Source organism: Coffea eugenioides, chromosome 11 (assembly GCF_003713205.1).
Source record: "Coffea eugenioides isolate CCC68of chromosome 11, Ceug_1.0, whole genome shotgun sequence".
NCBI lineage: Eukaryota > Viridiplantae > Streptophyta > Magnoliopsida > Gentianales > Rubiaceae > Coffea > Coffea eugenioides.
This window is the reverse complement of record NC_040045.1, coordinates 35,876,570-35,935,410: the sequence shown is the minus strand read 5'-3', so window position 1 is coordinate 35,935,410 and position 58,841 is coordinate 35,876,570. Positions and strand designations below refer to the sequence as shown.

Below are 58,841 nucleotides of genomic sequence, written 5' to 3'. Positions count from 1 at the left end.
TAAAAACTTCTACAAAATTTTTTCAAAAACTTCTACAGTGCACTACAGTAAAGTTTTAGACAAACTCCTAAAAAACTCAGGTTCTAAATAGGCCCAACTTTTCGGAACAGTTGGTAGCTGTTCTTGGCTATATTTCGTTGAGACACTAGGAGTCTGTTTGAGATTGCGGTATTGCTTGTTCTAAAAAAGTACATTTGGAGAATAAAAGCACTTTTAATGTATTTAATAAGTATCATTTTTTTGAAGTTAGGAGTAAAATTTTTTGCCACGTAGGCATTTTTAATACAAGCTCGAAATTGGCACTTTTAGAGTTATTTCTATATTTTAAAAAATAAAAAATTGATTTTAACCATTTTATCATAAACTTTAACTAAATGAAGAGAGAAATATATTTCAAAAAATTCAGACAAATTTTTATAGGTTATTCCGGAGATTTCAAAAGTTGAGGGGGGTGCAATTGGCCCTCTTTCACTTAGTCGAGAATTTTAACAAGAAGATTTCGGAGCAGTAGAGAGGGCATAAATCAAGACCCTACATCCGTTTGTCATCTTCTCTAGTCCGAACCAAGTCAAAAGCTAGAGCCTATCCTTGAGGGTTGTGGGTAAAGTACCTAGCAATTTATATAAAAATACCTATCACGCTAGCTGCCTATCCTTGAGGGTAAAGTATCTATCAATTTATATAAAATACCTATCAAGCTAGCTGCCTATCCTTGAGGGTTGAGGGTAAAGTACCTATCAAGCTAGCAGCCTATCCTCGAGGAGGGTTACATATATTTGAACAAATTGTAATTCTGTTTGTTTAATAATAATATAAATTACTTTGAACACAATTGTAATTTTAATACACCCTTCTGTGAGATTCACACGTAGAGCTTAAATCAATCGAGTAGTTCGAAAGTTCGTTAGAGCTCGACTCATTAAAACTCGAGCTCGACTCGTTAATTTTGGTTAACAAGTCGAGCTCGAGCTCGAAACAGGCTCGTTTAGTTAACAAGCTCGGCTCGTTTGATACTCGAGTAGCTCGTTAGAACTCATTAATGAAGGGCATATTTGTTATTTTAAAAATCAAAATTATAAAAATTAAAAATTATAGATTTTTATTAAAGTTAATTTGCACGAACTCGAGCTCGAGCTCAAGCCACATGTATATTTAACGAGCCGAGTTCGAACACATTTTAAAACTCGTTTTCCTAACGAGCTCGAGTCGAGTTCGGCAGCCAAATACTCGGCTCGATTAACAGCTCTATTCACACGTGATATTGAATCATACAATAACTTTTTGAAACCGTTGGCAGCTATTCTTGCTTCTTTTTTTTTTTTTTTTTTTTGAGATACTGGGAGTCTGTTTGATATTACGGTACTGCTTGTATTGAAAAAGTATATTTGGAGAATAAAAGAACTTTTAAGGTATCATTTTTTGAATTTAGGAGTAAAATTTTTTGGCACTCAGGCATTTTTAATACAAGCTCGAAATTGGCACTCTTAGAATTTTTTTCTATATTTTAAAAAAATAAAAATTTGATTTTAACCATTTTATCATAAACTTTAACTAAATGAAGAGAGAAATATGTTTCAAAAAATTTCAGAATTATACATTATTAAGTAGAAAATACTTTAACAAAAAAAAAAAGAATATCTACTAGCTAAAAAACCTTTTCCTCCGCAATCCTAAATAGGCACTGGGATACATTTGTTTATCAGCAAGACTTGACTGGGAATTCCCAGCTATTTAGGGTTCAGATTACAGGATATTAATATTACCCTAGCTTTTATTGTAGTAGGCTGCTAGTGACTGTAAGGCAGTTTATACTATACGAGAGGAGGGGAAACTTGAGAGCAGAATTAAGTAACTTATACTGACATGCCTTTTTTTTTTATTGTGAGTAAAAAGGCATGTAACGAAGATGATATTATTATCACCAGCTGATGCCAGAATGTTTGAAAATCCTTAATTAACATTTATTGTCTTTGTGTTATTTTTTCTTCAAGGAAAAAATGTCTATCACAAAAAAAGGGAAAAAAAATAAAAAATTAGAATTGTAGCAAGCATTTCATTCATTTTAATCTTTAATTCTTTCTCCTTATTCCTTATCCTCCAAATTTTTTTTTAATTAGAGACAATTATAATTGATTGGTTTTGTTTCCGCATTTAGTGTGCAAAAAGTACTAAAAAAACACAACATGGTTATACCAATATACACAGACGTGTAAATAGCTAAAAACTAAAAGAAATGGACTATGTATCTTTTGCTTTATTTCTGTCGTATAGTGTCGTGCATAGCATACAGCAATATTTTCCTACCATTTATGATTTGCATTGTGTTGATGCATGTTTATATAATGTTTCAAAACAAACTAAGATTTCTATTTATCTTTTTTTTGGATATTCAACTTATTTACTATTTAAAAGGAAAAGAAACTATTATTTCTTAAGTTAGTCATAATTGGTGTATGATTGACAAAACTTGCAATAAATAGTTTATAATAATTTTCTATATTTGTTTTTGGTTTTATTAACAAAATTTGCAACTTCAATAGTATATGTGGGGTTTTCTCTTTTTTTTTTTCTTTTTTTTTCAAGGAGAGACTTCAAACCTTAAAAAGGAATAAAAGAGAAGCGATTGAGAGTCGACTCATATAGCTTACAATCACATGAGTAATGTTCTTGCCAACCAAATTGAATCTTGGGGCGTATATGTGTAGTATTAAAACTCAAACGGATTTTCATTTTTGTAAATTAAATTCTTTGGGCTGTTGGGAGTACGACCCAAAATTGATAATGGACATTCGCTAATAGACACCGCTCTACACTCAAAAGCACTAGGAGCCCAATCAGAAACCCCCAAATTTGTTAGCTCAATCCATTTCAGTAGAGTTAATAAAGATAATTAAGCTAGTACCAACTGAATCCAAAAGAATGAATTTGAAAAACACATCACAAACAACTGTCATTAGGATTCCATTTATCATAATCAACAAAATTCCAAAGAAATAACATGAGAAAATTGTTCTTAATTAAAATAGTAGCCTATGATTAAAAAAAAAACCCATTCTTAATGACAATTGGACGACTAATTTCTAAAACAAAAATGGTAATTAATCACAATAGTGTTTGGAAAATAAGGCACATAATAACTATGAAAATGCATATTTTGTACCAAGGATTAAGCTTCTCTGCAAGTCACAATAAGCTTCGAAAGGCCGTGATTTTTGTTTTGATGCATCTCTTTCTTTGACATGAAATGTAAATATTTTGCTGATTCTTATTTTTTCCAGTATTATTTTGAACTAAGAAATGTTATATATTTTCTTTGTCCTGTAGGAAGGGAAAAAATGGAAGGTAGTTTGGTCAATTTACGCCTCCACAAACAAGCATAACGGATAAGTCATGCCATCTGAAATAGGCGAGGAGGCGTTGCACATTAAATTTAGATTTCAAAAATATTACCATCACAATTGTTAGAGGAACGTGTTTCCTTTACAACGTTAACAAAATCTAATGTAATTTAAGCAGACAAGTTCATAAAAGTACAGCTCATTTTTGCATTCAAAGATAATTTAAATGAAAACTTTGTTGTGGTGGGGAATATATATATATATATATATATATCACAACCTCAAGGAAAAGTTAAAACATGGTTTTGGTTGTTAGTTTTTCCAGCCTCAATAATCGCTATGCTTCTATTGAGAAGGCAACAATGGCTATTCTACTCTTTTTGGTTTTACAGCTTTTTATTTCTAATTTATTTATATATATATATATATATATATAATCAAGAAATTATACATGATTATATATGTATAGTTTAATTTATTATTTTTTTGATTTCATGATGTGATCCTTCTATCAATAAGTTAATGGCATTGTAGTGGTAAAGGGTTTTTTTTCCACCCCCCTTCCCCCCAAAGTTCTCATTGGCCCATTATCCCTTCTCCTTCTAAAGCTGTCCAAACAAATGAGGTAGTTTTTTGATACTAATTATGCACAAGAATGGGCATGCATCTTTGATCTTTTTACTATGTCCAAAGAGAGAGAGGCTTACCCTACTAAGAACCATTTTGTACCCATGAAGTTTTCATTTGATACTGTATGATCCTTAAATTCTTTGATGTTAGGAAAAAGATATTTGGGTGGATTAAATAAAGGTGAAGAAACAGTGGTGGAACCACATGTAGCTTGCATTCCCCCCCCCCTCCCCCCACCATTTTCCCCCTTCATTTCACATTTTTAAGGAAATTAGTTTTTAAGTTTAGAAAGTCTAAAAATTTTTAAAGTTGCTCTTATTTTCCCATTTAGAATTTATAAAATTCAATTTTCCATCTATATTGCCTGCCCTAAATAATTAAATATTCATAATTATTACCCTTCCCAAGAACGTTAGACCTATTTAAAGCTAAAAATGAATATTACCCTTCATAAAAATTCTTTCGACGTTTCTAAACTCAAATAGATAGAATGGTTTTCACTTTTGAATTTATGCACAACTTCACTTTGAAAGTATAATTAATTCAGAAAGAAAAAAAGGTATATTTAATATAGGCATTGTTGCACTTAACTATTCTATTACTACATTTCATGTGCTATCTGAGATTGGCCCCCCTTGATGCTAGGATCTTGGCTCTCTAAGAGGAGCATAAGGGGCAAAAGTTTATGCTAAAAAAAAAAGAAAGAAAAGGAATTATAATAAACAATGGTTAAAATTGTCTATATTTGGATATAATCCCTGTCGTTAATTGGCAATGGTAGCTGCTGATCCCCTCTGTTTTCATGTCTATAAAAGTATTAAGTTTCCAGGGTTATATATATATATATATATATATATATATATATGGCAGCCAAGTACTTCATTTTACTCATAAAGTCACAATTACATTTTACATGCTTGATTAACAAATGCAATTTAATAGCAAGAAAATTGGAACTGAAGCTTTCAAATTCAATAAGGTACAGCAAGGCAAGGAATGATGGTGCCTTTCTTTTACTTGATGAAAGGTTTACATTGTATACATGGGATCGCTTCCTGAAGGAGAATATTCACTGTTGTTGTAAATAGCATGTAATGTGTACAGATTCAGTGCCTTCTAATTTATATGTACCAATTGATCCATTAAAAAAACTTAATGATGATTTTTCCTTCCCCCCCCCCCCATGTCATGGAAGGTACCAAGGGAAAACCTAGGTAAGAAGTTATACTAGGAGTTTCAATGGATTTGCAGCCAACCTTACAAAGCAAGAGCAGCGAAAGCTAGCTGGTGAGTTCAATTTGGCTAGTTTGCCATACTCTCTATTAACCATTTTTGATAATTCTACCTGAATAGATTCAAATTTCATTAACTGTTATATTTCTATTTTTTTCAGTCAAATGATACAATTTTATAAATATTAACACTTGATATTACAAGAGTTAATTACAAAAAGGGGTAACTACCCCCATATCCTTTCTAGCTAGTTCTGATAACCAAAATGGGAATGCTCCCTCCCATTCAATCATCCTAACTGACTTAACTGCAAATTAAGCCATAGCATGGCTACAACTATTAGCAGTTCTGGGAACAAACAAAAACAAACATCTTTCAAAATTCTTCTTCAAGTCTTCAATGTCTTCCAAGATCGTTTGTACCTTACAATCCTGCACATTGCTTGAGTTGATTAGGCTCACCACAAATTTGCAATCAGATTGGACCTTTATTGTAGTCCACCCTGCAGTTGTGGCCATTTCCAACGCACTCCTTATTGCCAATGCTTCCTCTATTGTTGGTTCTCCTCTCATCCTCGCCATGATGCCTTTGGCTTTCACTATCTCTTCACGCCAATTCCGCGCAATTATCCCCAACCCTGTCCTTACCATCTTAGCTGAGAGAGCCACATCTGTGTTTATCCTTATCACGCCTTCCTTAGGTGGTTCCCATTTCTGGTGTGATTGTCCATTCTCTCCTGCTGCTGTTATATTTCTATTTACTTTTTAGTAATTTATGAAGTTCTAACGAAATATGCAGCCCGTGATGATGTGGTTTCTATATTTCCATGCAAAAGGCTTCAACTTCATACAACATCATCGTGGGACTTTATTGGTTTTCCTCAAAAGTGCCCCTCGAAATCTTGCAGTTGAGAGTGATATAATTATACGAGTTCTTGATTCTGGAATTTGGCCAGAATAAGAGAGTTTTGACGATCATGGTTTTGGTCCTATTCCAAACAAATGGAAAAGAGCATGTAACGGCGGAGATGATTTCATGTGTAACAAGTAAGTTTTCTTCTTTTTGTTAGTTAATTTACTACGTTTGAGTTTGGACGTATTGAAAGAGGACATTTACGACTATGGTACAAAGATTCGGCCGAGTCGGAGCCATCACCGTCTCGGACCCTCTCGATACGATATCGGAACAATACGATTTTGAGATATTTGACTCGTCGAGATATTACCATGAAAAGTTGAATCTTTGTACTAATTTTATTATTCCTGAATCACACTGAATTACTCCGAATCATCCTGAATCAATTCGAATTTTTATTATTTTTACTAATTTTTTAATTATTTTTGTTTATCATATTTTTTTTTATAATTTTTAGAATATTAAATAGTTCAAAAATTCTCGTCTTACCGAAACTGCAACCGATATGCTAAGACCGATGTGGAATAGTCCGAGCCGTGACCGCAATTGTGACCGCTCTTTTGAACCATGTTTACGACTGGCAGTCATTGCAACGTATACATGTCTATAGCAAAATCATTGGAGCTCGTTACTATGTATCAGATTCGCCAAGAGATTTAGAAGGTCAGAAGGTCACGGAACGCATATTTCCTCAATAGCTGCAGGAAACAATGTCATGGATGTGAGTTACTGTGGAATTGTAGAAGGTACTGTACGAGGAGAGGCGCCTGCAGCAAGGACTGCTGTATACAAAGCTTATGTTTTTACATATTGAGATGATGCTGATATATTGGCTGGATTCGACGATGCTATAGCTGATGGAGTTGACATTATTACAATTTCAATTGGTTTCAATTATCCAGTTGACTTGATAGATGATTCTATAGCAGTTGGACCTTTCCATGCAGCACAGAAGGGAATACTTGCTGTAAATTCGGCAGGAAATAATGGCCTTGTACCAGGACAGATTACGAGTACACAGCACCATGGTTGTTTACCATCGAAAGAGGGGCAGCAACTATTCCTGACAGTTCACGGCCAAGATTTGGTCACAAAAAATTGTACAGTTCAAATCTTATTTTATACCTCGTTTTTAACAATATGTGTAGAATTCACAAAATTTTATTCTAGAATTACACGTTGTTGAAAGTAAGTTACATCATGTGCAAACAAAATTACGCCATCTTGTGCAAAATGCACACATAACCTTCAAGAACGGTTGCTGGTCCGTTCACCATCGCAGCAACTACTACAAATCGCAAGATCATCAGTGAAGTTGTCCTCGGTAATGGAGTAAAATTAGCAGTATGTATTGAACTTCTTCCCTTACCATGGCTAATTCCTTCGATTATTGCTCAAAAAAATAAAAAATCGGACACTTGCGGTTCTGACAGGGGTTCTGTATATATCTATGGGTGCGGGGCTGTGTCAGCCCAGCACCTGACACCAAAAAAAATTTTTTTTTTTATGAAAGACACACAGCCCGGCACCTGACAAAGTCTGCAAAAGCTGGCTGCTGGGCACTCTCTGCTCGGTAGCCAGTCAAATTGTAAAAAAAAAAATTCGAAGGGCTTCAATGCAATTCAGACAAAGTAGCTCACCTGACAAAGATTGCAAAAGCTGGCTGCCGGGCACTCTCTACCCGGCAGCCAGTCAAATTGTTAAAAAAAATTTTCGGCATCAGTTAAATGCAATTCAGACAAAGTAGCTCCCGTGAATTTTTCACACTTTTTTGCTTCAGATTTGCCCCTTTTGGCAGGCTTGTGGACAAAACAAAAATTGTCTGGCAGCTCCCGTGAATCAAAAAAGCTGAACCAAAAGAAAAATTTACGTACGATTGGACAAAAGAACTATGCTCCATTAGACTTTAGCAGGTCGTGAAACAATAATTGTGTGCTACCGGTAGTATAATATTTTTTTTTTAAAGAAACTTTGTAATCTAGCCGTCCAAACGGACGGCTAGATTTTACCTTATGCTCTATATAAGCACTGAGGAACTTCCTCATCGTCCGCACCTCTCACTTTCTCCCATACGGAATTTACATTTCTCACTTTTCTCTCAGCCCTCAGTCGGAGTTTACATTTCTCAGTGTCTCACACTTTCACACGAGCACCTCACTTTACATTTTGCAGAGTTGGGCGTATTACTATCTTGTGGCCCTAATCGATATTTCGAAGAGTTGGGCAAAGAACTGTCCTGTGGTCCAAATCGTGAGTGTTTGTTGGCTTAGTCCTCCTTATTTATCAAATGATTATTACTTTGTTTGGCAGTAGAATTGGCTTGTGGTCCTGTTGGTGTTTCTAATAATTACCTTATTCTTATGCAGAATTGGCATCAGACGCTTGGTGCCGTGTTTTTGTTAATCGCCGTGCTGATTAATTGCGGTACTTCTGTTAAGGTCGCCGGGCTCATTACTCACGGTGCTCCCGAGGCAATCGATTTTTTTGATTCAAAAGAGGTTAGTGATTTGTATTATATAAAAGTTGCTATAATTTGTCATTTTATGTTAGTGAATTGTTGATAAATATTTTATGTTATTGTTATAATTTGTTATTAATTAAATATTTAATTTATTGTTGAAGCAATTGTAAACAGCTAATGTAGTTTACGTATGTTTGTTAATATTAGTTAGTGAAGCACGGTACACGCTTAGTTGAATTAGTTTAGTGATTGAATTAGTTTAAGTAGATTAATTAGTTGTTTAAATTTGTTTAATAAATGTATTTAAAGTGATTGATTACATGAATGTAAATCTATAATAAATGCAGTACATAAAATTGATGTCATTAGCATAGCTTAATATCGAAATTAGTATTATTGGTTCAATGCAATTCACTTTATTATGCAAGTTAGTTGATAATTAGTCCACGGTATTTAGTATATGATTAGTTTAATTAGTTTTGTGATTTAATTAGATTAATTAGTTGCTTTTTAATTAGTTGAATGAATTAAATTTAATAGGTTCGATTAGATGAATTTAGATGTATTTGTCGAGTCATGTATTGAGTTTTGATTATGATAGCTATTTAGTGGGGATAATTTAAGTATTTGAAATAATTGCTACATTTAATACATTAAATGCATAAACATAATGTAATTAGGTTAGCTTTATTTCAAAATTAGGGGTATTAGTTTAATGCAATTCACTTTGTTGTGCAAGTTAGTTGATAATTAGCTTGTGCTATTTAGTATCTGATTAGATTAAGTAGTTTTGTGGTTTAATTAGTTAAATTAGGACCTCTCACTCTTTTGTAATTAATTAATTTTAAGAGGTCGATTAAATGAACTTAGATTTATTTGTCGAGGCATGTATTGAGTTTTGATTATGATAGCTATTTAGTGGGGATAATTCAAGTATTTGGAAAAACTGCTACATTTAATACATTAAATGCATAAACATAATGTAATTAGCATAAAATCATTTTAAAATAGGGTTTTTAATATTAGTGAGATATTTGATTAGAATTTCATATTTAATTGACCCAATATGAAATGTAGGTGCATGATAGACTTAGCATAAGGTAAAATTTTTATAACTAAATGTAGTAATTAAGGTGGTTAATTAGGTTTACTTTGTTATTTATTAAATGATATGTTTATTTGTTATAAATGGTTGAATTATTTAATTAGAATGCATTTTTTGTTGTTATTTGTTATATTATTGGTTATTATTTGTTACAATTATGGACTCATAATTATTTATTTATTTGTTATAAATTATACATATTTGATTCGATCAATTAATTGATTATTCAAATAAGCTTATCAATGCGATTTTACAATGTTATCAACACTCGTCCGTAATAGGTATAACATGTCAAGTGATAATTACCTGGTGATACAATTATATTGGGGAGGAAAAATTATATACAAAAAGGGGTCAATTTCATATGATCCTCCTATACCGAAAAATGCGTTGTTCCTGACAGAGGTGGTGGGTTATGATAAATTGGTAGACAGAATATACACTAATATGGGTTTAGATCGGAACAGCTATAAGATTAGTTTGATATATCGGAGTTGTCTCCAAAATGGCAAGTTTGGTGCAATGCCTTTGGTAAATGACAATGGAGTTGCTGGTCTGTACTACTTACAATCTGGTAGTAGACTTGCAACCGAAATATATGTGGAGGTCGAGAAGCTATTGGGTTTAGAAGAACATGGTACCGATGGTTTACAAATTATAAGTGGTAATCTTGAGCGAGGCGGTAGCAGTTCCGAACATATATCTTTATTCCAGCCAGTCGGCCATTTTGAGAGTCAAATGACCCAACTAGCTGGAGCAGATGTCGAACAAAGGCATAGAGGACGAAGAAGGGGTACTGGTCGGCGAACGAATAATGATCCTCCGTGTACAGGTGCTCGACCGATAATTCACACCTCAACCATTCATTCTCGAGGTGCGGATAATGAATCGGCACCAATGTTTGATGCACATCCATCTACTGACGATCAGTTTGTAGATGTTGACATGGACTCCGAACCAGAGCCCAATCTTAGTGGTTCCGATGATGAGAACCACGAACATCATACTGATAGTCAAGCAGGGTTTCTAGAGGGCACATCTATGGCCCATGATGACATGGATCATGGTGCTCCTTGGATAAATAGTGAGGGTCCACAACTGCGTTATGAAGCTGGTGTTGACGCTGCATTGAATTTTGACCCCCTTGATGCTGGGCGAGTGGAGAAGTTAAGAATGTGGAACGAACACACCAGAGATTTAGAATTGGGCCATCTTTTTGAATCAAAGGAGCATGTCCAACGAGCTGTAAAGTTGTGGTCCATCAAGGAGAACAGGGAGTTCAGAGTTCGTGAGAGCACGCCAACGACTTGGTATGTTCGTTGTCGGGCTCGTAACTCCGTCCTCCCTTGTAATTGGCAGTTTCGTGCAACCTTACGGAGCTCGCACAACATATGGATGATTGTCACACTTGCTGACGCACATACTTGCGTCCGTGTTTGCTATAGTAACGATCACCGTGGATTGAGTAGTGATATAATTGCCGAGCACATTATTCCCCATATTATGAATGGTCCGGTGTACAAAATCAAGGAAATTCAGGCATCGGTGAAACAAGAGTTTCATTGCGATGTGTCATATAAGAAGGCTTGGTACGCTAGACGTCGTGCCATTGATATGTTATATGGGGACTGGCCGACATCCATATCGCAACTGCCGACATATATTGAGGAGTTACAACGGTCGAATCCAGGGACGGTAGTTGTGTGGGATCATCATCCATTAAGTACCCCCTCTGCAATAATTTTTGATTATATATTTTGGGCATTTGCTCCAGCCATCCAAGCTTTCCGCTATCTAAAATAGGTGATATGCGTGGATGGTACCTTTTTGAAAGGGCCTTATCGGGGAAAAACTTCTTGTCGCCATAGGGTTTGATGCTGACAATTCAATGTTTCCCTTGGCATATGCCCTAGTTGATGAGGAGAATAATCGGAGTTGGTCTTGGTTCATGAGACTGTTACGCATTCACGTGTGTGGTGATGTGCAAAATATATGTATTATTTCTGATCGTCACCATGGCATTATAAACGCAATGCGTACACTCGAAGAGTGGCAGGAGCCATTAGGGGTGCACCGATTTTGTTTGATTCATATTCGGAGCAATTTCACACAAAAATTCAAGAATGAGAGGTAAATTGTCTCCGAACCCTTAAATGTTTTTTCACCGCACCCTAACATATTAAACATATATTAAACTTATTCTGACGATATTTTATGCTGCCTGGTAGACTTAAAAGCCTGATGTACGCTGCTGGTGTGGCAAATCAGCCGCGCAAGTATGAGGACATCATGAATTTGATTTACTCCTTGAATACGGAGGCGTACACATGGCTAACGGGTGGATCAGTTCGACCCGAGCAATGGGCTCTGTGCAAAGATGGGGGATATCGTTGGGGGCACATATCCACAAATATGGCTGAATGTTTCAATAATTTATTGAGGGACGCTCGATTGCTTCCAATTACTGCATGTATACGGTTCACATTCAACCAAACAGTTGACCTGTTTGTCAAAAATCACAAGGTGGCATGGAATCAAGTATACGCGCTCCCAAAAAAATGTTGGCAGCAATATGTAAAAAATGAAAAAAAAGGGAGGGCACATGCAGTTCAAGTGTTCGATCACCAGAGAGGCATTTACTGTATCACAACTGCTTATCGACAAAGCCGACAAGGAGGTAATGCCCAGACTGTCGACATTGGAAGTCACACATGTACATGTGGAAAATGGAGAGAACTATGCTTCCCATATTCACATGCTATGGCAGCGTGTTATAGGTGTGGTATTAGTCCAATGACGTTTGTCGCTCATGAACATACGTTTCCCGCTTATCAGGCTACATTCAGTGGTTCTTTTCAGCCGCTACGGGATCCAAAATATTGGACCTTGGCGGAATTAAAGCTGAATGTCAATGGAGATCGGTTGAAACAAAAGATGCCCGGACCATTGAGAACTGCTAGGATCAGAAATCAAATGGATAGAAGATGTCCTGATGCACCACGTCGATGCAGTAACTGCTTACAGTCGGGTCACACTGCCCCTAATTGTCCATATACTGGTTATTTTCATAAATAACTTGAGCTGTCTCAGTTCCGGTAGAGGGTTGTACTAATAAGTAACTGGTATTTGATATTTGATAGTATTAAATGCATAAACTTTTGATGTATTCCTATCCTATCCAACCTCGCGTGCGACGTGTCCCTACACAAGGTGGACCATCATCTAGTAGAAGTCGACGCCATAGGCATGGATTGCAGGACGAAGTCATTGAGGAGACGGGCATTCAAATGACCGAGGGGGGCACTCAATCGCATTACAACCCGACTAGTAATCAATTCACCACATCTGTGCCTTTGCCGATGCCAGACATCCACGATGTGTCACCTGGACAGAATATATCGGCCTTTACCCCTCAGGTGACATCGTTCCCGCACTCACAGCATATTGCTCTAGAGGCCACGCCTTTGCCACAGTTTCCACCTTTTGGTGTATATTCCAGGCCCTCTCCATATTTGTCTGTATTTGGGGGACATTTTCCATCCTCGTCAAACGAGCCTCCATTTGGATACGTTGCCACTGCAGCGGCCTCATCTTTTACTGCTAAGCTACATCCAATATTCAATTTTCTGAACGAAACGGGTGGTGTCCCTTCCATTTCAGACCTTCCCGATTATTACAGTATTGGACAGACTATGACCGTACCTGCGTCGATCCAGCCGATATCTACTACTACATACGGTCAGACGGGGGATTTTGTCACGTATCGTTCTCAACACGATGGTGATAGCAGTACGACAGTTGAGTCGGATGAGGAGGATGACGTAGGACCCTATGCTCATCGTGATCGTTGCAGACGAAAGCCTAAAAGATTTTGTTGTCCGTCTACAACACCAGGTGATAAAGGCAAGGGCAAAAGGCGTACCAACCGTTGATATGATCATTTCAATTGCATGTTTTACAATTTCAAATATTTGAATATGAGGATTTAGCGTTAATTTAATCTTTTATTATTATAATGCTTATCGCTATTTTTAAATTCACGATTGTACAATGTCATGTTATGCATTTTTTCTTCTTATGTTGATTTTTTATTGCATAATCTCAAATAATTATAAAATCTTTATTTCAAGTGAAACTTAATAGACAACTACTTGAAATGCCTAAAAAAATAACTGCTTACATATTATTCAATCGACTTAACGCTATATAGTTACTTATATTATAATAGAATATTTAATTAACTATTTAAATTTACCAAATATAAGTATTGAACATTAGATAATGAATAAATTTTTAAGAGGACTTTTATTGTAATTTTCAAATATATACTATTTTTCATATATACATAATCAGCTTTTTTCCATTGCCCAATATACTTCTCTGTGCGTCTCCACATTTGCATTGCTCCTGCTTATTGTGCGCAGAAAAGTGAACTTTCCACCATACAAATGTAACCTATGTTTAATTCTTCTCTCCGCTTTAATTCCGTGGATGTTTTTAGGGTTTTTGGGTTTAGGTTTTAGAAATGCATTCTTCTTTAGGGTTTAGGGTTTAGGGTTCCTTCTTTAAGGTTACATTATTTTGTACTTCTACGCTGTGTATAGTCTAGGGTTTAGGGTTCAGGTTTAGGGTTTAGGGTTCAGGTTTAGGGTTTAGGGTTCAGGGTTTAGAGTTTACGGTTTAGGGTTTAGGCTTTTAGGGTTTAGGGTTTAGGGTTTAGGGTTTTAGGGTTTAGGTTTCAGAAATGCATTCTTCTTTAGGGTTTGGGGTTTGGGGTTTAGGTTTCAAAAAATATTTATTTGTTAAAATTTATCATTTGTTTGTCATTTGTTTTATCATTTAATTTGTTTTAACAAATGATGAAACGTGCATCATATATAAAAGAAAATTTAGTGAAATAGAAAATTTTAGTTTGCGTATATAGTAACTTTAGTTGTAAATAGTATTAGGTATTATAATCGGTTATAATCAGGTATTATGATTAAAATAACAAATAAAGGTGATTACCAATATAAAGAACTCACATTAATTTTTAAAAAACTTCTTGCCATTTCTTCTTGTCTTTCTTGCATATTAAATCAAATATTTGAATCATACAATTTGTTCATCTTACATTTATTTTTTCATCTCACATTTATCTTTATCTTACAGTGATTTTTTTATTGCATAATTTGAAATAATTATAAAATCTTTATTTCAATTAAAACTTAATAGACAACTACTTCAAATGCCAAAAAAAATAACTGCTTACATATTATTCAATCGACTTAACGATATATAGTTACTTATAATATAATAGAATATTTAATTAATTATTTTAATTTACCAAATATAAGTGTTGAACATTAAATAATGAATAAATTTTTAAACATCCTTTTATTATAATTTTAATATACATAATATTTTTCATCCATGCATAATTTGATTTTTTGAGTGTCCAATATACTTCTTTATGCATCTCCACATCTGTTTTGCTTCTGCTTATTGTGCGCAGGAAAGTGAACTTTCCACCATAAAAATGTATCCAATGTTTAATTTTTACCTCCACTTTAATTCCGTGGATTGAAGAATATTGTCAGAAATGCATTCTTCTGCCGCATTTTTTTTTTAAAACAAGCCGGCAGCCAGCTTTTCACACAGGTAGAAGCCAAACGCATGGCTAATCTAACCACTTCTTCTTCATAAAGCGCTATAGCTTTGAAGGTCGTTTCATAGCTTGCCAAATGTCCTAGTGCTCTAACAGCTACCCTTTGCTCTAACCTGGGTCATCTTTCCTCTAACAAGCTCCAATAATGGTGGTATAATTAAAGCTCCAACAGCTTTGACAGCATACTCGACATTGTTTATCGTGTAGGAACCAATAATATGGCTCATCTACTCGGCATTCATCTTATAAACAGTATGTGGCCGAATTTTTTTTTTTTTTTAACAATTTGACTGGCTGTCGGGAACAGCTTTTGCAGTCTTTGTCAGGTGAGCTACTTTGTCTGAATTGCATTGAAGCCCTTCGAATTTTTTTTTTTTACAATTTGACTGGCTACCGGGCAAAGAGTGCCCGGCAGCCAACTTTTCAGACTTTGTCAGGTGCCGGGCTGACACAGCCCGGCACCCATGTGTTTTTTATAAAAAAAAAAAAAAAATTTTGGTGTCAGGTGCCGGGCTGACACAGCCCGGCACCCATATATTTATACCGGACTCCTGTCAGAACCGCAAGTGTCCCATTTTTTATTTTTTGAGCAATAATCGAAGGAATTAGCCCCTTACCATGCATAACTTGGTTTTATCTATGTGTCGATATGATGATAATTTTGTTCTAACATTTTAGTGAAGCAGGGAAATGCAGTTAATACATTCAGCTCGAATGGGACAAAATTTCCACCGGTATATGGAAAGACTGCTTCAATGATATTTTCCGCACTATTTTAGTCATTGGAATCCCCAGTCCCCGCCACCTTTCCCTGATTCACTACTCCAAACAGCCGCCATTACTTTCCCCTAGTTTTTACAATCCATCAACTTAACGAAATAATGGGGCGCATGTATTTGTTAGAAACAACAGGAGAGATGGGTAAGGTCTATCTTACAAGACGAAAATCCAATTTTTTTTAAAAAATATTATTAAACTGTAGTAGGGCAAATACACGCATGACACGTGTCAGCTCGGCAGGCCGCACGCTTCAGGTCGGCGATATAGGCCTTGTGTGTTGCTCGCTGCAGACCGGCATAAGCGGGCCAGCTCGGCCGTAACAGCCGCCTCTCCCTATAGTGGGTCTCGTGGGCCGCCGCCTCTGAACTATTAGGGGCCGTCATGCCAAACCCTAATAAGACTTCGAACCCTAAGGGACTTTGACTCCAATAAGGAAACTACTACCCGGTCAAGCCTATAAATATAGCACTAAAGGACTACACAAGGTACGTGAAAAACAGCACTCGTGCTCATTACTCTGCTCAGAAAACTTTACTAATTTAATCATCGGAGTTATCCCGGGGACTTTAGTCCCGCTGTTCCACTTCCTTCGCAGGGTTCATAGCTCATTCATCAGACATCGTTCCCAACTATCCCCGATCAGCTCTGCTCGGACCAGATTTTTGGCAGTCGCATCAATTGGCGCCGTCTGTGGGAACACGTATTTCTTCTTTGCGAATCATGCCAAGGACTAGGTCTCAAAGAAACGTTGATGGATCTAAGGGGAACGGGGGAAGCAGTCCTCAAAACCCCACGCGGGGTCCGACTTCGGGAGACGAAGGCGCAGGGCTTTCCCGGATCCCTCCTGAGCAATTGGTTCAGGCGGTGGCAGGGAACCTGCCGACTTTCGAAGCAATCGTGAATTACCTTAAGGGGCAGGCAGGAGGTCATCCTGGCCAGGGGCCAAAGAATCCAGGTGAAGGGCTGTCCGAATCAAGGACTGGGAGCCCTAATCCCCAGCTCAAGCGAGTGCGCCGGGAGCTCACGCCGGTTGATGTTGTAGAACCGTCTCACAAGCACTCCAGAACCGAGCATCCGGAGCTCTTCCGGAAGTATTCTAAGGAGGAACTCTCACCACGGAAGGAACAGCTCCAGGTGCAGGACGAGCTGGACCTGCTTTTAGATCCAGAGGCGGATAGGTATATCGCCTCCCCTTTCGTCCCTGACATCGAGAACTACCCGCTACCTGCGAAGTTCAAAATACCAAGTATGAAGTCTTACGATGCGACCACGGATCCGGAGGATCACTTGTTTGCCTTCATGACCCAAATGCACCTGCAAACTGCTGCGGATGCGGTCAGGTGCAAGACCTTTCCAATGTTTTTGGAGGGTAAGGCGCGTCAATGGTTCCAGGGACTTCCTCCCAGGTCCATCCGGTCCTTTGCCCAGCTCGCGCGGCTGTTCGCGGCCCAGTTCGTTTCATCACGAGCCTTCTCCAAGAGCACGGCACATCTGATGACTATCCAGCAAAGGCCTGAGGAGTCCTTGCGCGAATACATGGTGCACTTCAATAACGAGTCCCTTCAGGTTCGAGATCGTGATGACAAGGTGGTCATGGCTGCCTTCATTAATGGGCTGCGGAAGCAGAAGCTCTAAACCGAGCTCGTGGAGAGACCTCCGAAGTCCGTTCGAAAAATGCTAGACCGAGCTCATGAGAAGGCCAATGCGGAGGAGGCCAATCGCCTTAAGAGTTCACAAGAAAGATTAAGGGATGACAAGCGCATGAGGGGCACCGACCAGGTGGTTGCACGACCTGGCCAAGGAAGGAAGAACGCTTATGACCTCCCCAGGAGCCGCCCTATGGGAGGAGACAAGCCCTGGACTAGCCTCACGGCACCTCGAGCTCGGGTACTTCTAAAATTTTGAATCATTTTGATTCAAAAAATTTGGATGGCGAAGATTGCTTTTGATTGAGATGTTCAGGCTGATCAGACAGTGATAAGCTATAGACCTGGAGGTGGAAGCTGAGGTGGCAGCAGACTGATTGGTCCTCATTTTGAACCCTCTTCAATCAATAACAATGATGCCAGTTCTTCTAATCTCCTTTTTTCCAGCCTCATGGCAGCGCCCGCTCCACTCTCCTCGTTCATGTCTAATTGTCATCTATTTAAAAATTACATATCAGGTCTTGGGTTTTGTGGTTTCTGTCTATGTTTACCTCAATTATCTAGCTGTTCATTGCTTCAAGATTGGATTTTTGGTATGTAAAAGTACTGGTTTTTTCGTTTGTTTTTTCTGGGCTTATCGAGTTTTAGTTAGTATGTTAAATTTTTGATGAATTTATGCCTAGTTCTTAGATAATTTGGTGAACAGATTAGAAAATTTTGGGATTTTTATGGTTTGGTGTGTAAGTGAAGCTGTTTGGTGCTGATTCTGTATTTCGTTTTGTAGATTTTAGTTTAGTTTTGGGTTTAGTGCTAATTTTTTGGTTTTGCATTTTTAAGAAAAAGTTTTACAGCTGATTATGGAAGTTTGAGTCTTGTTCTTGCTGGTTTTGATTGTTAAATTTTTGAATTTTGAGGTTTGGCGGACTTACTAGTGCAGGAAACATGGTAGCAGTTGTGTTATTGGAAATTAACATGGCCAGTTGTACGTGTGAAAAAATGTATAATCACATAGATATGTGCACAATGTATTTGTGGAAATTTGTTTTCTGCTTAATGTTTGGCAGGATATTTGTTTTTAAGAATGTCATTTTTCATTTTCTGCATTATGTTAGGCAAGGTATTTTTTTCCAAGGATGTTGTTTTGTGCATTATGTTCGGCAAGGAATTTGTTTTCCAAGAAGCATGTGTTTTCGCCTCTGTATCAAGTAAAACAGATAATGTGGTTGGATCATGGAAATCTTGTTCATTTATGTGTATGGAACCTTTCTTTTAGCACAGTTGAAGATGTGTTTATACGTAAATGACAGTTCTAAGGTGATTAAAAATTCTTGATTTTTGCAGCAGCACTGGGATGCAAGCCATTTATGTAGCTTATTGGCTTCTCTTCTTGCTTGAGAATAGTCTTGATTTGAGAAAGATGATATTGATTCCTTGATGAAGCTGATATTAATGTGCTTAGCTGGAGTTTTACGGGCCAAAATTTAATTGTTGAGTTCTCAACTTATTTTTTTCATTCCTCAAAATCAGTGTTTTCTCCTCAGACAATTTGGTTTGGGTACTCGATTCTTTTCTGAAAACATTCTTGGGGTGCTAATTATGGTATGCCCCTCTGTAATTCCTCTGCTTTCTTTGCTGGATAAAACCACACAGCTTTTGTTTCTCAACAGCGTGTATTGCTATTGATATATCATTGTATGTAGTTACCCTTGCCGAGCCTGTGAGGGAACTGATTAAAATGTTCCTAATTCTTGGTAGTGCATTTAAGATGTGTATCTGCTGTAAATATGGAGATAACATGAGTAGGCTTCAGGTGGGTGTTTAACGAGTATCTTGTAGCCCATAAATTGCCCTACATACATGAAAGCTCCAGTAGATTGTTTTAAGGAGTAAAAAATGATGCTCCTTTTGAGGCCTGGCCTCCTCAAAATTGTGGTTTTCGTTTTCCTTATAATGATGAATATTGAGATCGCCGTGCTGTCTATCTAATCGCCACCTGCCACTCTGTATGCACTTGATTTCGTTACGACTTGGTGGTGAACAGCTGTGATCTCACTTTTTTACTTTTGCATCCAAGGATAGTTTGCAAAGGACTCTGCATGCATTTGAATTATTTTCTATTTTAAAATGGGGCAGTTGCATGGAACTTCTGCACCATTGGTTGAATATATAATGATATGTGATGTTTATTTTTTTCCGGTCGAAATGTTAAACCAACTTAATGCCCTAGTTTTTAGGTTGTAATGGACTTAGCAACCATTTTGTTAATTGCATAATCATGTAATACTCAATACTCAATCGTCACCCTTGTTTGTTAGGTCCATATTCTTACTTGTTCCATTGGGCTATTTTTGCTCTAGCTGATTTTTCCAATCTGTTCTTAATTTTCTATTGTATACTGGAGACACTCTCTTTGGGGTAGGGAACATATTCAATATACCAGGGACCAGCTGCTGCAGTTGGGAGAAGTATTCTGACAGGTGCCGAACCTGTGCAATAATAATAAATAAAACCTAACTACAACCCAAAGCAGTCAATAATCAATTCGAGTACTGGAGCAGGGACTCTAGGTGTGCAATGGGTTACTTGATTCACCCTGTTCCTGAAGAGTTTGCTTAATCCGATATACCTGAATTAATTATTTAACTGAATTCACTAACTAGTAGATAGTGGTAAGCAGAGTCGTCTCCTCAGGGACTGGAGAGAAATTTATTTCTTTCTGAATCAAGACAAATGGGGGTTTTCACGATTAAATGCTGAAAATAAAGTAACTGCAGAAAATAATTAATTTAAAGAAATAATTAAGAGAAACTCTAGCCAAGGGTATACTTCAGAAATGGTTCATGCAACTGATCATCGATTCACAGATAATTCCAACTTTTATTAATAGATTGGTTATAGTTGTCTAGCACGTGCTAAACAACCAACCTTTCCTTAATTTATCGATAGTTAAGGTACGACCGTTAGCTATTTCTCTAATCCAAAAACAACCTTAGGTACGACCATAGGATTTAAGTTCTAGATTGCATTAATAATTAGAAAGGCCCAATCCTAATTAACAAACACGCTACGAGGGTTTGTTTAAACTAGATCACATGCTCCCCTGACATAAACCCAATTACGCCAGTTGCTACTAAGATAGAGTTAACGAACAATTACGGATTCAATTACCTCTATTTAGCAAAATAGCCTAGATTAATAATTAATTATTGCGCACTAATCAATCATACATAAGGTTATAACAATTAAAATCAGGGAACATATAAATACTAATAAATGAAGAAAATAATTAAAAACGGTTTAGATCTCACAGTAATCGTAGAACCAATTCGTCAGTTGATCCCTCGGCTAGAATTAGGGGCTTAGTTTCCCATTAGTGGAGAATAGGCCGCGCGTGGAGAATTGGGAAAGATTTGCAGGTCAATTTTCCCTTGTTTCGGTCAATGCCAGGGGAAAGCACAAGGAAGCTTTATTGCTACCAGTTTCCCCCAAAGCGTATGAATACACTAATCTCACGTTTCTTTCCAATTCCAATCGGAATTGAGTAAAGAGTCAGGCCCACAAGGTCCACAATAGCGGCTGCTTTTTTATTCCTTTCTTCCCTCACAAAACGTACGAAGGATTGCCTTGCTTGTTTTCTTCATTCAATTTAATTGAGTCAATGGAGAATAGCCGATTGCTCAAGTCAACAGAAGATGGAAAAAAAGTAATAACGCAAAAGTCAATAATGGAGGCTTTTTTTTTTGTCTCTTGCTTTTCCCCTCAAAGCTGCGGCCAGCCTTCCCAAAAATAAGTAAAAACTCCCCTCTAACCTAAGCCGCGTGAGAGATAAATATAATCCCCCCATTAATCGAAAAATTGTTACTTGTCTTTTTTTTAAATTGCAGCCAGACTCCCTAAAAATATATTAAAATAAAATCTATTACAGTTAGGTCTCTTCTGCTCCTCAAGCGGGCCCCACGTTCGATGAATCTTCTAAAAATTGAATTTAAGCACTTTTCAGCAACCATTCCTGCAATTAAGCACCCAGAACAAAATATCAGTAGAATCCACCCAATTAAGGAAAATATTTAATCAATTAATTGCGTAATAATGCCCAAAATACCCGATAAAATACATCCTATCATATTCTTACCACATTGTTCCTTTGTTTTATTCTCAGTAATAAATATTCGGTTGGAGTTTGAAATATTTCAAAGTGTTGACAATGGCGAAATAGGTTTTACATTAAATACATCTTGTGTATTTAAGATGAGTATTGATCATTTGTCCCAGTATCAATCTTGATACTTGTGAAAATTGTATGATACAACTCAGTCACTTTCAGGTGAAGTGGTATACAATTTATGTCGTCTGTTGTACACTTGAATAGGATTGGATTTTTTATTTTAGCTAGATTAGATAGTAACTATTCTGTTCATGGTAGGAAGAAGCATAGTTCAGAAATTTGTTCTTTTATTTATCTGGCAGATTATCTACCAGACTAGCATATCTGTTGTTTACTTGATTGTGATTCACGGTTAAGAATCAAGACTCTTTTCTTTTGCTATTGAACTTCTTCATGTGAACTGTCTCGGACTGTGAAAATGTGTGTAGTTAGCCACCAGAAAAGGATGATTTTTGAAACTTCTGTTAAAGCTTTGAATGTATCTGATTGGGCTGTTTATCTTGGGGGTGGTCAGCATTGCAGAAAACATTCTGAAAGTCAAAAGAGAAGTTGAAGCTGAATTTTTTGGTGAAGATCCAAGCTGGAGTCACGTGGGAATCCTCTTGTCCTGTTATTGCCCTGGTTCTTTTTATAAACTCTTGTAGCTGTATTTTTGTTAGAAGTTCTTGTCATCTCTTAAGCTATCTCTCTTTGGAGCAGAAAGCATTAACAGAAGCCAACGATGCAAAAGTTGAAGATAATACATTGTTTAAAGATGGTCAAGATGAAGAGGCATTGTCTAAGTATGATATTGCTTTACCAGCTGTGTCCAGTATATCCAAATCTGTTGAATTACGGTCAGTATGCCATACAAATCATGCTGCATGTTAAATAAACTGGTAAGCTTTCATCTTGCTGAGTTGATACATGGCAAAATTGTACTTTTTGCATGTATTTCTTGAAAAGTTGCTCTTTAACTTTCTCTATATCTATGAGTTGGAATGCAGTTTTGAATGTTGTAATTGATTAGTATGGGTTGATCTTGGGTATCATTTGGCTGAGTAGTAAAACATAAAGATTGTGTTATAAAAAACTCTCTCTGCGAGAGCATTTGATGGAACTTGAGGCAAATTCTAAAAATAATATTGTAATAAAACATGTACATAGTTCATGTCTGAAACAAAGACTTTTTTTTTTTTTTTGTTAAAGAGACAAGTGGATATTATTGCAACTGCATTGTTGTGAAAATTGTGAATGTTTAATTTAGTCTTTTTACATGATTATAGGTTTCCTTGAAGTTTCTTGACTGGTGACATTGTTATCTAGATATGGTCACATGAAGGCTGAATTTGAGTTATTATAAAGAAGATATATTGGCTCTGATAGTGATAAACGGCTAATACTCATTTTGTCTACACCTCTTCTTGCCAGATCTAAATAGACCTCGCTTTTATTATTGTTCCAATTACATTGGACAGCTGATAGATTTGAATCTTGACGAGTAGGAAAGTTGGCCATGGCAACGTGCTATGCCTTAATCTGTATGTAATCTCCTTAATGTGTCAATGGTGAACATGGAAGAAAGTCTGTTAGCTATGTCCAAATAAGGTTCCTCGAAGATCTGTTTTCATCAATCTGAGCTGTATCCCTTTCAATTTGATTTGAACTATCAAATTTGGATATCAATTCTCTTCAGCTCATAGGGGCAGACAAGATGTGCTTATCCTTAATCTTTGGAGAAGCGAAGGTACTTATCTTAGTATTTAGAATTTTTCCTAAAACTATAATTTGTTGTCCATTAACAAGATGTACTTATCCTTTATCTTTGGAGAAGAGAAGGTACTTATCTTAGTATTTAGAATTTTTCCTAAAGCTATAATTTGTTGTCCATTAAAGTATTCTTTTCCCATTCTTTTCCCTGTGTTGGAGAGGACCCATACACTTAGCCTCCTCACTAAGCATCTTGGTGGTGGTTGCCGTTACAGCAGCCTCCATTATCTGTTGCTAATACCTGTTGGCTGATTGGCAAATAACTCCTAATGTGATATCATTATTTATATGCATTGTTATACATATGTCATGCATTGGTAAGTTTTTGACTGGATTTTGATGAAGTTCTTTTTGGTGGTTTGTTTTACAGAAAAAAAATATGATGATGGTATTAAAGAATGCACAAAAGCATTGGAGCTAAACCTTAACTACATAAGTGTTTTGCTAAGAAGAGCAGAGGTGTATGAAAAGTTGTAACAATTTGAAGAGACTATAGCAGGTATGTCGGTGTAAGAATTTGAATATTTTACTGTCATTGAGCAGCTGCTGGCAACTTCTAGCACAAACTTGTGCTTATAAGAAGACTAATCTATGATTTGTGGTGGCTTTATTATATGTGTAATGGCTGCAATCTTGCTTGTTCTCTCTCTCTCTCTCTCTCTCTCTGTCTCTCTCTCTTTCTCACACACACAAAAGCACACACACACGCAAAGCCAATGGCATTCATTAATCTTCTCATATAGTCCATATGGCTTTTCACAATTTATTGTTTCCTATGCTGGTGTTCATTACAATATGCAGATATGACAAAGGTTTTGGAAGTTGACCCATCATATGATCAAGCTAGAAGACAGATTGTTCGCTTGAAGCCATTAGCAGATGAAAAACGTCAAAAGATGAAGGAAGAAATGATTGTTGACCATTGGTGGTATGAACTTCTTTGGGTAGTTGCTGTTAAATGATTCTTTTTTGCTCTTCACGTGTAAATATAGGAATGCTTCATTTTTGCAAAAGAAAATGTGTTCTAGGGGAGAAGAGTGGAGGAGGAGGAGAGGATCTGGAATTTTTGCAAAAGTAAAAGGAGCTAGTGTGAGCTGAGGTGGCTAGTGCATTCGGAAGATTCTGGAGGAAGGGGAAGGTTAATGTGAGCAGATAAAGCTTTGCTTCAGGTGCTGCTAAAGAATAGATGCTTGTGGAAGTGGACAAACGATTACTGAGATTAGCAAAAGGATGGTTTAAGGGAAATGTAAGCACTTCCATATATGTGAACTAGAGTGAAGGTATTTCTTATGGTATGTGTTACTGTGCTTGTGCAATTGAGCGTGCTTTTGTCTGCTTTTCCTTCATAACATTTAGTGCCTGAACAAATTGCATTTAGTTAAGCTGAGGTAGTTCAAGAATGAACTACATTTGTTTCTGTCATCATATCCTGTGATGCGTGTTGAAGTGATGGACTCATTTTGTAGTGAAGTATTTGCAAATTATTAATAGCCTGGCAGTGCTTGAAGTTGTAGAGGGCGAATTTGTTCAAGCTGTTCATGGTTTATCTTTGCTGCATTTGGAGATCATGATTAAATGAGAATAGATTCTTGTACTTTCCTGAACCCAAGGTGTAGATTTTGGAAACCATACTATGCTGATAGAACAACTCCAATCCTTTTGTTTATGTTTTTATTGAACTTCTGATCTTGGTTTGTCTGCATATTTTCAACACGCCTTGTGCAGTTGAGTCACTTTTTCTGAGTTCATTGGCAGCCAACATTATTGTTTGTGACTTTATTCTTACATTCTATGGGTTATATCTGCTTCTCCTATTCCTTTTTCCCTATTTGGCACCTCAAGCAAGGAGAGTTCATTTTGTTGAACCCTGGACAATTGCAGCAAAATCTGCTTAACTTTGTCTGCTTTACTTTGATACGGTTGATGGTGAAAGTATTTTAGGGTATCAATTATTTCCAGTTTATATGTGTGTTCAATTGCATATGATGATATCTCTCACGAAGTTGAATTGTTTACCTTTTGATCAGGTAAGCTGAGGGAAATTGGAAATTGCAATTCTGGTCAATTTGGAATGAGCGCTGACAATTTCAAAGCTGTGAAAGATCCAAACACTGGTTCATATTCTATTCCATTTCAGTGCTAATATCTTTTACAAACTTCACATATATTCTTTAGTTTCTGGAGCTATGGATCAAATGGACTGAAATCTTAAAGAGGATGAAGCACGTTTCCTCACAGTGTTGATCTCAGTCGTATGATTATGTTTTTACATATAACTTGAGAAAAAGAAATTGATGTGGTTTTTTGCCATAATATGTTATAAACAGACTTAAAGTTTCACTTTACTGGAAGTTTCTTATAGTTGCTTTAGTACTTTCCATTTCTTCGTGGTGTTGTCCATGGTTTTGATACTGTTTTGGAGGGCATCTGAAGGTGCAGCATAATTTATGCTATCAACGTCTTTGTCATGATCTGTTCGGAGAGTAGCATAGAAATGTAGAACCTTGCACGCAAACAGGGAGAGAGTCCACCTCCTCTTCCCACCCATCCCAAAAAAGGGTAAATTCTGACTAGATATCATATCATAGCCACACTAAAAGTGTGTAAGCTCGGATGAACACTGAAATGGTCTGGTTACTCCGTAATTTTCATGAACTCTGGGGGTGTTTGTTGGTTGCATGATTTTTGGGCGGCTTGGGGATATGTGGGCGCAGACAGCCTCATTGAATCGGGTGCACACTCCTTCCTTTGCCTTCTCTCTCTCTTCCTTGCTCTTAATTTCAATCCTTGCTCTCTTCTAATTACCACTTTCTTTCCTGCTCTTCTAATTACCGGACCAATTTCTCCCCTTCGCTTGCTTACACCTTGCAGCACAACTCAGGAATCAAGGTAAATCTCTCTCTTCTCCTAGTCACCATCCCTCCTTCCTCCTTCCTCCAGACTCCAGCCCACCACCCTTGCCGCCCCTTGCTATGTTTGTTACCAGCTTTTGTTTCGTGAGATTCGGTTGGACTTGGTTTTTGGAGCTTAATCCCCTCTCATTCCTCTTCCTCTTCTTTGCTTACATAAAATTCTCTCTCTCTCTCTACTACAATGAAATCGTTTATGCTTTTTTTTCTTGTGGATTTTATTTCAGTAGGTTTCCATAAATCAATTTGTACTTTTTTCTTTTTTGCCAACAGTTAATTCTTGAAAAATTGAAACTTGCGGAAGAAAGGCAAATGGAAGGAAGGGACTCACTTTGGTATCTCTGAACAGGTTTATATCAATCACTTTGCCTTACAATTGTCCAAGGTTAAAGGAATTTAGTTTCTTATATTGCAGTTACGAGTACAATGATATATGATGACGTAGTTATATATGGGGCTGTTGATAAAACCATAAAAGTGGGTAAGGCAAACTGCAGTTTAAGCCAAACAATTTAACTGCTTTCAAACATTGTATTCGCCTCAATTAATATACTTGATGAGTAGCTTCAAATTTTTTTTTTTTGGGGTCAAACGGCTCTAAGTTGCTTCATTTGTATATTGTATAGGTATTGTATAAAGCTTCAGTGGCTGCTTTGCTTTATTAGGGTCTAAAGTTGAAGTGGATGTTGCATCATGAGTTTAATGGTCCAATTAAATTTCTTAATTTAAGATTAAATCGTTGCTGGATGTTTATATCTTCTACACCCAAAGGCTGCAAATATTTAGTTTTCAAAATTTTCAAACATATACTCTGATGTACTATAAAATTTACGATTGTTAGTACCTGATCATTGTTGATGTATGTGAAGAATATTTTCTTGAAGTTTGAGCATAAAAGTTAATCTTGATTTCTTGGGCTTTTGGTCAATAGAGATTGCACTGACGTGGGCTTGAGTTAAATAGGCATCGATTTCTTTCCTCCACCTGTATCCCACGTGCAATTATAAACATCACTTTGAAGGTCTATTTTCGGTTTTCTACTTATGTTCCAGAATTCTGTCCTCTCATTCGCAGCTCTTCTTCTTTCTTTGACTTACCCTTCTTCTCGCCTGCTCTCATATACTTAAAACTCACAGTTCTTTTTTGGTCTTTCAAGTACAAACCAGGCACTTTGCTTCTTAATTCTTTTCATGGACAGATGATTTTCTCATAATTTATTTACATCCCAAGTTAAGTGGTTATTTATTGCAGTGAATTGCCTTTTGTGACAATATTTTTTGGATTCAATCCTTTAATAAATCAGGTGGTTGACTACAAGGTCTCTTTCTGCATGATTAAAATACATACAAATACCAATAAACTCTTGACAATGGAAAGACGTAACTGACGAGAGGTACTGAGGGAGAGGTTGGAAAGAGGAAGCTCTATTGAATATTCCACCCAATTTGTAGATTGTAAGTGCCATGTGGCAGCCCCAGGCTCGAGTTGATTATGTTGGTGTCACTGAACCTCCATGGCCTTCCTCCTTGTGAAGCTAATGCTATTGAATCTTCTCTCTTTTGGTTTTGGTCATTGATTTCAATTTGAACTGTGTTTTTTAGGTAATGTTTTGGTATTTATGCTTTATTTTGTTCAAAATGGAAACTTTGAAATGATCTTTGCTACAACCTAAAATATTTTGGGGTCGGGATTATCCAGGAATTTAACCCTTTTCATATGAGTTCAATTTGAGGGAATTTAACTATACATTCCATGCTTATTGTTCAACCTGCTTTGATGTATACTTCATTTATAATATGGGAGAGCTGCATTACCCAGCTATTCCACTTTGGATTGGGCAAGGATGAATGGACAGTTGATAAAAGCCATTTCTCCACGAGTTATGGAAACATATTGATATGCAGCATTACGGTATCTAGGTACTCCTAAGAACGCTTTTCATGTCCCATATGCAGTTTTGTGCTCTTGATCTCATTTTATTATGGCCCAACCTGCAATTCTATTTTGTTTTAAAATTGAGTCAACATAGTCCAGTTATAGTGTAAATGAGAGCCATTTTGGGGCTGTTTTATTACCATTTCAATGAGATAGTGGAGTTAGTCTTGAGTTGGTAGGAGCTATTGGATATCCTTGCCTTTCAATGTTGGACATTGATTTTGTTTGTTAAGTCCGTTAAAACTTAAAACAGAGCATCAAGCTCTCCTGCTTATAGCAATTCCTTACTTATTTTAGTGCCTCTGTTTTCCATCTTCTACAGCCTTCTATCTTGTTTCTTTGAGGAGACTACCGATGTATTTCTTTCCAAGAAAACATGCAACTCTAAACTCTCTTTCCTGCAGCAAAAGAAAAAGACAACTTAGATATCTAGAGAAAAGATTATTATTGGGAATTGAGAAGTTTACCACCCTCTGCTGCAATCTCCTCTCTGAGATATCGGTGAATATCTACATTCCTCTCTCATCCCTCTTGAATATGCTGGAATATAGCAAACCATTTAGGTTTTTGATCTATTTCAGTCATTGTATTTTCTCTATGTATTCAGTAGCTTCAGTTACTCAGTTAAATCGGCTTTTGGTAATATTCATTTGATTGTGTATTAGGTCCAGTAAAGAATGCTATTGGTGTAAGGATGATTAAATCGAAATCTTTGTGTCGCTTTCATGTTCTTAGTATCATTAGTAATAATTTTTTGTCCTAATAGACTTTACGAATCCTGTTTTTCTCACTCGATTCAGCCATTAATGTCCTTTTGCACTAATTTTGATATTTTAGCTTGAGGTAATTTTGTGCATCGCCTTCCTGTTCATTTTAACTTGATTTTGCTTAGTCCTTTAATGAGATAAATATTTCTAGCAACACTGGAGTTAGTCAAGCACGCAAGAAGTTTATGTGAAAAGTAAACTATTGCAACATCTCATTTATTGTTACTTCCTTTTCTTGGATATATTATTTCATGTTACTCTATTGGTTTACTGATTTGAACTTGATATTTAGTTGTAAATCATTTATAGTCTTTCCTTGTGAATCCGCTTTTACTTGATTTCATTTACTAGGAACATTAACTTTGCAAGTATGCAGGATTCATAAGAAGAATTTAGCGTCAATTAGGATTATACTCTGGACTTACTCTTAAGGCTTTTCCGTGTTCTCTGAGTTAGTTTAGAACTTTATTTAGTTTCTAAGGCATGTAATTTTACTTCTATAGAGTAACTTGACATTTGTATTTGTTTTAATGCCACGGATACGTGGGAATATCTTAAGTGGTTTTTGGTGTTTCTGATTTCTTATGTTACTGGCCTGCAACAGTTTGAACTTTTTTTTTTGTTTAAATAAATATTAAATTGCTTATCTTAGTTCTTTGATGTATAGACGAAATTTTAACATTGGATGAGTTTGTGCAAATACTTCTTCATTGAAGCATTGGCTTTTGTTGAGGTTGTTTAAAAAACAAGGCTATCGCACTACCCAAATCTGTCCAATTGGAAGCTCGAATCGGTCAAGTTCTTGGCAGGAAGTAAATTCCCGTTAACTTCACTAAAGTGTATCTCTAGAATTAACTTCAATGTAACAACAGTTAAGGTTTGCTTATGATATTTTGTGCAGCTATGTACATCGTGATTTCGTATTACTAAGTTTGCTTTCCTTTATACTATTTGTTTATCGCAATGAATTTTCCTGCATGCTTGTTGATTAAAATTCTCTGTTTCTGGTAAACAAATGAACCTCCACATGCTTTTCTTGTCCAAATTGAGTACATGATACTAATATTCTGTAATTTACCTTGGCTCCCTTCTGTTTAAGTAGCTGTAATCCATGATGTCATACCTAATGTGTTGTCCTTTCAATGCTTCCTCCAGCCTAAAACGTTAAGACCTCATGAACACGTGTATAGTTGTCTTCAAAATTGGACAATATATTGGCCATCAGGTCTGGATGGCATTGTACTTAGAATAACATATGACGATGTTATTTGAAGCTTTTGAACTTCCTTTAGTAGTGCTGGGATACCTGTAAAACTCATATCAGGCTGTTTTCAGTTATCTAATCTTGTTAAGGCTATCATATTGTCTAGAAGATTGAGATTTCCATCCAAATGTTAGGATGATTTTGGAAGCACACGTGATGTTGGAGGTTATATCAAAAAGCTACAAATTTTTGTTAGGATGATTTTCATGATTACATGACCATATAAATGTATTTTCACAAAAATTGATTCCGTCCCTACCCTTGACTTGATCTTTAATTCGTGAAACAGAGTTAAGGCTTCTGGGATCCCTTCTGATGAGAAAGTGAAGTTTGCATATGCAATCAACATAAGAAAGCTAGTCAAGCCACCACTACCAGCAGGATACTGGGGAATTCTGACCAAGGCTGAAGACCATGTCGATCAACCGATATATAAAACAGCAGAATTGATCAACAAGAGCAAATACAATGTATCTGATGAATATGTTCGATCATTTATCGATTTTCAGGAGCTAAATTATCATGAAGGGACCACAGTAGGAGCAAAGGTGAGTGGAATTACTGATTGGAGACACTTAGGCCATTCCACAGTGGACTTTGGTTGGGGAGGTCCTGTTACAGTTTTTCCTCTGTCAAGAAACCTACTTGGAAGCGTTGAGCCCCGTTTCTTTTTGCCCTATTCTTCAGCAAATGAAGGGGAAAAGGATGGTTGTAAACTTTCTGTGTGTTTGCAAGAACATGCTGTTTCAGGTTTCAAAGAAGACATGAATAAGTTGAAGAATTTAGAGCCTGGATTCCTTTGAATGAAGGGTTTCTTGTTATCTTTGTCTATGTTCCCGTCAAATTGAAGAGGTTTCAACTTGGTGAAATTGGCAAAACCTTATAAGGGTCTTTGGACAAATGGACCTTTTGCCTCAAACATTTTCATTTTTGGTTCCCGCAACAAAATAATGGGAGTTGAAGGCGAACAAATTTTTAGTGTAATGTCTAGTTATAATTCAAAAGTCAACAGGTCTAAATACTCTCTCTGCAATTAGACATTAGATCAACATAATGCAAATTTTAACAAGTAAAGCTACTCGCATGTATGGCTGCGGGACTGAAATCCTGATATCATACCAATTAAGAAACGTGTTGATGACACATGATTTGGGTCAGTAAAGTATTGAGAGAAGCAATCAAACAATCAGAAAGACAGTCGGAATTGCAAGTTCAAGTTCCCAATAGGCAAAAGCCACAGAAATTAGTAATCAGATTCCAAGAATCATAAAACCCCCAAAACTCAGCAGCCAAATTAATTCATTAGCATCAATCAAATCAAATGTAACCCTAATCAGGTAAGAACAAACTAAAACAAAAGCAACCCACAAAAATTCATTCAAATCCAACTTCAAGAATCTACACCAGTAACTCTAGACAATTTTTCAAAGGAAAAGGGAGGGAAAAAAACTAATAAGAGACTATCATACCTCTGGAAATACTTAAGGAGTCTTCACCCTTGTTAGAGATGCTGTTGCAGGAACGGGGATGAGATGTCGCTAGATTGGTTTGCCGAAGAAGGGATTGGTTTGCCTATGAGATGTCGCTGGAGATCGTCTTTTATCGCTGCCGCAGAAGGGATCGTCTTTTATCGATGGTTTTCCGTTGAAGGCTGTGAAAGAAGTCTGATTTTACTAAAGGAATCGGTGTAACTTATTTTTCATCAGAAATCATTTTCCCAAATTAAATTGCGTCCAAACAGTGGAATGTTTGGAAAAAATGTTTTCCGTCCAATTAAACGGACCTTACTCCTGTATATTCGAGCCGGAATTGATTAAAAGCTATTATCACTTTACTTTACCGTACCATTAAATCAATTTAACGAGTTAAAGACCTTTAATCATGTATATTTTCCCGCAACTGGAGCTAGGATTGATTAAAGGTTATTATCATTTTATTTCTCTTTAATGTTTGGTACCACTATCAATTTCTCTCTTAACATTATTATCTTTTAGTCGTTTTACTCCAAAATTAACGATCAAACTTAACGAAATTTGTTAATTGAAGTGAAAGACATATTTAGCTCTTAAAATTACTATCTCTTTACTCTCATAAACTATAGCCTCGTTATCTCTTTACTCTCATAAACTATCTCTTTACTCTCATAAACTATCTCTTTAAAAGATCGATGCATTCTAACTTCCTTTCGGATGCATTTGTTAGATGCAGAAGATTTGGATCGAACATCTGATCGAGTGTTGGACACAAAGAATTCATATTAGGCGTCCGATAGTTCCAACGACTAGTTTATCAACAACTAATTTTTTGATTGTTGGAAAGGCTTTTAGGGCAAAATTTCACCACCTACAAATACCCTCAAATATGAGAAGAAGAGGGAATTTTGCCTACACAAAATACAAGCTTTCAAGTGTGATATTTATATAGAAATATACTTTGATTATTGTATAGGTATGGAAAAATTTGAGTTTATAAGTTTTTTCAAAGAGGAGAAGTAAAACCCTTATGAAGGTGACCCTCACTTATAAAGTAGTTCTCAATTAATTGGATGAACTTTCAATTTGTAGTTAGTTGGTGGTTAGTTATGAGAGTTGTAAAACTCTTTGGATTAACTAATGATTTTTAGGGTAATGGAATGAGCTTTCACTTGTACAAGTTGGTTATTGTCATCATTAACTGAAGAAACTACTTAGCTAATTCAACTTCAAGTTTAAAAGAAGTTTTGGAGTTTGATTGCTTTGCAATCCTTTTACTTTATTGCTCTCTTTTGTTATTTGTTTGTGTGGTTTAATTTGCTTATATCTCTTGTTATTATGTGTGCTTGAGTGCTTATTTACTTAAGTTATTTTTGTTGAATAATTGAGTAAAAATTTGGCCTTTACTTGCTTTAATGTTTTCAACCTAATTCACCCCCCTTAGATTGCTTTGGACCTAATATAAGCTATTCAGAATTACCAAATTTGGTTTTCATACAAACTTTTACAAGAATTCTATTGGCCAAATATGTTCATCGTCATTTTTATGATTAACTAGCCACATATTTATAATGAAGATATAAATTCTTGTTCTAAAATTTTATAAATCAACAAAAAGGAAAAAAAAACGAAGAAGATCCTAGGTGGGAGGACTAATTAACCTTCTAGTTCCTAAAAGTCAAAATTTTGATAGCAATAGAAGTTTTAGATTGGAAAAGTGTGATGAATGTTAAAGTATTAGCTCAATGTAGTCTTAGTGTTAGTTCAAAATTTAACCTCTAACATGATACATAAGGTTTAGGGTCTTGTCCTTTGTTGGCATTTTAGACAGTAATTCTAAATAACTAGGTTCACTACATTGTATTTTAGAATTGAGTATTAAAATGCCAATAAAACATAGAACTGTAATTCCAAGAAACTATCTACCTTTCTTTGTAGTTCCTTTGATCCATATCAAGTGAAAGCTTGGTGATTAATTAGATAGTTCAACAGAGCTTTTTCAGTCTCATTCTGCAATAAATGATTCAAAATTGCTCTCATGACTTTATTTGTTAGTTATGTGAGAAGTAACTTATGAAGAGATATTCTTTGTGTATGGCTATGTATGAATGTAAGTTGTTCAAGAATCTTGTCTATCCTCCTCAATTTGGGGTTGATCCAATTGTTAGAGATGCAAGGGAATAAATGTCTAGTTAGAGGGGAATATTTATACCTCTATGCGCTACTGAAATATTCCCAAATATACTGTCAATAAGTTACTGTTCAGTTGGGAGATTAGATGCCGAATTATGGATTTCTTTCTAAATCTTGTGTACTTTATAAGGGTTCTCTCCTTCACTTCTATTTGATGATTTTGAGATATAAAGCAAAAAAAGAAAAAAAAGAAAAAATTGCATTTGTAAATCAACTAATTACAAATTACCATATAAATTAAATCATTTATGAGTTTTGATCTTAACCATCTAATCATCTAAGGGTAGCAAAATTTTTAGTTAAATATTGGGGAATTAACTAAAAATAGCACAAGAAGTATTTTTCCCAAATAAATGAGGAAACTCATGGGGTGAGGACTTATGTTTTTCCAAAATAAGGAATTTTTAAAATTTTTTCCCATGAAATTCTTGAATAATTCAAGTCTCTTACAACTTTTGATTCTGGATCTACTTGTCTTTAAATCCAAAATCTCCAACTTATAGTTCCGTCCCTCTTATCATTCAACCTAACCCTCATCTGATTATAAATATATACTAATACATATATCACATTTTAGATTTGTGTAACTTCGATGCTGTTAAGAAAAAACGATTAAGAATTATATCAACCATTCAAAAGTAAATTGGGACAACATATTCTTTTACAATTTTGAGAGAAACGTCAAATACTAGATTTAAAAATTGAATATGATGGTATTTGAGAAGATATATGTAAGTAAAATCAATGCTTCCACAACAATAATTTAAAAGATTCATAATTTGACTATTATGGATAGATTTTCACTTGGAAGGTAAAAAAAAATAGTTTGCCTTTTTTACAAAAAAAAAAAAGTTACTTTTAGAAATCTAGGTACAAAACTATTATTTTTGTTGTTTTCTTTGTGACTACTCCACAATCCACTCTCCAAGTAGCAAATGAGTAGCCTGGACCTTGAAAGTTTCATTCATTTTTTCCTCTAGCTAAATTACCTACAACAAGTAGCATTGAGACCAAACAACTGTTACATTAACAGTTTGCAGTACACATGTAGATCATTTCAATGAACGAACACCACTTCTGCCGAAAAAGTTGAGAAAAAAGAAACCATTAGGAGTCTTAAGTTAGATTGTTATATTTCGTTAAAAAGTATAAAAACATGTAGGAGTTCCAGAAAGAAACAACGCTAGTATGTTTCCTTACAATTTGGCAACATTGAATCAAATAGGTAGCCTGATGTCTTGATAGATTGACTATTGGAGGGAGAGAGAGAACTTATAGGAGGCTTAGTGGATGGAACATGGGCTTAATGTTCAACATATATTGCAGTCTTTTTTTTTTTTTTTCTAGTGGAAGAGGAGCTAGAGAGATGGTAGTGTGGAGTGACCGGTAGTGATAAAGGAATGGAGATGGTAGAGGTAATTTTGAACTTAAAAAATAATCCAGGAGGATGGTTTAGGATATTCACACCATTTTTTTTGCTTATCTCATTTGAGGTTTTGTTACCTAAAAAGTAAAAGTAAGGGAGATAAATATAATTTTTTAAATTTGAGGAGAGCTACCTGTAATTGTGTAAAGCTTTAGGGGAGGTTTGTGAAATTTACCCTAATTCTATGGATGAAATAAAAGTGAAAACATATGACAAATGACAGTGATGTTGGGTTGGGTGAGCTTGGGTGGGATGGATTTAACGGTTGGGCTTAAGTAAATAGCCATTAGACTATTTAATCATGGGTTATTATCACTTTACCCCCTTAAACTATATAACTACTGTCAATTTATTTCTTAACGTTATCTTTTAGCCACTTCATCCCCATAAATAATTCATCTCAACATGTTAAGAATTTTTGGACAGAAATACCCCTTTATTCTATAGCATTATCACATTGTTATTATCACTTTTTCTCTTGAAATTATAGTGATACAATCGCTTTAATTCCTAACATTATTTTCTAAATATTTTATCTCATCGATAATTTAACTAGTATGGTAAAAAAATTTTAAATATATTTTTCTTTTTTATATGTAATTAAAAATAAAAAGTTGGAATGATTATTCTTCCTTATTTTTCACTTTAAGAGATCTTTTTCTCAAAAATTATTTTCACACTTATTAATACTAGAAAAAGAAAAGGAGATAGGAAAGAAGGAGATAGAAAATTAGATTTTGGAAGGAAAGAAAACAAAATAGAGTCTAACATTATCGTATTATTTTAAGATTGTTGGGATTATGATTGGAATTTGATGGTAAATAGAAAAGTGAAATAATTTTAAAATAATAAAAGTATTTAATTCTTTCTTATTTTTATTTTTTTAAAAAAGAATTGAGTTCTTCTCTCTCTCTCTCTCTCTCTCGCTCTCTATCTCTCTCTCCCCCCTCACCCTCCCTCTCCCCATCTTTCTATTTTTTTAATATTAATAAGATTGTCAAGAAAAAAGAGATTAACACTTTGACTTTTTTCTTGATAATAAAAGGAGAAGAGTCACTCTAAATTTTTTTATCGTTTTTCTAAAGTTCTTTAACTCGCTAAGTTGGTTTAATGGCGAGGTAAATTGCCTAATACATAACTCCAGGGGGTAAATTGATAACGAGGCTATAGTTTATGAGAGTAAAGAGATAGTAATTTTAAGAGCTAAATATGTCTTTCACTTCAATTAACAAATTTCGTTAAGTTTGATCGTTAATTTTGGAGTAAAACGACTAAAAGATAATAATGTTAAGAGAAAAATTGATAGTGGTACCAAACATTAAAGAGAAATAAAATGATAATAGCTTTTAATCAATCCTAGCTCCAGTTGCGGGAAAATATACATGAATAAAGGTCTTTAACTCGTTAAATTGATTTAATGGTACGGTAAAATAAAGTGATAATAGCTTTTAATCAATTCCGGCTCGAATATACAGGAGTAAGGTCCGTTTAATTGGACGGAAAACATTTTTTCCAAACATTCCACTGTTTGGACGCAATTTAATTTGGGAAAATGATTTCTGATGAAAAATAAGTTACACCGATTCCTTTAGTAAAATCATACTTCTTTCACAGCCTTCAACGGAAAACCATCGATAAAAGACGATCCCTTCTGCGGCAGCGATAAAAGACGATCTCCAGCGACATCTCATAGGCAAACCAATCCCTTCTTCGGCAAACCATCTCCAGCGACATCTCATCCCCGTTCCCGCAACAACATCTCTAACAAGGGTGAAGACTCCTTAAGTATTTCCAGAGGTATGATAGTCTATTATTAGTTTTTTTCCCTCCCTTTTCCTTTGAAAAATTGTCTAGAGTTACTGGTGTAGATTCTTGAAGTTGGATTTGAATGAATTTTTGTGGGTTGCTTTTGTTTTAGTTTGTTCTTACCTGATTAGGGTTACATTTGATTTGATTGATGCTAATGAATTAATTTGGCTGCTGAGTTTTGGGGGTTTTATGATTCTTGAAATCTGATTACTAATTTCTGTGGCTTTTACCTATTGGGAACTTGAACTTGCAATTTTGACTGTCTTTCTGGTTGTTTGATTGCTTCTCTCAATACTTTACTGACCCAAATCCTGTGTCATCAACACGTTTCTTAATTGGTATGATATCAGGATTTCAGTCCCGTAGCCATACATGCGAGTAACTTTTACTTGTAAAATTTGCATTATGTTGATCTAATGTCTAATTGCAGAGAGAGTATTTAGCCTGTTGACTTTGAATTTATAACTAGACATACACTAAAAATTGTTCGCCTTCAACTCCCCATTTATTTGCGGGACCAAATGAAAATGTTGAGGCAAAAGGTCATTTGTCCAAAGACCCTTATAAGGTTTGCCAATTTCACCAAGTTGAAACCTCTTCAATTTGACGGGAACATAGACAAAGATAACAAGAAACCCTTCATTCAAAGGAATCCAGGCTCTAAATTCTTCAACTTATTCATGTCTTCTTTGAAACCTGAAACAGCATGTTCTTGCAAACACACAGAAAGTTTACAACCATCCTTTTCCCCTTCATTTGCTGAAGAATAGGGCAAAAAGAAACGGGGCTCAACGCTTCCAAGCAGGTTTCTTGACAGAGGAAAAACTGTAACAGGACCTCCCCAACCAAAGTCCACTGTGGATGGCCTAAGTGTCTCCAATCAGTAATTCCACTCGCCTTTGCTCCTACTGTGGTCCCTTCATGATAATTTAGCTCCTGAAAATCGATAAATGATCGAACATATTCATCAGATACATTGTATTTGCTCTTGTTGATCAATTCTGCTGTTTTATATATCGGTTGATCGACATGGTCTTCAGCCTTGGTCAGAATTCCCCAGTATCCTGCTGGTAGTGGTGGCTTGACTAGCTTTCTTATGTTGATTGCATATGCAAACTTCACTTTCTCATCAGAAGGGATCCCAGAAGCCTTAACTCTGTTTCACGAATTAAAGATCAAGTCAAGGGTAGGGACGGAATCAATTTTTGTGAAAATACATTTATATGGTCATGTAATCATGAAAATCATCCTAACAAAAATTTGTAGCTTTTTGATATAACCTCCAACATCACGTGTGCTTCCAAAATATATTCATTTGTCATTCCTTTCATTATAATTCAAAGTGGAGTGATTCTCTTACTGGTAGTATTCAATTATTTTTCTCTGTCTTTTTTTTTTTAATCTGTGCTAACTTCAAGCTATGTGCCGAATTGCTTGACAAGTCTTGACCCAGTGATTTTGATGCTATTATTGTTGATCTTCTTAGCATGCAGGTAAACGGGGTTGAAGGTGCAATTGGAGGTTAATATTGCAACTGTAAGGAATGAAACTCCTGTTATAAGCATGTATTTATGAACTCATAATAGTCTATGACAATTGTCATATAGCTTACTATATTAAATCCTTTTCCTGCTGTGATTAATAAATGAATTACTCGTTGATGTAGTCTCAGTGATAATACATATAATTGCTTTATTTTGTTAGGAAAACTCTTGTGTGTTTGTTACACTTCATTGCGCGAGTAGTAATTCTGTTGGTCAACTTATAGCTAGGTTCTACAGGTTGTATGAAGTTGCCCATACTTTCAGGTTGACAAATCTGATTTGAATTTGGATCCATTGCTCTCTGGACACGTGTCTGTTGCTCCATTAATGTCTTCTTTTTTTGGAAAAAGTGTCAAGAGTACTTGATCAGGTCTCAAGCAGAAGACAAATGATACAATTTCTCTACCATGTGATGGCAGCAAGCATCGTTTATTGCCATGAATTTATTTGAGAGAGCAAGTTTAGAGATGATGACTACATTAGAGGGATGTTGAGGGGGTGTGAAGGAACTAGGGAGAAGAAGGGAGAGCTATGATGTGAGATAGATTGTAGATGCTTATCTGATTTCTGTTATGTGCTATTGTGTTGTTAAAATCTTGAGTGTTGTCTCTTTTGTTTTACTTTTTGACTTATTTCATCCCTTTGCAGTGCTGCAAGGTGTCTTTTTGTTGATACTTAGCCTATGCACTGATCTGTTGGTGGTTTATGTCATTTTTCTTTAATATTCTGATATACGTTTCTTTTGGATAATATGACCTGCAGTTTCCATTTGGTTGAAATATCTTTGGGTCCGTTTGGATTCCTTTTTTTTGCACCTGTTTTTGAAAAACTGTTTTTCACATTCCAAATGCTACAGTAAATGTGTATTTCAAAAACAATTCCAAAAACACTCATATCCAAACATTATATCAAAAACAACTCCAAATATACAAATTTAATATGTATATTTCAAATTGTATATTTCAATTATCTATATTATACATATATTATATTAATATAAATTGAAATATACAAATTGAAAATTATATATTTATATGTTATATATTTATATATTATATATTATATAAATATTTATATACATTAATATTATACATAGTATAATATACATAATATGTAATATTGTATACATAATATCAAAAACAACTCCAAATATACAAATTTAATATGTATATTTCAAATTGTATATTTCAATTATCTATATTATATATATATTATATTAATATAAATTGAAATATACAAATTGAAAATTATATATTTATATATTATATATTATATAAATATTTATATACATTAATATTATATATAATATAATATAATATACATAATATGTAATATTGTATACATAAATGTATAAATATTTATACATAATATATTATGTACATTGTCTTATAATATATACATTATTAATGTACTTTCATTATTATGTACATTATTGTGTATAATAATGTATAATAATGTTATGTATAATATATAATATGTATAATAATGTTATGTATAATATATAATATACATAATATGTAATAATGTATAAATGTATATTATGTATATTATATTATATTATATATATACAATATTATGTATATTATACAAATTGAAAATTTTATATTATATATTTATATATTATATATTGTATAAATATTTATATAATGAAATATACAATAAATATTACAAATTGAAATATTATATAAACACCATATTTATTAATATTCAAATATTTATAATTAATATTAATGTATATTATATATATTAAATATTTATAAATAATATATTTATATATTTATTTATTCATATTATATATAATTTATTTATTTAATATATATTTTTATATATTTATATAAAATATATATATTATAAAATTATATATAATATAATATATATTATATTATATATATTATACATTTATATAAATGTACATTTATACATAATATATATATTTATGTATATTTATAATATACATTTATATTATGTATTATATATAATATAATACCTTTATAATACATTTATACATTTATATAATATTCATTTATAATTTATATATTTATAATAATATACACTTATACATTTCTAAATATATTTATATTATGTATTATATATAATATAATACATTTATATATTTTTATATAAATATATAAATATATAAATATATTTATTTATATATTTATATAAATGTATTATAAATGCATAAATATGTATTTATATAAAAATATATAATTTTTACATTTATATAATATTCATTTATAAGTTATACATTTATAATAATATACATTTATACATTTATAAATATATTTATATTATGTATTATGTATAATATAATACATTTATAATATATTGATATATTTTTATATAAATATATAAATATATTTATTTATAAATATTTATAAATGTATTATAAATGCATAAATGTATATAAATATAAAAATATATAAATTATAAATTATAAAAATACTCAAAGATATGTTTTAAAAATACCTCTAAAAATAATCCAAAAAACATCTATAGTAAAACAACTCAAAAAATAACTAATCCAAACGGACTTGTATTTCAAAAACGAAATGCTACAGTGTTGTTTTTGAAAAATAACCCCAAGAACAGCTAATCCAAACGGATCCTTTATTTATTGAAATTTTAAGCTGATTTCTGGTAGTTATAGGAGTTCATTAGCACTGAGGTTCTTAGCTTAAAAGAATAACTGTTGAATAATGAATCATTATACGATTCAAATTATGAGCTAATTCATTGTGATTATTTACAAGTTCAATTGATTCGCACTAAAAATGATAATATGATTATAATGGATAGAAACTAAAAACAACTTGTAATGAGAGGAATGTTTTAAGAATAGGAAATATTGCAACATATCAACAAATACTAAAAAAGGAAGTCAGAAAATATTTTCACTGACAAACCAAATACCAGAAAATTATGAAAAAAAGGAATTTGGAAAATATTTTCACTAAGGGTATGTTTGGTTCTCCATGAAATTGGGGTTTAGAATTGGAATTGGGGCTCCAATTCTAATTCTGTTGTTTGGATTATGCTCCAATTGAAGAATTAGAATTCAATTTGAATTCTATGAGAGTTCAATTCCATGAATTGAATTCTTTACCGGACCAAAAGAATTCTAATTCCAATTTCACAACTAAACCATAAGAAATGGATATACACGCGAATCTAACATGGGTAAAAAATTAAAAGCGGGTCAAATATACAAGCATCCCTCTCTCCTATTCTAATTCACCATTTTTTCTCAGCCGCAAGTGCTCCTGCTCTCCACCATCGCTTCTACCTCTGCCCTAACATTTTGCCGCTTCCACCATCGTTTCCCCTATCGCTCTTCGTTTCAGCCATCCCTCTGCCCTTCGCCTCTCCTGCCACGCATCCACCCATCATCTTGCCAATCGCAAGACTAATCTGAGTGCTCTCTCCTTACCCCTGCCTAATTTTCTCGAATTGGGTTCTTCAGTCTTGAAGGTAATATCTCCTAAGAATTTGCACTGAAATTTGACGTTTTCTTACAAAGCACTGCCTAACCCTTGAGTGCCAGATATTAATTCTAGTAATGGTTCTTGACTTTGGTTTTACAGCCCAGCAATGGCTCAGAACCTACAGTTGGAAAGACCCTTGTTAAGGACGGAGGTCTATTTTTTTATAGAAACTTGGTACTGGATTGGTGTATGAGCAGCATGTTCAATCTTCTTTTTATTGAAGTATTGACATTTTTAGAGCGTAAGCCCCACGTACAACCTTGTTATCATGCAATTTTTGTTCCTAATATACTATATAGTAAAGAAGTCCATGTCTTAATTTTGTGGTGTCAACTTAATGTCAGCTCTAGGAGATAATAAAGCTGTTATTCTTGAGGATGATGAGCAAAACAAGGATAGACGGCAAGTTGCATCACATCCTGGAGGTTTGTGGTCTATTCAACTCCAGCCTTTTGCATATGCAACTCAAAGATAAATACTCTGTATCCCTTGATAAAATAAGTTCAGACTTTAGACAAGGTTTGAAACGTGATATATACATTTTCCCAAGATTCAATATAAAGTTTAGTACTCAATTAGTGCTTAAATTTAATGGATTCTAAAAGTACAAAAGGAGGAAGAAATAAAGAATCTAAAATGCACAAAAGGAGGGAGGAAATGGAGAAAGAAAGAATCTACCGACAGAAAGAAAATGGAGTAAAGAAAATTGAGGTTATTGACATTCAACAAGGGAACTTATTTCATCCTAAAGCTGCATTCTGGTGATTTAATTACTACTTCTGCTGAAGTCTTTAGTAGTGGATGCAATTTTAGTCAAGTTAATGAACTTGTATTTGTCACAGTTGATGGATTCAAATAAGCTGTGGTGTGATTGTTCTCAACAAGACCACAATTTTGGTTTGTTCAAGAAGCGATGGACCATTTTGAGAGATGTATCGTTTTTTTGATGTTAAGACTCATGTCATGATAATTAATGTCATGATAATTAGTGCTCAGCAAGTTGTGAGAATATATGATCTTCAGCATTCTTTGCAAAAGGTCGAAGAAGCTCTCTTGCAGGGACTAGAGCAACTTCACTTGTGCAACCATGTACAATCTGTTTATGCATGTGGATTTGTGTATGTTTGGCAGCACACCTTTCCACTGATAATTTTCTCTTTAAAAATCAACGAATTGCACAAGATGAGATATTTATGGTTTGTTGGTAACAAGTGATGCAGGTTTTTGTTCAAAACTGTTCTTGAAGTTTTGGGTCAAACGTGTCTGCATGAAAAGGCATGTTAATGTGGTCTTGTTAAGAGATACTTTAGACTTCATAGTTTCTTGTTTTTATTTTGTGAATAGTTACTTTCTTGTTCATCATTGTCCAGAAACTTTACTTACATACACAACGAACTTTATCTTGTTGTCTTACATACCCCAATTAGTTTTGTATCTAATATAATTTAATTAAGAATAAAGGAAACAAGAGTAATACTATATTTTTATTTTGTAGAAAAGGAACTAATTGGTTTTTTTCTTTAAAGCTTTAATAACAATTGGTTAAATGCAAGAAAAAATAAATTATTAAAGGCATTAATTGATTTTTTCCTTGAAACTTTAGTAAGAATTAGCTAAATGTTTAAAAAATTATTCCATACGAAAAAGAAAAAAAGAAAATTTTTATGTAAGCAAATGTTAGATGGAAACAATTCTAATTCTTAATGAATTCTTCTCGCATCCAAACAAAGAATTTGGAATTCCAAATGAATTCTATATCAATTCTATGCATTTCCCAAACAAAAGAATTCCAACGTTTTGGAATTCCAATTCCTAGAATTCAAATTCTATAGAATTTCAATTCCAATTCAATTCCAATTCTGTAGAACCAAACGTACCCTAAGTAACCAAACACCAGAATATTATGGAGAAGGAAGTGATTTTCCAGGAAAATGACTTCGATATGAAAGATATTTTCAGTCCAACCAAACGGACCCTAAGGCTTTTGGCTTTTCCTTTGCAGAGTTCAATTAGCGCTTGGGTGGAGAGCAGAATGGAGGAGGGCGAGGGTGCTGGGGTTGTAGGTAGCAGCAGTGAGTTCCATGCAGATGAGCATCCTATGGAATTGGAATCACAATTGGAAGAAGAACATGAAGTCGATGATGAAGGAGAAGGCACAACTGCTAACACTATGGCTAATATTGAAGAAGAAGATGATGATGATGAGGATGAAGAGGAAGAAGGGTATAAATTCAGGTTCAGTGATGACATGGATCCTCTGGCTTTTGCCAAAGAGGACGCATCTGGGCTCCAGCCTTACGAACAATTCCAGCGCCTGGAGCACGACTATGAAGCTTTGGCTGCCAAAAAGCGCAAGGCCCGTCTCCAAGCCATACCCCAAGGGTACCCTCTCTCTCTCCTTCTGACTATTTGCTAATCAAAAGCAACTTGCACTATTTCTTCAAGTCCTTTGAATGAGTATTGCTAATAATACCAGAGGAAAAAGATAGCTCCTCTATTAGCGCGACCAATTCTTCAAATTTTTACAACGTAGGTCGCTCTTATTTAGTTCCGTCTTCTTGTTATTGTGATTTTGATTGAAAATTCATCGTTTGTTTCCTATCAAGAGCTTCATGCAAATTGTGTTCTGTTTGCTTCAATAAGACATGTTTAATAAATTTTGGAAACAATCAAGTCATCCGGCTGTTGATTTTGCTGAGGTTATAGAAGATTGCTTCTCTTGTTGTTGTTGTTGATGGAACTAAATAAGGGCGACCTACATTGTAAAAATTTGAAAGAATTGGTCGCGCTAATAGAGGAGCTATCTTTTTCCTCTGGTTTTATTGAAGATTTTGCTGAGGTTATAGAAGTTTACACACACTGGCATATATATATATTTGCAGTTTGACTTTGTTGTTTCTGTATCTCGTTTCTTTTGAATGTGCTACCTGGTTACTTCTTAACAGCTTCATTTAGCTGTCTTTGATCAGATGATCTAGCCTTTTTCTTCATTGCTTTATTTTTTGGAATCTTGGCGAGTTTCCAATTTTGAGTGGGTCGTAATGGTGATTTAGCTTTCTTTTGTCTCCAGCTAAAACCTGATATTGCCATGGCATTGCTGGGTCTCTTAGATGGCCTACCTAGGGAGGTAGAGAGTAAGTGTGGCTTTGTTTGAGTCTCCTATGTCAATTTTTGGTATCAGTAAGGTGGCATCTACTCACTGAAAACAATTGAACCATTGTGAAACTGTCTGTTCTCATTGTAATTTTTTGCACATAAAGGAATTAATGTTTTCTTATGTACCTAAAGAAGGAAAGAAAAATGAATTTTTTGGCATGTGATTTAATACTTCCCATTGGAATCCCCTTAAAAGTTTTTTCTTTTTCTCAAGTTTCCAACTTTTTTGCTCAATGCTCTGCTGATATTATGTTCTTTTCGTTTCTTTCATTGGTGGTGTGGCAGGGAAGTACCTGCAGCTAAAAAACCACGGCAACGACAAGAGGATGTTTCTGGTGCAACCATGGAAGAAATAATGGAACTCATGAATTATGGCTCTAGAAGAAGATCCAGGAAGGTATGGTATTCATGCATGTTCACTTTTTTCCACCATAGCTTTGTGCTTTCACCAATTTTTGCTCTTGCACTTGTGGCTAAGTTGGAGGATTTCGAGCTTAACTAGTCTAGACAATTTCAAAATCATGTCTTTTTCTTGTAACATTGTGCTGCATTCATGCATCTGCTTTATTATGAATGCATTGACTAAAAAAAAATAATTTCGCATTGAAAATACAACTTATGATTAACTTTTTGCACTAGCCAAGATGCACTGTGAAACCTAAAGGCTTAGTTTTCATGCTTCAATGTGGTAGGTATGACCTTTCAGTTGATGAAAAGGACGTGTCTTTTCATGTTGTTTCACTCTTGTAATGTGTTCAATAAAGTACAACGCCATATCTATGCAACCATGTTTTGGATTCACCCACGTAATTCTCTTTAATATAGTTCCTTTTTTTCATTTTTTTGGGGAAAAAATTACTCTTGTTGGTTCCTTTTCCAGTTTTCATTTTGAGTAAGATTTTTCTTGACCTTGCAACCTCGTCGGTGACAAAGTGATTGGCAATCCTGTGAAATGACCCCCTCCTTTTTGGCTGTTTCTTTGTTCTTTTGGACTTATATTAAAGAGCTTTTACAAGGATATGATAATTGGAGAACAGCTGTTTTAATAGATTGAGTTCAATTTTACCATAGTTGATAATGCTTCCTTTTTTTTGGGTTTCTTTGATCAGATTGTAGACGAATGGAATCTGAGCCATAGATATTCCTTTAACTGTTGAGTGACTTTTGCCGTGGACCTGTGGACTTGTTTTTTTAATTTTTTGCTCATTTTGCTCACCCGTGGCCCAAACATAATCTAGTCCGATTTTGGTAATGCTTAAGATTTTGAGAAACCAGCAAGAATGCGGCCAAGCAGCTTCCCTACATATGCAGTCTGATATCTGTCACCATTATATCAAAAGCAGCAGGAACAAGGCCAGCAGCTTGGCTCTCATGTTCTCCGTCAAGTATTTTAGTTATAAGCATTGCTGCCATCGTGAAAGGAAACTTCTATTGATAAAGATTTCTTAGAATAGTTAGTACCTTAACGTTTATATTCTGGGTGTTTCAGGGGAGCATATTCTGTTTCTGGTGCCACCTCAAACCATTGGTCTTCATATGCTTCATTTATTTATTTTAACTCATGTCTTGAGTGGACATATGTAAGTCTTTTCATAATGCATATATAGGAATTAATCCATGAAAACCTGGGTAAGAGCACACTAGCTAGTACCAAGTCTTTTGGGACTCACTCTAATTCATTATCAACACCTAAAACAAAAATATCACTGGACCTTGTCTCTACCAAATTGAAAGTCACAACTCAGACTAGTGTAAGTAACTTTTTTATCCATCTTTATTTGAGTAATTTGACAGTGTTTCAAGATGGAGATGGTTGCAAAAACCATTTTAATCTGTAGGAGACCTTTCTAAGAAGCTATCTTTCTCTTGTTTTTCCTGCCAAGCAGCCCAACACCTTAGCGAGATACCCAGCTTGAGGCAAAGACTGAGGAAAAGAAATTTGAGAGCCACATTCACATTCCTGATCTTTTTTTTCTCTGTTCATGACATTTTTTTTTGGCTTTGCGGACAAATAAAATTGGTTGGATTCATATTTAAGTTTTTTAAGGTTTTTTTTGTTGCATTATCTTCTGAAGTTTTATGCTACCCTATTTTTTTTTGGTTTTGGGACATTTTGCAAACTGCTTGTTTTTTACCTTGTGCAGTCCAAGAGAAGAGGTCGACGAAAGGGATCAAGGAATAAAGTCAGTCCTGAAGTGACTCGAAAACTTGGTGATGCTACTCTTCATTATGCCCATGGCCGCTATGGAGAGGTATGGCCTTAGCTTGCCTTATTTGTCATTCTGTAGGGCAATCTTTACTTGATTTACCATTTGGTTTTAACTATATCCATGCAAATTACTGCTATGGAAGGCATGGTGGTGACCATTCCTTAATTGTCTCTCTTTTTGGGTAAATTTCAGTTTGTTTACCATTTGCTTTGACTGGATATCTTGCATTTTGTTATTCATGGGCATCTACAATGATGTTGGCTGAAGAACTATTTCTTCATAAGGAATGCAAAATTACAGATCTATTCACTTTGTTAGCCTGCTTTGCAAAGTGTTGGTCCTCTCCTTTGAGTGAATAAGTTTCTTGCAGTTTGAATGCATTGACTTTGTTCTGGATATATGAGAATTAAGTCTTGTGCTAAGTCAGACCTTTTGTATTGAGGATCTAGTTATAATGGTTATAAAAAATAGCATATTTAGTTTTCTTTTAGGCACAGTGAAGTAACTGTACAAGCTCAGTAAAAGCCGAGTTATTTCTTATGAAGTTTTACTCGCACTTTTTGAGAAATTCAATACGATGGTCACTTTTTGTCTTCACATAGCACTTTATGTTAATTAGAACTGGTCGGAATCTCATTTTGACTTGGGCATTTTCTGGTTGTGTGCTTGGAATCTTTAGAAGGGCAATGTCTATAATGGTTGTTTTTGGTTATCAATTTTCTTGTTCATTGTAGATTTTCTGAGCTTGTAGGCCATAGGGATGTTTTATGAAGTGATTCGTCTTTCTCCCAATCTTCCTGATCCATATCATAGGCTTGGGCTCATCTATAATGAGATGGGTGATAAGAAGAGAGCCTTGGATTTCTACATGATTGCTGCCCATTTAACCCCAAAGGATGCATCTCTGTGGAAGCTTCTTGTGACATGGTCCGTAGAACAAGGTGATACAGGACAAGCCAGGTACTGCCTTTCTAAAGCAATAACAGCAGATCCTGAAGATATCAATTTGCGGTTTCACCGTGCATCTCTTTATGTTGAGTTGGGTGATTATTTGAAAGCTGCTGATTCATATGAGCAAATTTCACAGCTCTGTCCCGACAATGTAAAGGTACTACAGACTGCGGCCCAGCTGTATAAAAAATGTGGCCAATCTGAGCGTGCAGTCACTGTACTGGAAAGCTATCTCAGAAATTATTGCAAGGAACCTGATTTAAATGTGGTTGATATATTGGCTTCACTACACATGGAAGGCAATGCACATCATAAAGCCCTCGAGCATATTGAGCATGCACAGCAGGTTTACTGCTCTGGGAAAGAGATGCCATTATGTCTACGCACAAAAGCTGGAATATGTCATATTCACCTTGGAAACTTGGTAAAAGCAGAAGCTCTTTTCAATGTTTTGAGACATGAGAATTTACATGATCATCGCCAGTTGATTATTCAGATTGGAGATTCACTAATGAATCACGGGCATTATGAATCTGCAGTAGAATACTATATGATGTTGGTAGGAGATGATGTTAAGAACAATGGTTGCCTGTATCTGAAAATTGCTGAGTGTTGCTGTTGTCTGGGGAAACGATTGCAATCAATTGGTTACTTCTACAGAGCTTTAGACAAACTTGAGAATAGTGTTGATGCTCGGCTGGCTTTGTCATCACTTCTTCTTGAAGAAAATAAAGATGATGAAGCCATTTCTGTTCTATGTCCTCCTAAAGAATCAGAATCACTATTTAACTTGAACCTAAATGCAGCAAAACCATGGTGGCTTAATGGGAAGATAAAGTTGAAGCTTTCTCAAATCTATAAAGCTAAAGGATTGTTAGAGGCATTTGTAGATGTTTTTTTTCCTGTGGTTCGCGAGACATTGTTTCTTGAGACTATACAACAAAAGGTCAGGCCAAGGAAGAAGCTATCAAAAAGTGTTCTTTCTGAACGGATAAAAATACTTGATCATGTTAGGACTGATACTGTGTTTCATGGATTTAGACCTGTAGCTTCAGCATCAGATCTGTCTAGAGCGTCCAGAGCAAAAAAGTTACTAAAAAAGAAGGAAGCAAAAAGAGCTGCTGCTCTGGCTGCTGGAATTGAGTGGATAAGTGATGATTCAGAGGATGAATCTCCCCAACAAGCGCCAAGAGAGCTTCCTCTTCCAAACCTTATAAGAGATGCAGAACATCATCATCTCATTATAGAATTATGCAAATCACTAGCATCCTTGAAAAAGTATTGGGAAGCATTGAAAATCATCAATTTAACTCTGAAATTGGCCTCCAATGTTTTGTCTGTTGAAAGGAACGAAGAGCTTAGAACTCTGGGAGCCCAAATAGCATACACTATTGCTGATCCTGCTCACGGCTTTGAATATGCACGCTATATTGTTGATCAACGTCCTTATAGCTTTTCTGCATGGAACTGCTATTACAAAGTAATGTCAAAACTGGACAGTCGATATTCAAAGCATAACAAGTTTTTGCACACCATGCGAACCAAGCACAAAAGTTGTGTACCACTCACTCTCATTTTCGGGCACCAGTTTACCATGATCAGCCAGCATCAAGCAGCTGTTCGGGAATATTTGGAAGCTTACAAGCTGATGCCAGATATTCCCTTGGTCAATCTTTGTGCTGGAACTGCATTGATAAACTTGGCCCTAGGTCACAGACTTCAAAACAAACATCAGTCTGTGGCCCAAGGATTGGCATTTCTTTACAATAATTTACAGCTTTGCAGATATAGTCAGGAAGCACTGTATAATATAGCTCGAGCATATCATCATGTCGGTCTTGTTTCTCTTGCTGCTTTAAACTATGAAAAGGTTCTTACAATGCATGAAAGTGATTGCCCCATGCCAAACCTTCCAAATGAGAAACCAGATGGTCTGGCTTCTCCAAAGTCAGGCTACTGTGATCTTCGTCGGGAAGCAGCTTACAACTTGCATCTGATCTACAAGAAAAGTGGAGCAATTGATCTTGCCAGGCAAATCTTGAAAGATCATTGTGTCATATGACTGAATAAAGTATTCCCTGTAATGCAATTTCTTGTTTATGGAAAAGCCACATTTGATATGTCTTGCTTTGATTAGCAACACAGACATTTAACCTTAGAAATGGTAATTGTCTGTGTTTGCAAGGTATGTCTTTTGTTGTCCAAGTGCAGAGAAACACTGAATTCTTGAATCTTGGCAGGAAAGTAAAACGGTTATAGGTAATTTCAGTTAGTTCTTTGGCTACTTGCAACACAAATAAGCGGCTGAAAATCGAAACCTTGCAATTGCAAACTCCCTTCAGCATCTACTTCTAAAATTTTGAATCTTTTTGATTCAAAAAATTTGGACGGCGAAGATTGCTTTTGATTGAGATGTTCAGGCTGATCAGACAGTGATAAGCTATAGACCTGGAGGTGGAAGCTGAGGTGGCAGCAGTCTGATTGGTCCTCATTTTGAACCCTCTTCAATCAATAACAATGATGCCAGTTCTTCTAATCTCCTTTTTTCCAGCCTCATGGCAGCGCCCGCTCCACTCTCCTCGTTCATGTCTAATTGTCATCTGTTTAAAAATTACATATCAGGTCTTGGGTTTTGTGGTTTCTGTCCATGTTTACCTCAATTGTCTAGCTGTTCATTGCTTCAAGATTGGATTTTTGGTATGTAAAAGTACTGGTTTTTTCGTTTGTTTTTTCTGGGCTTATCGAGTTTTAGTTAGTATGTTAAATTTTTGATGAATTTATGCCTAGTTCTTAGATAATTTGGTGAACAGATTAGAAAATTTTGGGATTTTTATGGTTTGGTGTGTAAGTGAAGCTGTTTGGTGCTGATTCTGTATTTCGTTTTGTAGATTTTAGTTTAGTTTTGGGTTTAGTGCTAATTTTTTGGTTTTGCATTTTTAAGAAAAAGTTTTGCAGCTGATTATGGAAGTTTGAGTCTTGTTCTTGCTGGTTTTGATTGTTAAATTTTTGAATTTTGAGGTTTGGGGGACTTACTAGTGCAGGAAACATGGTAGCAGTTGTGTTATTGGAAATTAACATGGCCAGTTGTACGTGTGAAAAAATGTATAATCACATAGATATGTGCACAATGTATTTGTGGAAATTTGTTTTCTGCTTAATGTTTGGCAGGATATTTGTTTTTAAGAATGTCATTTTTCATTTTCTGCATTATGTTAGGCAAGGTATTTTTTTCCAAGGATGTTGTTTTGTGCATTATGTTCGGCAAGGAATTTGTTTTCCAAGAAGCATGTGTTTTCGCCTCTGTATCAAGTAAAACAGTTAATGTGGTTGGATCATGGAAATCTTGTTCATTTATGTGTATGGAACCTTTCTTTTAGCACAGTTGAAGATGTGTTTATACGTAAATGACAGTTCTAAGGTGATTAAAAATTCTTGATTTTTGCAGCAGCACTGGGATGCAAGCCATTTATGTAGCTTATTGGCTTCTCTTCTTGCTTGAGAATAGTCTTGATTTGAGAAAGATGATATTGATTCCTTGATGAAGCTGATATTAATGTGCTTAGCTGGAGTTTTACGGGCCAAAATTTAATTGTTGAGTTCTCAACTTATTTTTTTCATTCCTCAAAATCAGTGTTTTCTCCTCAGACAATTTGGTTTGGGTACTCGATTCTTTTCTGAAAACATTCTTGGGGTGCTAATTATGGTATGCCCCTCTGTAATTCCTCTGCTTTCTTTGCTGGATAAAACCACACAGCTTTTGTTTCTCAACAGCGTGTATTGCTATTGATATATCATTGTATGTAGTTACCCTTGCCGAGCCTGTGAGGGAACTGATTAAAATGTTCCTAATTCTTGGTAGTGCATTTAAGATGTGTATCTGCTGTAAATATGGAGATAACATGAGTAGGCTTCAGGTGGGTGTTTAACGAGTATCTTGTAGCCCATAAATTGCCCTACATACATGAAAGCTCCAGTAGATTGTTTTAAGGAGTAAAAAATGATGCTCCTTTTGAGGCCTGGCCTCCTCAAAATTGTGGTTTTCGTTTTCCTTATAATGATGAATATTGAGATCGCCGTGCTGTCTATCTAATCGCCACCTGCCACTCTGTATGCACTTGATTTCGTTACGACTTGGTGGTGAACAGCTGTGATCTCACTTTTTTACTTTTGCATCCAAGGATAGTTTGCAAAGGACTCTGCATGCATTTGAATTATTTTCTATTTTAAAATGGGGCAGTTGCATGGAACTTCTGCACCATTGGTTGAATATATAATGATATGTGATGTTTATTTTTTTCCGGTCGAAATGTTAAACCAACTTAATGCCCTAGTTTTTAGGTTGTAATGGACTTAGCAACCATTTTGTTAATTGCATAATCATGTAATACTCAATACTCAATTGTCACCCTTGTTTGTTAGGTCCATATTCTTACTTGTTCCATTGGGCTATTTTTGCTCTAGCTGATTTTTCCAATCTGTTCTTAATTTTCTATTGTATACTGGAGACACTCTCTTTGGGGTAGGGAACATATTCAATATACCAGGGACCAGCTGCTGCAGTTGGGAGAAGTATTCTTACCACATTGTTCCTTTGTTTTATTCTCAGTAATAAATATTCGGTTGGAGTTTGAAATATTTCAAAGTGTTGACAATGGCGAAATAGGTTTTACATTAAATACATCTTGTGTATTTAAGATGAGTATTGATCATTTGTCCCAGTATCAATCTTGATACTTGTGAAAATTGTATGATACAACTCAGTCACTTTCAGGTGAAGTGGTATACAATTTATGTCGTCTGTTGTACACTTGAATAGGATTGGATTTTTTATTTTAGCTAGATTAGATAGTAACTATTCTGTTCATGGTAGGAAGAAGCATAGTTCAGAAATTTGTTCTTTTATTTATCTGGCAGATTATCTACCAGACTAGCATATCTGTTGTTTACTTGATTGTGATTCACGGTTAAGAATCAAGACTCTTTTCTTTTGCTATTGAACTTCTTCATGTGGACTGTCTCGGACTGTGAAAATGTGTGTAGTTAGCCACCAGAAAAGGATGATTTTTGAAACTTCTGTTAAAGCTTTGAATGTATCTGATTGGGCTGTTTATCTTGGGGGTGGTCAGCATTGCAGAAAACATTCTGAAAGTCAAAAGAGAAGTTGAAGCTGAATTTTTTGGTGAAGATCCAAGCTGGAGTCACGTGGGAATCCTCTTGTCCTGTTATTGCCCTGGTTCTTTTTATAAACTCTTGTAGCTGTATTTTTGTTAGAAGTTCTTGTCATCTCTTAAGCTATCTCTCTTTGGAGCAGAAAGCATTAACAGAAGCCAACGATGCAAAAGTTGAAGATAATACATTGTTTAAAGATGGTCAAGATGAAGAGGCATTGTCTAAGTATGATATTGCTTTACCAGCTGTGTCCAGTATATCCAAATCTGTTGAATTACGGTCAGTATGCCATACAAATCATGCTGCATGTTAAATAAACTGGTAAGCTTTCATCTTGCTGAGTTGATACATGGCAAAATTGTACTTTTTGCATGTATTTCTTGAAAAGTTGCTCTTTAACTTTCTCTATATCTATGAGTTGGAATGCAGTTTTGAATGTTGTAATTGATTAGTATGGGTTGATCTTGGGTATCATTTGGCTGAGTAGTAAAACATAAAGATTGTGTTATAAAAAACTCTCTCTGCGAGAGCATTTGATGGAACTTGAGGCAAATTCTAAAAATAATATTGTAATAAAACATGTACATAGTTCATGTCTGAAACAAAGACTTTTTTTTTTTTTTTGTTAAAGAGACAAGTGGATATTATTGCAACTGCATTGTTGTGAAAATTGTGAATGTTTAATTTAGTCTTTTTACATGATTATAGGTTTCCTTGAAGTTTCTTGACTGGTGACATTGTTATCTAGATATGGTCACATGAAGGCTGAATTTGAGTTATTATAAAGAAGATATATTGGCTCTGATAGTGATAAACGGCTAATACTCATTTTGTCTACACCTCTTCTTGCCAGATCTAAATAGACCTCGCTTTTATTATTGTTCCAATTACATTGGACAGCTGATAGATTTGAATCTTGACGAGTAGGAAAGTTGGCCATGGCAACGTGCTATGCCTTAATCTGTATGTAATCTCCTTAATGTGTCAATGGTGAACATGGAAGAAAGTCTGTTAGCTATGTCCAAATAAGGTTCCTCGAAGATCTGTTTTCATCAATCTGAGCTGTATCCCTTTCAATTTGATTTGAACTATCAAATTTGGATATCAATTCTCTTCAGCTCATAGGGGCAGACAAGATGTGCTTATCCTTAATCTTTGGAGAAGCGAAGGTACTTATCTTAGTATTTAGAATTTTTCCTAAAACTATAATTTGTTGTCCATTAACAAGATGTACTTATCCTTTATCTTTGGAGAAGAGAAGGTACTTATCTTAGTATTTAGAATTTTTCCTAAAGCTATAATTTGTTGTCCATTAAAGTATTCTTTTCCCATTCTTTTCCCTGTGTTGGAGAGGACCCATACACTTAGCCTCCTCACTAAGCATCTTGGTGGTGGTTGCCGTTACAGCAGCCTCCATTATCTGTTGCTAATACCTGTTGGCTGATTGGCAAATAACTCCTAATGTGATATCATTATTTATATGCATTGTTATACATATGTCATGCATTGGTAAGTTTTTGACTGGATTTTGATGAAGTTCTTTTTGGTGGTTTGTTTTACAGAAAAAAAATATGATGATGGTATTAAAGAATGCACAAAAGCATTGGAGCTAAACCTTAACTACATAAGTGTTTTGCTAAGAAGAGCAGAGGTGTATGAAAAGTTGTAACAATTTGAAGAGACTATAGCAGGTATGTCGGTGTAAGAATTTGAATATTTTACTGTCATTGAGCAGCTGCTGGCAACTTCTAGCACAAACTTGTGCTTATAAGAAGACTAATCTATGATTTGTGGTGGCTTTATTATATGTGTAATGGCTGCAATCTTGCTTGTTCTCTCTCTCTCTCTCTCTCTCTCTCTGTCTCTCTCTCTTTCTCACACACACAAAAGCACACACACACGCAAAGCCAATGGCATTCATTAATCTTCTCATATAGTCCATATGGCTTTTCACAATTTATTGTTTCCTATGCTGGTGTTCATTACAATATGCAGATATGACAAAGGTTTTGGAAGTTGACCCATCATATGATCAAGCTAGAAGACAGATTGTTCGCTTGAAGCCATTAGCAGATGAAAAACGTCAAAAGATGAAGGAAGAAATGATTGTTGACCATTGGTGGTATGAACTTCTTTGGGTAGTTGCTGTTAAATGATTCTTTTTTGCTCTTCACGTGTAAATATAGGAATGCTTCATTTTTGCAAAAGAAAATGTGTTCTAGGGGAGAAGAGTGGAGGAGGAGGAGAGGATCTGGAATTTTTGCAAAAGTAAAAGGAGCTAGTGTGAGCTGAGGTGGCTAGTGCATTCGGAAGATTCTGGAGGAAGGGGAAGGTTAATGTGAGCAGATAAAGCTTTGCTTCAGGTGCTGCTAAAGAATAGATGCTTGTGGAAGTGGACAAACGATTACTGAGATTAGCACAAGGATGGTTTAAGGGAAATGTAAGCACTTCCATATATGTGAACTAGAGTGAAGGTATTTCTTATGGTATGTGTTACTGTGCTTGTGCAATTGAGCGTGCTTTTGTCTGCTTTTCCTTCATAACATTTAGTGCCTGAACAAATTGCATTTAGTTAAGCTGAGGTAGTTCAAGAATGAACTACATTTGTTTCTGTCATCATATCCTGTGATGCGTGTTGAAGTGATGGACTCATTTTGTAGTGAAGTATTTGCAAATTATTAATAGCCTGGCAGTGCTTGAAGTTGTAGAGGGCGAATTTGTTCAAGCTGTTCATGGTTTATCTTTGCTGCATTTGGAGATCATGATTAAATGAGAATAGATTCTTGTACTTTCCTGAACCCAAGGTGTAGATTTTGGAAACCATACTATGCTGATAGAACAACTCCAATCCTTTTGTTTATGTTTTTATTGAACTTCTGATCTTGGTTTGTCTGCATATTTTCAACACGCCTTGTGCAGTTGAGTCACTTTTTCTGAGTTCATTGGCAGCCAACATTATTGTTTGTGACTTTATTCTTACATTCTATGGGTTATATCTGCTTCTCCTATTCCTTTTTCCCTATTTGGCACCTCAAGCAAGGAGAGTTCATTTTGTTGAACCCTGGACAATTGCAGCAAAATCTGCTTAACTTTGTCTGCTTTACTTGGATACGGTTGATGGTGAAAGTATTTTAGGGTATCAATTATTTCCAGTTTATATGTGTGTTCAATTGCATATGATGATATCTCTCACGAAGTTGAATTGTTTACCTTTTGATCAGGTAAGCTGAGGGAAATTGGAAATTGCAATTCTGGTCAATTTGGAATGAGCGCTGACAATTTCAAAGCTGTGAAAGATCCAAACACTGGTTCATATTCTATTCCATTTCAGTGCTAATATCTTTTACAAACTTCACATATATTCTTTAGTTTCTGGAGCTATGGATCAAATGGACTGAAATCTTAAAGAGGATGAAGCACGTTTCCTCACAGTGTTGATCTCAGTCGTATGATTATGTTTTTACATATAACTTGAGAAAAAGAAATTGATGTGGTTTTTTGCCATAATATGTTATAAACAGACTTAAAGTTTCACTTTACTGGAAGTTTCTTATAGTTGCTTTAGTACTTTCCATTTCTTCGTGGTGTTGTCCATGGTTTTGATACTGTTTTGGAGGGCATCTGAAGGTGCAGCATAATTTATGCTATCAACGTCTTTGTCATGATCTGTTCGGAGAGTAGCATAGAAATGTAGAACCTTGCACGCAAACAGGGAGAGAGTCCACCTCCTCTTCCCACCCATCCCAAAAAAGGGTAAATTCTGACTAGATATCATATCATAGCCACACTAAAAGTGTGTAAGCTCGGATGAACACTGAAATGGTCTGGTTACTCCGTAATTTTCATGAACTCTGGGGGTGTTTGTTGGTTGCATGATTTTTGGGCGGCTTGGGGATATGTGGGCGCAGACAGCCTCATTGAATCGGGTGCACACTCCTTCCTTTGCCTTCTCTCTCTCTTCCTTGCTCTTAATTTCAATCCTTGCTCTCTTCTAATTACCACTTTCTTTCCTGCTCTTCTAATTACCGGACCAATTTCTCCCCTTCGCTTGCTTACACCTTGCAGCACAACTCAGGAATCAAGGTAAATCTCTCTCTTCTCCTAGTCACCATCCCTCCTTCCTCCTTCCTCCAGACTCCAGCCCACCACCCTTGCCGCCCCTTGCTATGTTTGTTACCAGCTTTTGTTTCGTGAGATTCGGTTGGACTTGGTTTTTGGAGCTTAATCCCCTCTCATTCCTCTTCCTCTTCTTTGCTTACATAAAATTCTCTCTCTCTCTCTACTACAATGAAATCGTTTATGCTTTTTTTTCTTGTGGATTTTATTTCAGTAGGTTTCCATAAATCAATTTGTACTTTTTTCTTTTTTGCCAACAGTTAATTCTTGAAAAATTGAAACTTGCGGAAGAAAGGCAAATGGAAGGAAGGGACTCACTTTGGTATCTCTGAACAGGTTTATATCAATCACTTTGCCTTACAATTGTCCAAGGTTAAAGGAATTTAGTTTCTTATATTGCAGTTACGAGTACAATGATATATGATGACGTAGTTATATATGGGGCTGTTGATAAAACCATAAAAGTGGGTAAGGCAAACTGCAGTTTAAGCCAAACAATTTAACTGCTTTCAAACATTGTATTCGCCTCAATTAATATACTTGATGAGTAGCTTCAAATTTTTTTTTTTTGGGGTCAAACGGCTCTAAGTTGCTTCATTTGTATATTGTATAGGTATTGTATAAAGCTTCAGTGGCTGCTTTGCTTTATTAGGGTCTAAAGTTGAAGTGGATGTTGCATCATGAGTTTAATGGTCCAATTAAATTTCTTAATTTAAGATTAAATCGTTGCTGGATGTTTATATCTTCTACACCCAAAGGCTGCAAA

At 35.3% G+C, this 58,841-nt stretch overlaps 1 protein-coding gene, 2 long non-coding RNA genes and 2 other non-coding genes across 11 annotated transcripts; all 5 read left to right on the top strand.

Moving 5' to 3' along the window:
• The first annotated feature begins 19,513 nt into the window (after positions 1-19,513).
• Positions 19,514-19,616, top strand: LOC113754606. The gene has a single exon (XR_003465287.1). It is a non-coding gene; the product is annotated as a small nucleolar RNA snoR103 (small nucleolar RNA).
• A 3,510-nt stretch (positions 19,617-23,126) lies between these two features.
• LOC113754542 lies at positions 23,127-31,365 on the top strand. Of its 3 annotated transcripts, none has more exons than XR_003465224.1 (7): positions 23,127-23,646; positions 24,040-24,168; positions 24,471-24,597; positions 24,698-24,915; positions 25,697-26,558; positions 26,852-26,927; positions 30,834-31,365. It is a non-coding gene; the product is annotated as an uncharacterized LOC113754542 (long non-coding RNA). The 3 variants fall into 3 exon arrangements; XR_003465225.1 differs by adding an exon at positions 28,397-28,497 and having other exon boundaries at positions 24,471-24,915; XR_003465223.1 differs by having other exon boundaries at positions 24,471-24,915.
• A 10,875-nt stretch (positions 31,366-42,240) lies between these two features.
• On the top strand, positions 42,241-51,658 carry LOC113754456 (general transcription factor 3C polypeptide 3-like). Of its 3 annotated transcripts, XM_027298871.1 has the most exons (7): positions 42,241-42,459; positions 42,573-42,714; positions 42,818-42,898; positions 44,476-44,855; positions 45,915-46,026; positions 47,774-47,881; positions 48,591-51,658. In XM_027298871.1, exons 3-7 carry the CDS (start codon positions 42,851-42,853, stop codon positions 50,850-50,852), a joined length of 2,910 nt encoding a protein of 969 aa, XP_027154672.1. In that variant the 5' UTR covers positions 42,241-42,459; positions 42,573-42,714; positions 42,818-42,850; the 3' UTR covers positions 50,853-51,658. The 3 variants fall into 3 exon arrangements, with proteins under 3 accessions (XP_027154672.1, XP_027154673.1, XP_027154674.1); XM_027298872.1 differs by lacking the exons at positions 42,573-42,714; positions 42,818-42,898; XM_027298873.1 differs by lacking the exons at positions 42,241-42,459; positions 42,573-42,714; positions 42,818-42,898 and adding an exon at positions 45,544-45,607 and having other exon boundaries at positions 44,776-44,855.
• Positions 51,659-52,652: 994 nt separating this feature from the next.
• LOC113754605 lies at positions 52,653-52,755 on the top strand. Its single transcript, XR_003465286.1, has one exon. It is a non-coding gene; the product is annotated as a small nucleolar RNA snoR103 (small nucleolar RNA).
• A 1,853-nt stretch (positions 52,756-54,608) lies between these two features.
• Positions 54,609-58,718, top strand: LOC113753867. Of its 3 annotated transcripts, none has more exons than XR_003465094.1 (6): positions 54,609-55,128; positions 55,522-55,650; positions 55,955-56,081; positions 56,182-56,399; positions 57,181-58,042; positions 58,336-58,718. It is a non-coding gene; the product is annotated as an uncharacterized LOC113753867 (long non-coding RNA). The 3 variants fall into 3 exon arrangements; XR_003465093.1 differs by having other exon boundaries at positions 56,168-56,399; XR_003465095.1 differs by having other exon boundaries at positions 55,955-56,399.
• The last annotated feature ends 123 nt before the right edge of the window (positions 58,719-58,841 follow it).

Bases quoted from the DNA above. Each gene is read 5' to 3' on its own strand.
- LOC113754456 (XM_027298871.1), top strand. From the start codon at position 42,851: ATGATGAGCAAAACAAGGATAGACGGCAAGTTGCATCACATCCTGGAG. The intron at 46,027-47,773 runs GTATGGTATTCA...TACCTTGTGCAG, and splicing joins CTAGAAGAAGATCCAGGAAG to TCCAAGAGAAGAGGTCGACG. The intron at 47,882-48,590 runs GTATGGCCTTAG...CTGAGCTTGTAG, and splicing joins CCCATGGCCGCTATGGAGAG to GCCATAGGGATGTTTTATGA.